The sequence below is a fragment of the Vicugna pacos genome, chromosome 3, assembly GCF_048564905.1.
Source record: "Vicugna pacos chromosome 3, VicPac4, whole genome shotgun sequence".
In the NCBI taxonomy this organism is placed as follows: domain Eukaryota; kingdom Metazoa; phylum Chordata; class Mammalia; order Artiodactyla; family Camelidae; genus Vicugna; species Vicugna pacos.
In genome coordinates this window covers 111,538,446-111,610,534 of record NC_132989.1, presented here as the reverse complement: position 1 = coordinate 111,610,534, position 72,089 = coordinate 111,538,446, and the positions used below count along the sequence as shown (strand labels likewise).

At 35.2% G+C, this 72,089-nt stretch overlaps 1 long non-coding RNA gene across 1 annotated transcript; it reads left to right on the top strand.

The window, feature by feature from the left end:
- The first annotated feature begins 41,670 nt into the window (after nucleotides 1–41,670).
- LOC140689998 (uncharacterized) lies at nucleotides 41,671–60,875 on the top strand. The gene is made up of 3 exons (XR_012065158.1): nucleotides 41,671–42,000; nucleotides 57,579–57,749; nucleotides 60,730–60,875. It is a non-coding gene; the product is annotated as an uncharacterized lncRNA (long non-coding RNA).
- Nucleotides 60,876–72,089: the final 11,214 nt, after the last annotated feature.

Here is a 72,089-nt window from a genome sequence, read left to right as displayed (position 1 = left end):
TAACACTGCTGTAAAGTAACAAATAAGGCCTTAGTACTTATTATGCTGTAGACGCACAAATAGTTTTAAGATTCACAAAGATAAAAAATAAAATGTATATTATTATTTTTAGGAAGCGTATAACCACTATATAGAGAAAAGACAACTCGAACAAAACAAAATCCAATTAATGCTGTAAAAAAGTATTTCAAAAACAATGTGGTGAGAATGCAAAATGATACTTTGGAATACAGCTTGACAGTTTCTTACAAAACTAAACATATACTTTTCATATGATCCAGCAATCATACTCCTTGGTATTTACACAGAGGAGCTGAAAACTTATATCCACACAAAAACCTACACACGGGTGTTTATAGCAGCTTTATTCATAATTTTCAAAACTCGGAAGCAACCAAGATGTCCCTCAGTATGTGAATGGATAAATAAACAATGGTCCATCCAGACAATGGAATGTTATTCAGAATTAAAAAAAAAAAAAGAGCTGTCACGCCTTGAGAAGACATGGAGATGAATCTTAAATGCATTTTACTAAGTGAAAGGTGCCAACCTGAAAAGGCTACATACTGTATGATTTCAATGATTGACACAGGTTGGGCAGGGGGCCGGATGAGTAGGCAGAACACAGGATTTTCAGGGCAGTGAAACTATTTTGTATGATACTACAATCATGGATACACATCATTATACATTTGTCCAAATGCCTTCAAATGTACAGCAGCAAGCGTGAACGCTAATGCAAGCTTGGACTTTGGGCAGTAATGATGTGTCAACACAGCTTCATTGACTGTAATACATGCACCACTCTGGTGCGGGATTTTAATCGTAGAGAAGTCTGTGCATATGTGGGGGCAGGGAGTATATGAGAAATCTCTGTGCCTTCTGTTCAATTTTGCTGTAAACTTAAACTACTCTAAAAAATAAAGCTAATTTTTTTGAGAAAAGACAAGGTGGAAACACACTGGAATTTACTTCCTTTGGTAGCCACTGAAAAGCATTTAGAACAGACAAAAGTTAAGGAGACTTTTGCAGCATTTAGGGTTTTATTCAACAGAGACAAGTGAAAAGATTTTCCTAGAGAACTTATCAAATGTCAAAGATGTTTAAAATCAGAATGTCCTCAACTGCAGAGTTCCCACAAGTCCTCAGAATTTGGAATATTGTTGAGAGTGGGAGGGGCTAGGTCAATGGGACTGTGAAGCCTTGATAGCTCTGGGTCGTATTTTTTTGTTGTTTCGTTTTGTTAATTTTCACGTAGAAAAAAGTAGGCAAGCTTGAGACCACTCATTCAGAGAGGGAAAAAAGGTCACATGGGAAAGAGGAAACTGGATAAGACATGAACACCTCGGGGAGTCGAGCAGGGAAAAGAGAATAGTGTAATTGAGAAGCTTAGGATGCTGTTTCCTCTAACCTGGTCTAAAATAGAGAAACTAAGAGTCTCCCTGAATCACTGTAAACAAGCACATGGCAAACACCCAGGGACCGAGGACTTTGGCAACACAGATGCCTCCTTCTGCTCTCCACCCGCAATGGCTACTGTGAGCATAGGAAAAACAGATTAACCTTGTAACGCCCTTACTCCCCACGTGCCGTCAGTGTTACGAAAAACTTTTGCTCCTTCTTCTCCCATAATTTTTTCCCTAGGAACTTTTTCAGTATGAGAGAAGAAAAGAATAGATAACGTCTAGATTTTTTTCTGAACCATGAAAGGGTGGGTGTAGTCCTAAAAAATACTGGCCTGCATCCTAACAGTAATGCCCCCCTTTGCCATACTGTTTCTAGAGCAGTTTGCAAAGAAATACTCCAGCACTACAAGATGTTTTGGCAAACTTTTATCATAGCATGGCCTTGATGGACATGATGGATTGATGACATGAACAATTTCAAAACATAAAAGTCAAACCACTCTTGTTTCTCTTCTGGTATACATACCATTCGCCCTAGAAAGTGAAAGATACTTGCTCATGTTATTTTAAGGTATTTGAACAAGCCGCATTTATGAGATCTCAGGAACACTGCACATTAGCTTTGTTTTAAAGCCAGTGAAGGGCCAATTCTGTAATGTGATTGGTATGTACATTTTCTCTTTCAATTCTATTAATACTAATTTACAACTGCTGATAGTGCATTATCTCTCAGAAATGCATGCAAATGACTTCCTGAAATGGATCATTAAATATTTGCCTTTTATCAGAATACATTTAATTTACCTGCTGAATGTTAGAGCATTCAGCTAGAGAAAGTTATAGAAGTGAAAAACCAGTTTTTTATATGAGAAAAATAGCCGGGAGCCTTTTCCTATTTTACATACCAAATAGCATTTGCTTGTACAGGAAAACTGTTGTTGGAAGCAAGGGAACATACCTGCCTTTTCACTATTTCTGCTGCCTTAAATGGACATGGGGAGGACGAGGCGCTCTTTCCTACTGTTGGCCCATTTTTTGTGATTCATCTTTTCACCCCTCAGACTTCACTATATCAGGTGTTTTATTCCTTTAGCTTTCTAATGAATTATAACTTATATACAAAAATCGTACAAATTGAAGAGTACATCTCAGTGAATTCTCGGCAAGTGACAATGGGTGGGCGACAGCAGCAGCCCGCCCCCGGTCCCTGGAGGCCTCCATTCTCATCCTGCTCGCATGTGGGAAACTGTACACCAAGTTCCAGTTACACAGATGAGTTTTGTCTGCTCATGGGCTTTATATAAACGGAAACTTACAGTGTGTTATGTGCTCGGTTCACTTTATTTTCTTAAAAAATAGTTTGCGAGCTTCACCCACATGCCCGTGCATTATTACAGTCCATGCAGTGCCACTGCTCTCTTGGATTTGTTGTGTGAACCACCCCCAAACTTCTTTACCCATTTCACTGTTGATGGACTTTTTAGCTATTTTCATCTGTGATAATTTTATGTAAAGCTGCTCTGAACATCCTTGAATACGATTCTTTTGAGCACGTGTTTGCACTGCTCTTGAGAGTTGCGGGAGGAGGATAGCTGGGTCCTTGATCATGAATAATTCAGCTTTAGCAGATACTGCTCCACTGTTTTCAAAAGAGATCGTAGCAATTTATATGCTCACTAGCTGAGCATTCTGGTGGCTTCACTTTCATGGTTAACACGTAGGATTGTATTCCTTTTTTTGTTTTAGTCATTTTGATGTCTGCGTAGCGCTTTGTGTTGTGTTTTTAATTTGCATTTCTATGATGATTAATAAAGTTGAATAACTTTTCATATGGTTACTGCCCATTTGAATATACTCTTGTGAATTGCCTCAAGACTTTTGACCATTTTTCTACAGGATTTTCTGACTTTTTCTCATTGACTTGTGTTTTTATTATCTGGATGCAAGTCCTTAGATATATCTGCTGCAATATCTTCTTCCACTTGGAGCTTGTTTTCCTCCTTAATGATATCTTTTGACAAAAAGTAAATTTCCATCTTAATATAATGCAAAAAAATAAAGCTTGAAACTTCTTTTTTCATCCTATTTTATAATTTGTGTTTTTCCTCCCCAAGGCAATGGAAACGCTTTCCTATGTGCTCTTCTAGCATCTTTGCTATTTTATATTTTATATTTAGACATGCAATTCTAGGGTTGACTGTGTTGTATAGCATGAGGTAAGGGTTGATGCATTTTGGATATCTAAATGATTGATCAAAAAGACAATCATTCTTGTATACTTGGAATTTGCTAAGAGGGTTGATCTTAAGTGTTCTCACCACACACAAAAAATAACACAACCATGTAAAGTAATGGATATGTTAAGTAGCTGGATTGTGGTAATGAATTCATGATGTGTGCATATGTAAAAACAGTGCATTGAGCCTTAACATTCGATTTTTGTCACTTATATCTTAATAAAGCTAGGGGTGGGGAAGAAAAGACACTCTTTCACTATTTCAAATTTAATTTTGCACTGTGTCATAGTCAGTTTGGGCTGCCATAACAGACTACCAAAGACAAGGTAGCTTATAAACATTAGACATTTATTTCTCACAGTTCCAGAGGCTGGAAGTTTGAGATCAAGGTGCCAGCATAATGGGGTTCTGGTGAGAGCCTCTTTCTGGTTCAGTCAGAAGGCTGGCTTTCCCGTGTGTCCTCATGTGGCAGAAAAAGAGTGAGAATGCCTTTCGGGGTCTCTTTTATGAGGACACTAATCCCATTCATGAGGGCACCAACCTCAGGACATAAATGACCTCTGAAAATTCTCTTCTCTAAAACCATCACATTGGAAGTTAGAATTTCAACATTCAGATCTCTGGGAGACATAAACATTCAGCCCATCACACCCTTATTGTGTTTTCATGAATATACTGTGTGGAAGGAACTCTACCCCTGTTTTCTACTTATTTATTGCCATTTTATTTAATACATATTTCACCTTCTTTTAAAGTGGATTTCCACCATAACTAGAACAGGGCTTCATGTGAAATAAAGAAATCTGAGTTATTGATTGCAATTGATAGAAAAAAATACATAGAGATTTTCACTTGATTACAGTATTGGGAAGTCCCTAAAAATAGAGACAAAATTGATAAAATGTAAATTAAACAGAATACTATAAAAAGAGCAGTTATAAAAATGGTCATAGAGATAATATAAAAATGTAAAAGGTAATAATCCTTCAGAAAGAACTTAGGTAAAAAATATGTCACATTTTTGAGGAAATATATGGATAATTTCCCATATTATAGAGATATTACTTCTATCTAGAAACTTTTGATATGCATTAATATAATAAAGTTACTAAAAATTACCATCATGGCCATCGCAGCAGCAGCAATATATTGAATAATATTTTGTAAGCATTTGTTGTAAGACAGCCACAAGGATTAGGATGGCTCTGCCAACTTACAGCTTAATTAAAATACTTAGTTTGAGAAAATTCATTTATAAACCAGACTGAGCCAATTAAATAAATGTGGAGAGGTGTATGTCTGCATATATTCATAAATACGTGAAATATTATCTTATTTTCCACATAGATCAAAATATGCATGTCTAGAAAGATATAGATAAGAATATAGACAGAGGTGCTAGGTGCACACTTGTGTCTACAGAAAGAAATGCAGGAGTGAAGAAAAGAAAAAAGAAAGAATGAAAGGAGAGAGCAGGAAGAAAAGGAAAAAACAAAGAAATAACTGTACATATGCACCTGCAGAATTGTCTGTAAGAAGCAGGAGCTGCATAATAATATTTCAATTGTGATTAAATTTGGGGTTTCATTGTGGTTATCTTTATTATATAACTATGTTTTAATGTATTTCTCATATTTATAAATTATGCTTTAAATCAGAAAACCTTTTTGGAAGTATATGATGCCTTCTGTAACATAAGGAGGTGTTCATACAGCATTAAGAATAAAATAGTTTTAATCCCCAAATCATTATAGGTGATAAAATAGAAATATGTCTGACATGTTTTGGACACATTATTCTGGCATGTAAAATTCTAACTTTAATAAGAGCTCTCTATATTTTGGTTCCTACTCTGCCTGGTTCCCATGATAGCTCTGTTTTAGACGGGAGAATGCTGAGGGTCATAGAGATTTAGATAATACAATTCAAACTTGGCAGAAGCTCTACCCAAGTCATCGTGTTCCTACTCTAGACCTTTGTATTTGGGAAAGGTTGAAGGTTAAACATTTTAGAAAGTCTTAATAGAGGAACTGACTGAGTCAATATATTATGAACCACAATTTCTCATGGTCACTTTGTTTATTAGCCAGAAAATGGCAATTAAAACTGATTTTTATCTTTTATCTACTCTGGTACCAGATTGTTAACTAACCAAACTCTCCCTAAAGACAGTCTAACTGAACAGCTGTAAGTTCCACGGAATTTAGAAGGTGAATAATGTAGATAGAGAGAGACTCAGACTTAATCTTGTCATGCTCATAATCAGAGTCTTCTATGGCTGGCTAAGGTCAAAACTCAGAGAGAGAGAAACACATATAGTCATAAGACTCAATCTAAAGTATTTTTAATATATGGAGAAAAAGAATGAATGATGCGACCACACTTTCCAGGAAAATACGTTCCCTGGTGTGGAAAAACAAAGCAATGAATTAGACATTCTTTTAGTTCATGGAGAAGTGTGCTGACAAAAGAACGGAAAGGCAGAAAGGCTAATCTATACTAAGAGCAAATAAGCTTTCCAGCAGAAATGAATTGCTATCCTTCCAATATGAAGGAGCCCAACGTGATTGATCGGCCACCAGAAGGCTGGCTAGTCCTCTGAAGCACGATGCCCTGCTCAGGGGTCGGGGTCAGTCTCTGCTGTGTGTGGACAGGTCAGCTGTTGCTGTCTCCATGCGTTACCTGCATATCTGCCTTCTCAGCCACTGCATGTGTGTTTTCAGGCAAAAACAGAGTGACTGGGGTAAGACTACCTTCTACCCATAGAATAGGTCATTTTGAATTTCTAATTATGGAGAACATTTATGGAAATAAACACCATAATGAAACTGACACAGGACAAAAATGCCCTCTTACCTTCACTCATTCTGAGACGCTCATCCACACACATTATTCCCAGGCTTCCATGTTACCAGTGTCCTTTGTCTTGTCCTTTCTTGAGCCCAGATTATTGAACCAACTAGTGCCAGAAACGACTGCTGCCACCTCTCCTTTGAGGCAAAGTGAATAATCAGATGCGCAATTTATAATGGACACAGCTGAGGTTGTTTTCCTCACCGTACATCTGGGAAGTGCTTGTATGAAGCTGTTACACTGCAGCCTTCCAATTTGGGGTGATATTTGCGTCAGTAAACCAGCCACATGGTTTTCTTCTATTTCGTCAACGCACTGACAATAGGGAACTCTCATAAGGCCAGGAGTGAGGGTTAAAGGAGAGATATCAACAGAGTAGCTCTCAAAGTCATGGGAGTCCAACTCCCCTGCACTTGCTACTTCCTTTTGCCTCCAGAACTTACTCAAAAGCTACATCACACATGCCAATTTCACTTAAGGATGGAATTTTTCTGGGACCACCCACCTGGATAGCTAGGTCAGTCAAATCGTATCTAGGTAATAATAGAGAGCTCAGATCTCAGGATTTCTCATGGTAATGCCTCAGATGTATACAGCAAGACAGAAAATGTCTTTGCTTTTTGTTGTATTTGCCCCAAAACATGAATAGTTAACTACAAAAGTAGCCTTTTCCTTATCCAAAATCTTAGGCATCTCTGCCATAATTCTCCTAGGGCAGTCTTCCAGAGCTTCATACTTTCCTGCTCCATAAGTCTGTTGAAGAATCTTTTCCTCCTCTTGGCCTCACTCAAAAAGGCAACCTTATGGGTAACTTGGAAAACAAAACAAAACAACAAACAAGAACTTTTGAAGTATGCCCAAATGTGATCTATTCCTCCAGAATTCAGAGAGACTCATTAGGATTTGTACCTCTTTTAGTGGTCGGATAGTATTTGTACTTCACCTTGAAGTCTCAAGACATTTCAGAACTTATGATCCCTAAAACATGATCCAGGTGGGGCATTCCTTGACGTCACATGTTTATTCTACTGACTGGCACATAAACGTTATTCCAATGTATCTAGAAGTATGTTTGTTCTACTTCCTGTTCATCAAGTCCAACAGAATGATACCATTCATACAGAGGACTGCAGTGATACCATATGTAGTAAGATAATCAAAACTCCTGCAAACCAGATTACTACAGAGGGTTCAAGACTTGGTTTATCCTTGATGTAAGAAAGATTACTGCTGTGTCTGTTAGGTTAAGTCAAACGTTTGTTTGTGGTCTTTGCTAACAAATGTAGAGAAAAATAAGGCCCTCGGAAGGCATGCAAGTATCAAACTCTCTTTTGATTTGCTTCAGAAGAAGATCACATCATGAACAATATTTACAATTATGGCCAATAATGATTGGGTTTATAATAGTCTACTCTCATTTCCTAGAGTTTATCGAATATGTTCGTCAAATTGTGATGTGATAGTCATTTTCAGCCTTGCATTTTCCAAGTATCTGACAACGTGCAAACTCTGTAATTCCTCTAAAAGTGATACGGGTTTCAGTTTACTATTTTAATAAGAACCTGGTCTGCTATTTGTCCTTTCTACCATGACAGCTATAACTCCCTGGGTGAAATAACAGTATGAGATCTATGCTATAATGTTGAAAGTGTTTTGTTTTAACCATAGATACGAGAATTGAGGGAATGAGTGAGCTTGATACCAGATTCACTGGGCCAACTCCTACTTGGGCAAAAAGACTGTTTGTCACCTGATTTATATAGGCTCCTATGCTGACTGCTGGGGTGCAGTTGTGTTGGTCCAGCTAACTAAAAACAATAAAAGTAGAGAGAGGGGACAAGTTTTACATATATATGGTGGAGAGAGTCACATCTGAGTTTTCTCTTCTCTTTTTGCTGCAAGACGTCAAGCTGTGATTGAATCTGCCCCTGTTCTGGGGGCACTGTTTTGAGAAGCTGTGTTTTGGCGTTATCTAGCCTTGTAATACCCTCCTGATCGCTCAGGAAGATGGGTGAGACTCACAGGATGAGTCTAGTCTAACTATTAATAGAGCTTCCTCTGCTGTTCAAGCTGGGAGTGGAGGTGAAATGGGGGAAGGTGAAATCTGTAGCTTAAATGACTGACAAGAGAGAAATATTGTCACAGATTATAACTAAGAAATTATAACCAATAAAAAAACATACTTAGGAACCCTCAAAATAAGTACTGGGGGGTTAGGAAGAACTTAAAGCCATTGAGGCCCTGAAATTCTGCTTTGGTGGAGTGGGGAACTGAGTTTTCTTTCACTATCATAAAAAATAATATAGAAACATGCCCCCACAGGGGAAGCAGCTCAGAGTTGTCACCCATGACTCTGCCACCAGTAGCCTGGTCATAGATTGAATGTGCTGGCTGTCACTTCCCTCCATGTAATGGCAGTGTGTGTCCCTGAATGTTTACTAAAATTTAAGTTACTTAAATTCACTAACTTCACAAATGTTTGTAATTAATTCCAACTAGTTTATTAAAGATACACGCAAGTGCCTGGGGAAGGAAGTGCATGGGGGTATGTGTTGGTGATTATGTTTGGCTAATTTTATAGTCAGTTTGCAAGTCCAAGAATTTCCAGACTTCCATGTTCAGTGTTCCATGTCGTATGGTGATCTGTGGACTCCCCAGATATGTGAAATACAAAATGATTGATTAATTATCCAGCTCAGCCATTATCAAATCTATACTTGTATACAGTGTTCAGTTATGTGTGTGTGTCTGTACACATCGCTTTACCCAAGATGCCTTTATCTACAAATTAAGAGTCAACCCATCTCAAACACACTTTTTTTTTTGTCTATTTATCTTTCACAGCTATCTACAAGGAACAATTCAAATCCTGAGTCTAACCTTCCTATTTATTTTTCTCAAGGCTGTCTCGCAAATTATCTACACCCCTTTGTCACTTTTTTTGTCGACTTTTTAATTTTATCCCATTCTCACCTTTTTCCGTGTATTCCCAACGGCTGCATGAGAACTTCCGTGCATGCCTACTGGCACCACATTTCTATGGGATAAAAGAAACATAAATAAATATTGGAAAACAATCTGTGACAAGGGAATTCCCTGAGTGTTAAGGATTATTGTGTAAGATTTTTCGAGTAGAATCATTTTTTAATTAATTGGAACAGAAGTTAAAATGTCTAATTATACAAAGTAAATACAAAATGCAAACAAGACTAAGTGATGAAATCATTGACAATGTGAGTATACTTACTATTCAGCTGTGGGATTTTCAAGTATGTATCTATCAAAGTGCATCAAATTATGCATCTGAAATACGTGTAGTTTATTGTACAGGAACCATGCCACAATAAAGTTTTTGTTTGTTTGCTTTTTAAGATTGGATTTAGACGAGGAACATAGCTAAATTCAGGTTAGATTGAGACTTGAGGACCGTTTTGTTTTTTGCTGTCAGTTACCTGAGTATGAGAATTAGCAATCGGGAAAAGGAAAGACAGGGCACTAACCTCTTAAGTTAGTCTAGTTAGAAGTCACCTGCTTTGTGAAAGAACGTCAGGTTTGCTTGCAGTGGGCCTCAGAGAATTCCAGCTGCTTAGTTAGTGTTTTTAATTGATGCAAACCTCAATTAAAATTTTCTAACTCTAATTAGGTTGAAGATTACGAAGTCAAAGGGAGTAGGCTCTTTGAGACTGGACTTCATAATAGTGAATCTTACCATCGATATGAGTGCAAGTAGATTATATTTTAAAATCCTGTAACAAAACAATAAAGTTCAGTTTTTACAGACCAAACCATCACTTCATCTAAAGAGTTGCCTCAAATTTTTTTTTTTAGGAAAAACTATGTGCAGACACTTACCAAATACCTCAGAGCATGTTTATTTCCCTTCAGCTTCAGTGTCAGCAGGCTAGCAGGATTATAGTACAGCAGATGTGGCATGAAACACTGATTTTCGGTGATACATTCTGCATCTTAATTTATAGTTCATTATCTTTTCTGCAACAAAACTCCATTTGGGTGAGTCCCCAAAGGGAATAAAAATATTTTATCAGTTTCTTGTCCCTGACGAGCTTGCTCTGAAACTACGAGGTGATATTTTTACCTTTAACATAATTTATCTCCAATAAACATAATCAGATGTCTCTTTTCTGATTCTCCTACTAAAAAGACACTTTATCTTTTAGAATTCTGGACTATAATCAACTTATTCTTGAGCAATTCTCCTGTGTTTAAACCAGATAATTAATATATGATATTTTAAGTTTAAAAAGTATTAAATTTTGCAAAGCATTTACCTTTATTTTTATGGTAAACATTGATATGTATGGTTGACTGTTTTAGTTAGAATTTTAAATTAAAGTGCTTATTTTTCATGACAGAAAATAGAGTCTATTCCAAAGTATATAGTATGAAATTGTCGAAATGATTTTACTTCTTTTTTTTTTTTCCTATCAGTGGCTTCTCTCTTTTCTTTTGTATTATTACTAGAATGATGCAGCACAAAATCAATAACCAATTGTCATGCTGTGGTCATGACATTCAGCGTTTAATTTCCTATATATTTTTTACTTCTTTTAACAAATATCACACACAAAAAACACTGGAAAATATCTATGAATCAAAATATAATCTAAAACTGAGACAGACCTAATATTGACACCAAATATCTGTAATCACCTCTTACCTGGTTTTTCTCTATTTTAGCTTTCACTAATATTCAACACATTGAAAACAGAAGACCTTTCTAAAACAGACAAAATAATTTTACTTTCTGTAAGTAAAAATCTTAAGTGAACATTAGTTGCTCTGTTGGTAATAAAACAAGTCTCTCATGAAGACATACCCCATCCCACAGAAGTTAGATCAGACTCCCCTTACAAGCTCATCTCTCTTCACTGAACTCTTGTGTATTCATTTATCTCCACTTTTCCCATGTTACCCACATATTTTCCTGTTTGATTATCACAGCAACTTTGTGTTAAGTATTATACTACTCTCCATTGAAAGACAAAGCATTATTAGGTCAACCTTTGAGTGACATGTCCAAAAAGATCACACCACTAAGAAATTATAACATCGGGATTCTATTACCTTCTCGGTCGCTGAAGAAGCAGTTCCATTATGTTCTAGATATCAACATAAGTCGTCTCTGCCGAGGTAGCATAGCAAGTGTTCAGGGCACCTTAGGCTTCATAAGTCAAACAGATTTTGATGCTTTCTTTCCAGCATGTAACTCAGGGTTTCTTGAGCTCAGATACTGCATACAAATCAGTAATCTCAGTTCTTTTAGACATGAACTTCATCCTTGGCTATTCTAGAATTCCATCTCACTGAGATCACTGGTAGACACAGCCATGGAAAAATAATCATTTGATGTATGCAGTTGTAGAAGAGATTTTATAGTATTATTTTTCCCTTTAAAAAAGTCATTTATATTTTATCTTTTCTACAATTCATATGCCATTAGGTATCTCTCTCTCCCTTTCACTGTCTCTTTTTCTTTTTCCTTCCTTTCCTCCTCCCTCCCTCCTTTCTTTCTTATCTCTTTCTCTCTCCATTTTTCCCTTTCTTCCTTCTTTCTTTTTTCTTCTTTCTATCCCTTTTTCCCTTTATTTTTCAATTTTTTCATATACATATATACATACTTTTCATAATAGCTTCAAATTATCATAACAGTTTTAAAAGTTAAATATCCAATGTTATCTAAAAGATATTTAACAGGGCTTGATCCAAATTTTCTACCAGCTTAGCTGTAAGATTTTGGGTAACTCAACCTCTTCAGGTAATTTTTTTTTTAATATTACACTTTTTTTTAAATAAAGAGAAGAATTAAGTTAGATATGTGGGTTTGTGGTCAGTTCTAGCTGTAAAGTTATATGATTGTAATTTGTATTTTTTAAAATAGATCTTATGGGTGCTATTCTTTTTTCTGGCAATGTCCCTACCAATTGGCATTTTAAGAAAGCATTTATACCTCTAGGTAACTGGATTACTCAGTATTGTTGAAAGACTTTTAAATTAAAGGATTCATTATATTCTCAGAGCATGTACTTAGAATGCAGAGAAATCACACTCTTGGTTACTCTCAGAGTGTATTCTGCCATTCTTTTCCTAATGTTAGACTTACTTCATTACAGTTGTAGTAGTCACAAGTAACAATCATAATATTGTCTTTCTAATTCCTGCTTGTTGTTTTATTCCTACAGATTTTGATATTTGCTTTGGGTTTTCTAATTTGTCTTTCTTTAATGGTGTAGACTATTTTTTAAGAGAAGATTCTCCTTCCCATCCAATTCTATTGTCAGGATGTTATTTCCTTTCCACCCTCCTGCAGGAAGTAGATGTGCTTTGCCCAAGACTAGGTCAGAATGTGCTTTCTTTCCCATCTTCCCTCCCTCTGACTACCTATCTTCTCTTCTCTCCCTCGAGTTAAGGTCACTAAGACATGAGCTGCTGGAACTGAATTCAATTCAGGGGAAAAGAGATAGGAAATTCACCCTCTTTTCTGGTCCAATCAGTATTTTCTAGTCTGTTGTACTGGTAATAAAGGTATTATTTTGTTGATATCTTTCTTATGTCCTCTACTTCTCAATTGGTTTAAAATCTAGAAGGGAAGACAGTTTGACACATTCACTTCATCAGGTCACAGCAAATCTCAGCACAACACCCAATGCTCTTGTGATCCAAGAGCTTTTTCAAAGGATTTAATGTTTAAGAGGCTTAAATTCCTTAAAAGATTACAAGTGCCCTGAATAAGCCATTATTTATTAAAACGTCTTTCTAAGCCCAGCATGATTCTTTCAGGGTCTTGTTTCTCATAAATGTTCAAATCATATTGGTGAAATAATTAAATTTAGAGAAATAACAAATATTGATAAAAATACAGCATATTCTTTAATTTACTTGGCAAAAGAAAGCTAATGTATGGTGTTTCTGTTTTGGAAGAGATCTAAAATAGTATTGTGATTATTATATATATATTATTTAAATGCTGTTTCCAAGTTAATATGATATTTTAGTTTTAGTTTAGAACACATGTTATGTCATCATCATCTTTGCATCACCCATCACATAGATGGTGCACTGAACACTATAGGAACTTAATAAACAATGGCTGGAATACAGATACTTTTATTTACAAGAGGACTGTGCAAAGTAAACTGAATTGGGTATACATTAATTTTCTTCTGTAGTTCATTAAAAAAACATGGGTAGAATATAGACTCCACTTAACCTTTAAGAATTCTGGCTGGAAGCAAATTTTTATCTCTCTCAGTCAACAAAATTCCACAAAGGGAACAAGGTTGTTCAATATTTAGATACTTTCTTGTGCTTTAGTTACACAAACAAAAGGCCAATAGCTGTTTATAAATCTCTTTAGCATTAAATTCTGGCTTAAGGAAATCAAATTTCCAACACAGAGAACTCCATCCCTGGGAGGTCACTTAATCCAATAGGAATTTGGCGATAGTAATTGACTTCAAGAGTAAGTCCTCACTACGTGCTCATTGACCCTGGAAAATGTTACAAGAACACGCACTAATGAGGAATTTATCTGGTGAGCAATTAGAACAGAACACTTTCGTGGGAGGGCAATAGCTCAGTGGTGGTACATGCTTAGCATGCTAGAGGACCTAGGTTCAGTCCCCTGTACCTCCATAAAAAGCAGAACACATTAGAATCTTGAAATGACTCCCCTCTGTTATATAAAATAAGAGGACCACATCTTTTGGAGATTGTTGGGTAGTAGGTTCTTATAATCTTATTTTCTGAGATATTATTAAATGTCATTTACTTCTCTCTAAAAGAATCATCATGACTGGTTATCATCAGCGGCTCAATACAGCACTTAAAAGATCTCCCCACACCCATTTCTATATAGCTCATTATTCATAATCATGAGGCTCTGTATTAACACTTATATTCGCTGTTTTGATATTTCCATATTCAATGAGATGTCCATCATTTAACAGGCAGCCATGACTTTACCCAGATGGCAGGTGCCAGTCACATCAAGGTCACCAGATTGTAAGCAAAATCAGATGAACATATGGAAGTTGATTTCCAAATAGTTTCCAGCCCTGCGTGCAGAGATTTAATATTTATTCTTATTTGGTAGAATAGCTCAAGGGGAAAAATATAACATGTCTGAAAAGCAGTTTCATGTTTTTGAAATTATATTGCTTTCAGTAATTTTAATAACTCAATAGATATATTCCATACACATTTATTTTTTTCAAGAAAATACTTGCAAGAAGATTACGCCAGAAAAGAATATAAAAAGAAATCTGTGTTTATGATAAATTGAGGTCACTTATTTACTTGTCTTTTTGTTACGTGGAGAAGAGAGAAAAAAGTTTTAAGACAACAAAATGAATAATGTAACATGTTTCTATGACTACAAGAACAGACATATCGAATAGATCCCGTTGTTAAGACATTTGACAAAGTAATAAGCAAAGAAGGAAAATTCGCATCTTAGGTACAAAAAAGTTTATGTTAACAATATAAACAGTGCACATTCTGAACACTTATGATTTCATTTTGAATAAGGTAACATTCTAAGCACTGGTAGTAGCTACTCATAAAGAATTTTCTGCTTCATTTCATTTTTAAACAATGTATACAAAGGTGTTTAAAGTGAGTATTACAGAAAAAAGTCCTCCTCCTGGAACTCAGATTGACACTTTTATGATCGCTAAGAGTGCTGTGTTGTGACAACCTATTTCCGTAGGATGGACATGAATGAAATATATTTTTTCTTTTATTATGATTAATGTAAGACACTAAACTTCTTCACAAGATTGGAAATATTTTCTTCTCAAGATAATCTGAAAGATGAGGGCAGGATTATGAAGTGGGGGGAAAAAAGCAGTGTGTTTGGGATGAAAAGATCAGAGTTTGAGTCCTGAATCTCCCCTTTCATTGAATCCGCTCCCTTATCTGGGAAATGAATGAGCTGGTCTGAAAGAACGATTTCTCTTCCAACAACAAGTGAATATGTTCCAGACACCAAGCTGAATCTTCTGTTTTAGAAGTTGCTCAGATTCCATGGAGACCATCTAGACAAGCCAAAGCCTTGTTTCTCCAACTTTCAAGAAGGACCTGATCAACCTGCACTGTCCACCCTTATTTTATCATCCTCTGAACTCAGCATTAGACTAGAACAGAATGTGGTTAGTCATCATGTTCAGAAAGGCTTTTTCATCCTGGGAGTGTGAGACAGCACATAGACTGTCTAATCTGTGGGGCTAAGCCCTCCCTCCCATGATTATTCCTAACAGAAAACGCATCATACTGTGTGATAATTAAACATTTACTTATCTGTCTTTCCTTACTAGACCGCAGATGTCATGAAAATATCGTGGAAAAGACAAAGGTTTCATTTTTACCGCTGAATCCTGAGTACCCCACACAAGGAGTCCAAGTTTAACGTCTATGTATTGGAGCACTGTGTAGACCAGGACTCAAAGTGTAAGAAGATAATAAAAATTTAATCAGTCTAATGAATGTGAGTCAATCTTTGGTTTTGGTTCTTCATTGTTCTAAGTATATTTTACGCTTGAAGTTTTATTAGTATTGCCTCTATTGATATTTTCACAGACTCATACAAAGTATAAATTTCCTTAAAATCAACTATCTTTTATCATTAAAATAACCTGTCTACAATGACTTGTGAGTCACTCAGCCAAGAGTAAAGGATGTTGTTCTTTTTAAATATAAAAGAAACTTTAAATAGAAGCAGCTCAAATGTAACCCAATGCACATTAATTACATACAAATTAGAAATATATTTATATTTTGTTGAACAGTTATTTATTTTTTATTGAGTTGTCTTCACAGTACTTTTCCATTGGAAAATAAAAACATATTGCATGTGATAACATTTAAGAACTGTAATAAAAGGTCTTTTAATTAGAAAAGAGCTGTTATTAAATTGTCATGCTTTTCCTGTGTTGTGAATTGATAGTCTGAGTAATTTATATGTATCTTTCATACCTTACTTATTAATTTCTACATAAACTTCATAGGGTTTAGATGTTTTTATCCCTGAATAATATCATCTCTGTGCACCTGAGCCAAGCAAATCCCGGTGTCTCCAGGTTATTAGACAGAGTTAGCAAAACACTTGCATCTGTAACACCTGGTGGCAGTAAAACATAAGTGCAGATTGGACTCTTGAAAATTAGTGAAGTCTTTAGCATCTTGAGGATTTTGGCAACAATAAAAGTGACTACAAAGTAACACAAAGAAATCAAGTGGTGGAAATGGCTAATTTTGCTTCACTAGAGCCACCAAAGATATAGAAAAATAAATACAATTTTGAGTTATCTCTTTCTGGTCTCCGTGTCATCCTGCTCAATTTTGCACAAGTGAGCTAAAGTGGGGTGAGCAAAGTGCCATAATCAAATGTAGGAAATACATACCTTTTTCAATTTTAAGAGAAGCAAAGCATCTTGACGTATCAGCTTCCGGGAGGTAAAGTAGAAACATGTAAAGAACACCATCAAAATTCCCATAGCCTGACTCCCGAAGAATCTTAAAGCAGAAAGAAACCAATTTAGTTCTAACTTAATTGGATGAAATTCAAGAGTAATCTATTGCAGACTACACTGAAATTACCCTGATGTTTGGCATTTACAACATATGTACTCGAGCTTCTCAGAAGGCTGATTGTTGCAAGTATTTCTCATGCAAATTCACCAGACACAGAGAAATGCATGCACTACGGAGTGCAGGGTGTTGGGCCTGGTTCTCAGTATGTCCCTGCGTAAGGACAGGTCTTTGAACAATTATCATACTGGTTATTTATGCTTATAAAGTGTAGAGAGAACACTTAGTATTTTAAAGAACAATTCTGTGTCTTTGAAAAATATCTCTGCCCTGTCTTCTGCTTTCATTAACAGTCATAAGCTTTTAATAGATTCTCCCAATTCTTTCTTTTTCCTTATTTCCAAATCCCAGCTTCTCCCTCTTCTTTCCTCAGAAATTTTTAAACAATTTGAGCAATGACCACAGTATGCTTACACTTTGAAACAACTCTTTCCATTTTGGAGTTGCTCACTCATTTGGCTTCTATGATATTCATTAGTTTCCTGGCCTTCTCTGCCTCCCTCCAGTTTCCCTTTCATGGTAACTCTTTAAACATATTTCTCCATTCCTCTCCAAAAAGGTCAATATTAATTACCATCTTTATCGATCACTCCAAAATGTGTAATTTTCTCCCATGGTGTCCATGAATTTTAATATTTAATATCCAGCTGCCTGAAGGACATGGGTACCGAGAATATCCTTACGTATTTCTGTATAAATCCATATATGCTTGAAATTACCATCTTCTCTCTGAAACATGTCTGTCTGCCTTTATTTCATTTTTTCAGTATGTGGCACAATCATCCACACATAAACCCCAGAAGCTTGGAAGTTGTCCTAGATTTCTCTCCCACCTTAGTTTCTTACCAACTGAAACTCTTTTTGCTAATAGCCTCCACTTCTAAGTCCATTCTACCACCTCCATGTTTCCTGATACCACTCAGGCTCTTCTAAATGCTCCTGAACAATTCTGGTTGAGTTTACCACTGCCTCCCCCTTGTCCCTTCAAATCCACATTTTACAGAACTGTCAGACTGAACTGAATAAAAAAATAAATAAATAAATGAACACCAACGGATCTCAAAATGAAGTCCGCAGACCAGCATTACCACAATGAACTGGGAAATTGAGATGAAAATCTCAAGCATCATCCCAGAGCCATCAAATCTGAAACCCTATGGATGGGGTCCAGAGTCTCTGTTTTACAAGCTTTTCATGTGATTCTGATGCATTTTCAGGTGTGAGAATCAACATTCTACAACATAAAGCCCAGGGCACATACATGTCCTCTGTAAGTTCTTCCTTCTTGCGGCCAGGCTATTTGTTTTGTCCACCTGAAGCATCCTTGCAATCTTTACTCATCTAAATTCCCCAGTTCAATCATTTGGATGGTTCAGATGTCCTCACTTCCACGACTTCTTTTCTTACTCCAAAGATTCTCCGTCTTCCTGACTCCTCTAGTTTTTGGTGCACAGCCTTATACTTTTTTTGCCCCACAGTTTCCATTAGCTACAGTTTCTCCATTTTCTAAACAGCATCTCTCTGGGCAAAGAATGGTGTGCTATTTATTTTTGTATTCCCAAAGATTAAGCACACTGTTTACAAATGACAGATAGTCAATAAGACATTTTCTAATGTACTAAATAAATGAATAAATTGGATCATGGATCCTGCATCATTGATACTTTACATCCTTCACACAGAAGGAACATGTATACATACATGTAGCTCTAACAGATGTGCACTGCTTCCTCTATTATCCCATGAAATTCAGTATCTCTAGGCTTTTGCAGGAAGATGAGACTTTTATATTTTATTTATTCACTTTCAGGTTTAAACCTACAGCAACAAAAAATGGCAAAAACATGTCTAAGTAGATGAGAAAGAGGTAACACCACATGAGTACTTTAGCCACAATCTGACTTCTAAGGAAACTGACAGAACCATTTCAAATGCAACATGTCAACAGTTCTACTTGGTTCAACAGAGACCAGGAAAGATCTTGATATTGAAACATGCTTGAAAACTGAAGGAATGATTTAGTAAAAAGGGAGAGAATAATTAGGCATAAGAGAATGGCTAACTTAACAAAGAAAACTTTACTGAGTAGATAAAAATGGTGGTGATCTCAAGGGGATGCGTAGTGACTTGAGATGAGGAAGACCACTCTGTATTGAGGGCAGAACCAACAGAGAGATGGCAAGACGAGCCCTAGGAATTAGGACATCTGCACAGATATTGCTGACAAGGCAATAATGAACACAGTGTACGAGTTTTTACAGTTTGGTATGAGAAAGACATAAAAAACAATCAAGAGATCTGACTAGGCACTTCACAAAGAGGAAAATTTAAGTTGACTTTGAAACTAATGATAAAGTGCCCAAGCTCAATACAAATAGGAAAATGCCAATTAAAGCATTAGGAAACACTACAACAAGCAGCCAATGAGCAAAGACTAAGAAATCTCTTATTTTCTAGAGTGGGTGAGGACACAGGGTGACTAAAGCTCCCATCCCTTGCTTAGAGCAGAACATTTGAATATCAGTAACCAGACCCCGGCCACTGTATCTTCACATATTTGCCAAAAATACTTGCACATATGTCCACAGTAAATATTCACAGTGGCTTTATTTAGAGTAAGTAGCCCCCAAAATGCGAAAACCAATTGCTCACTAATAATAGATCTTAAAATTGTGGTATCATTCTTCTCAAAATTGAAAAAAAAGAATTATGCAGACCTCCCTGCAAATCACCATTAAATAAATCAATAAATGCAAATATACATAAAGATGAAGAGAATGCTCAGGCCTATGGTCAATGCAATTATTTGACCGCCCCAGTGGGCACTGATTAGTTTAACTTTAGAATGAGTCCTCTCCAGTACTAAGGAAGATGGATTTCTGAGAAGATGGTCAACACAGGGTAAAGAAGAAAATACGATCTGATCAAGGCAGTAAAGGGAATTTGATATTTTTCCTCCCTCTAATATACCCCCCAAGAAACCTTACAGTTTTTAATTTCTGCCCTCCCACCTCCATTCTATCAAGTAAATGGAATGCAAAAGAAAAATACATCACTAACTTTGATTTTCCCTATTTTATAGTACATCCATAAGATATTTATGTTCTCATCACCAAACCAAGCCAAACAACCAACCAACCAGCCAACAAACAAAGAAACAAAGTTGAAGTATGAGCATGAAGAATTCATTCCATGGGAGCCGGCAAGAAGAATATTCTTTGATCAAAAGTTGAATAGAATTAGTTCTACATCTGATTCTGGATTCCAGTTCTGTGTTTTTGCTAATCATATAACATAATTCTTATATTAGAGAGGAGGTAATCTATATTGACTAAATGTCACTATTTCTGATATACGGTGTATTTTAAAATCGTCCTTCGTCTGTGTGGAATTGCTATTCGGGACTAGATACAAAGCAAGAAAACGTGGAAGAAAGAGAAAAGCAATTTCTCCTTGGTTGTTCTGAAAAGGAAGCAATTAAAGATTTTAAAATCAATACACATAACATCCACAAAGTAAAACCTCATTAATTGTGCAAAGATGGGGCAGTCATCATTACCAGAGAAGAACAAGATAGCATTTACCTCTAGAAAAGAAATGATGGCTCCATCTAACATTTAAAGTTCAATTATCTGAAAATGACTTTAGTTCTTTAATATCCTATAGCAGCAGTTTGGAAAGGAAAAGCTATGTTTTTTAAATACTGCTTTCAGTGGGTTTTAAAAGTTAAGCTCTATCAGAGACTTAACAGCTTGAAATGTTAATAGAAGAAGAGAATACAATTGAAGTAAATACAATTTGTTTTTACATCACAATTTCGTAGGGGAAGGTGCCCCCAAAACAATTATGACTGCAGCTTTCAAACAACAATAACATTGGGTGGCAGACGGATCACCTGCGAAAGCTGTGAAGTCAAGATAAACTTTGACACGACGAAAACACTGGCCTGAAAAGATGAGCAAGAACGTAAAAATGGCAACAACCCTAGCAAGTAATTTGCGTATAGTGTTTCTGTGTGTGTATTTGTGTATGCGGCTGAAAAGACATTTTCCTCTCAAATATTTATGGGGATGCAAATGAACATCCCAGTCGGTTTAAATTATTTATTTCTGCATTTCCACTTTAAATAAACAGACATCAACCTGCATCTCTCTCCTTTGGTGTAAAAACATTTCATATCCAGAATTAGTTATGGAACATCAGGCTGTAGATTTGCCAAGATTCTCTTCTGCAAGCAAGGATATTTCTAACAAGAGAAATAGCACAGCCCACATCTCTGAAGTCCTTGGTTCCTGAAACACATGTGGTCCAGGGGTTTACCCATTGTTAGAACTGAGGGTACACTGTTTCTCCATTTCCCTCTCTTTGCCTCAGAAGGAGTGGCTTGATTTGGTAAATCTTCACCCTAAGGAAGTTAAGACTGACCCAGTACACTCATGCATACTTTCTGTATTTTCGAATATTTTAACTTCATAAAATTTTGAGACAAAATGCACAAAGTAAGAAATTTTAATGGCATATCTGTATATGTACTATTCTCATGAATTAAAATAGTTTGTTTCAAAATAATGAGAACTTGAACTATTAATAATAATTACAAGGATTAAGAGTCATGTATATTAAAGTGAATATAGCTTTCCTTATTAATAAAAAAGTGCCTGTTTCTTTTTGTCTAGTACCATGTAAATGTCAAATAAATAGACTAAAATACATTTTATATATTATGTATATACAAATATGTAAATTTATACATATGTGTATCTAAGTGCTTATATTTGAATCTATTTCCATGTGTATCATTTTGACATTGTTTTCAAGTGATTGTTACAGTTTTTGCCCATTTTACTGCTTACTCTGTTGCCTTTTTCTTACTTTATTGTAGACACTTCAAAAACATATTCAAGAAACTACATTCTTGAAGTTCTGCAAGACTCTTAGGACAGTAGTAATAAGAATGAAGTTTAAGACGATACTGATGACTTAGGAAGCAGATTTAAGAGGAACATGGAAGGCTCCCTGTTGAGAGGAGCTGTACTTGATGGGGTGCAGTCTTAATTAAATTAAAATGTTGGTGGTATCCTTCATCCTCCACACATTAAGTTCCCCTTACACTGAACATCGCAGACCATTTATTCCAAAAGTTGCCTAAGCCTTAACACTGGCCCTGATCTGGCAACATACCTAACGGTTGTGTTGTAGATTGATTTACGGCCCTGCAAAAGATATGGTAAAATCCTTACTCCTGGTACCTGTGAGTGTGAACATTTTTGGGAACAGGGTTTTTGCAGGTGTAATTAAGATGTCAGTTGAGATGAGGTCATACTGGAGTAAGGTGGGTCCTTACTCCAGTATGACTAGTGTCCTTACAGGAAGAGGGGAGGAGGCACAAGAAGAGAATCATACAGAGGGGAGGTAGTGTGAACACCCTAGGAAAACATCAGTGTACAAGGGATGCAGCGATTGTAATGATGTATCTACAGACAAAGTTGCCAGAAACAGCAGAAGCTGAGAGAAGGCATGAAGTTGATTCTCTAGAGAGCGAGCCTGTCCCTGCCATCTTGATTCCAAACTTCTATCCTCAGAAATGTGAAAGAATAGATTTGTTTTAAACCGTTCAGTTTATGATAATTTGTTACAACTGCCACGGGGAAGGAATGTGATAAGAACACATTCCAATATGTTCATTCAACTCAAATATCTTTTAAAAATACCCTGAAATCTTATCTGTTTAAAACACTGCGATAATATATGTGCCTCCCATATTACTGAGCAATCCTTTTTTCGAGTAGCTAATTGCTTAAAGCCTGGTGAGATTTTGCTTGATCACCAAAGACACTCTGGGGATGGTGGCAATAAAAACAAGGTTGCTTTGACTCTGGAAGTTGTGGAAACAGTCTACTGGGGGCAAGCGCAGAGGGAAAGTGACGAGATTATGTCAGGAAAGGGAGATGCAGAAAGCTGCTCTCTGTTTGAGACAGGACTTCCATTTCCTCATGGAGACTCATTGTGTGCCCAGCAGTGCAACACTTCGCCGAGATGCTGGAACTAGAAGGCGTAAGTCTCTGAGCTAAGGAACTCAGTGTCTTCTCTGTCATAAACCTGCAGAAGGTATTCTCAGGAATTTCTATGGCAAATACGTAGACAAATATGTGACTTGCATTTTCTCCTGTCTTAAACCTTATGTTTTAGTTCCAGGAATCAATCTGGATCCTACAGCGATACTCCAAGTTAGCCCTTTTCCCCTTGGTATTGGAAACCTTCGTGAATGACCTGTTTCTACTCTCCTCAATGGAAGAAAGTTCTAACAGATCGAACTCTTCTTTTAACTATTGTCGCAGAGCGAATGATCCCAAATTCAATCTGTTTACTAATGGTCGCAACAAATTACAAAAATTTAAAAGGCTAAAATGACTATATTTCTTATAATTTTGCCACTAGTGTATTTTTTTAGTCACTATGCAATTACCAGAAACTTAGGAGCTTAAAACAGCAACCATTCATTATCAGAAAGTTCTTGTGAGTCAGGAGTCTGGTCATGAAATAATTGGTCTTGCATGACAGTGTCCATCTGCCAAGCCAACAGAAGAAATCTCTCTCTGCTCAGCTACCACAGAAACTTATAAAATGCATCATCACAGGAGTGACTGTCTTATTACCTTTGTCTTATAAAACATGGCATAATCAAGGGACTGAATATCCTATTATAGTCACAATTCTCGCCTACACTCAAGAGGAGTGGAGTGTTGAGGGTGTGTACTCAAGACTGGATGTACTTGGGAACCATTTTAGAATTCTATCTACAGCTGTCAGGAATTAGGGAAGAACTTGTCTGTGCATTTCTTACTTGTTTGGGTCCTTCGTGGGATGAAGGCAGATGTCAGCTCTTTGCAGTCATCTGAAGGTTAGGCTGGGCTGTATACCCAAGATGACTTTCTCAACACGGCAATATCGTTGCTGGCTATCGTCTGAAAGATATCATAGAAGCACACAGGTTCTGAAGCATGGACAGTCAGACTTCTGAAATGGCAATTGGAGGGGGTCATTCTGGATCAATTATTCAAATAAACATGGTTGAAGCAGCATGGTCCCCTATGACTTGGCCTTGGAAAACTTTCTTTGTTATTTTCCTTATATGCTATTGGTTAAACCTGTTTCAAATCCAACCAGTTTGAGGGTAGGGGATCTTCAATGAGAGGAGTGTCAAATAACTTGCAGGCATGTTTTAAAATTAGACACTGGAGTATAAGAATAGTGAGTCAAGTTACCAACCTGTATGAGGCTCTGTCTAAAAATTACAGTGATACCTACTTAATACAACTCTTACAATAAGAAAACATGGCAAACGTAGGGTACAATAATGCTAACTGGTTTTGTTCTGATTTTCCCAGTGCGTGCCATTTTATCCTTCACCTGCTGTTTCACTAAGGGTCTTACCCTGTTTCTGTATTAAGAGAGGGCATCCCTGATACTTTCTCTGAGGGACAGTTTGAGTAAAGTGATAGCGTGTTCACTGATGAGAGAGTGAATTTTCAAATAATTCATTTGCTTGTGGGTTCACAGGCATTTTTCCTTAGTCAAATTAGATCCACCTATTTGCACAAAACATACTTGAATCCTCTGCAATCTTTAGAGGTAAAGTTTCTTATTTTCCTCATTGCTACCTACAGCTGAAGCAGGAAGAGCCTCCATCTTTATCATCTTCCGTACAATTTAAAATTTTCTTTTCCAATATGACCTTATATAAAACAACAATTCTGAACACCTTTTCAATGTCATAATAAAGTCATTAAGTAGAATAACTTTCAGTCAGATTTTTGTGCAACTCATATATGTGGTTGAATACCCATAGTAGTTTCAAATTTGTATATTTACCTCTGTTTCTAAGCAATTTTTTCTTTTATATATATATTTTATTGAAGTATATTCAGTTTACAATGTTGTGTCAATTTCTGGTGTACAGTATAATGCTTCAGTCATACATGAACATGCATATATTTGTTTTCATGTTCTTTTTCACTGTAGGTTACAACAATTTTTTAACTTAAATGTGTACTTGCTAATGTTCCCTTTTCTGCTTTTTATTCTAATGGCTTGAACTACATTCACTTAATTTAAATGCCTTAAATGAATGACTATTGATCAGTTGGTTAAGTTACCCTTTATCTTTTCTTTATTTAAAAGCCTAGCTTTATTATAATAAGTGACAAACTTTTTCAATGAAGTAATTATGATGGCACTTAGAGAAATGCCGTAGCAAGTGAAATTGGTAATTAATGTATATACAACCAAGATGTTAATATAAATAGTTTTAAAGTTATAGTTCTGGACATTTATGACTAAAGTATATTAATAAAGCACTTCATATATAGTAATATAAAGTTAGGTTTCATTATTTTTGGTAGTTTATGAGAGGTTGGTATTTCAGTTTGAAATGTACATAAATTAGAATTCTTAACCTTTAAAACAATTGGCCTATTTTAACTTGTAAGTGAGCAAACATAGAAAAAATCAATACTTTTTACACATCAAGAAACATTTAAAAAATGTATAATTCAATGCTTCGTGCACAATGGATTCTGATACTGTGAGTAACTTGGATTTCATGTTGGGATTAATAATGCTGGGTTTTTTTGTTCATTTCTTTACAGTTTTGTAGTTTCCTCTTGATGCTTTGCAGGTTCTACAAAACTGTGACTGATAGACTCCTGGGATGGGTCACCTGAGGAGATTCATTCAACCTTCCCACAGTTCTTGGGATATTTATTTTAAATGTTTTTCCCATAAGCACTTTATGTGTTCGAACAGACCCCTGGGCTCTAATAACTCAGAAAAGCTTACATTTGACTTTCAGCCAAACCTTTCTCCAAGCATATATTTTCCCCAAATGCCAAATTTGGAATTGTCAATACACAAATTCATTGTAAAACTTCAATTCATTATTCAGAATGGAAAATTGGAATACACCTAGTAATCTATCAAATTGACAAGAAAAGTTATAGTTATAATGTTTTCCTGGTATAGCCCAGCTTATTACTTATTATAAATCTCCTCCTGGTCCCGCTAATTATTTAAACTCTTTATTCTGAACACGGATACAATAATGAAACAAAACACATCACTTCTGTTTATTTTTAGGTAACTGTTGGGAAGATGAGAAACACTTATAAATAATATTCAACACTAATTAATAAAATGGCTTAATGGAAATGGGTCACAGCAAATTAAAAATATAACATATATCTCAAATATACCCATGCATATTTATCCCAACAATCAAGTGCCATATGTATGAAAGAACCTCTAGCTCGGTTTAGAAAGTCACTTACACAGTTTCACCTGCTGCTGGTGTTGGCCTACAAGGTAGAGTCATCATTTCTTAGGCTGACCACAATAACTGTTGATTTCAATGATGAAAAGTTGAAACTAAATTGCAGAAATAATGCCCAGGATGCACCTTTAAACACACACACACACACACACACACACGCGCACACACTCACGCACACAAAACGTTACTGTCACTCCATGTGTCATTCATGTTGCATCAGCTTTCTAATCTTGCTCCATATCTCTCCAAACTACACTACATAACTTGCTTTCTTGTTCCATTGAATATCTTATTTCCTTATACACAAAAGTGTCAAAACCTCTTAAAATATTTGCCGTCAACATGGTCCCTCTATTTGGACCTATGGATGGTGTATGTCAACTCAATCTATGAACATTTGGACCACTAAGGAGATACATTCTCTAATTCTATTTGCTCTGTTTTCAATGTTTTTTTAAATCACAATTTAAATTTCTTTAGGACAGGTAGTGTCCCTGTTTAAAACCTACGCTTTCTGGGACTGGCAAATAACAAGCTCAGTGCAAAGCTAGGGATCTTCTCAGTGGGCTACTGGGGGTTTGAAGCCAAGATCCACTTTTGACTACTCACCATAGATCACTGGTAGACTAGAAATCCGTCTGCAAGCAACTTGGTATTTCTGTTCCTATACAGTTCACAGATTTGGAATGAAAGATTAACCGAAATTTTTACATAGAAATCTAAGAATATTCATACTAATCGTTACTGTCTTCAAGTTTGCAAAAGCTCCAGAAGAACTGTGTTTTTCAGATAATCTCCATAGATTTATTTAATGAAGCTTTCATTCTTAGTTTCTTCAGTTACTGGAATCCTTAAAAATGTGTTAAATTTGCATTTGTTATTATTTATTGTATTTTCAGAAAAAAGATCAATGTTTTGAATATTAATTACAGGTAGATCATAGTTTAAGAGTTACATGGCCGGATTTCATGTTAATATTTCTGACGTCAGGTTGTGCATATGTTTAATCGGAACTATTTTTTTCAGGTAGTGACAAATTTTACATTAAATGCCATTTCAAAGTCAATGAAATAAAATATTATTTATTATTAAATTTTACTGAATGTACTACAAAGATAAACAGGGTTAAAATACGATGAAATGCAAATTTGTAATCATTGGACAACTGAACCTGCTACTGGAAAGATATTGATGAAGCAGAAAACTACGCAAATACTGTGCATATATAAAAAATGAATTTTATTAGAAAAGTGACCCTAGGTCCTGTGATAAGTCTGAAATGATCATAGGTCTTGTATAAGCAACCTCAATTTTGCATAACGCTCAAAGCTTCCCTCTCATTAATTTATTGAATTGTCGTAAGATAAGAATTAAATTGTAAGTTTTATTAGAAGCATTCAGCTTAGTAGCTAAAGAAGAGAAAGAGAAGAAAATTATGGGGCTATCATTCAAAGTTGCTCTCTCCTTTGTAAAAACTGGAAAAAGTCACAGTAGAGATGAAAAGTTATGACAGTTATTCTCAGACAAAAAGTAAAACCAAATTTGGGGGAAAATTCTTGTGTCTAATGACATGTATTGTTATTCTATGATATTAAAGTTGTAAGGTAGAAAATATTACACTGTGTTCCAGAAAAAAAGTTAGAGCTTGATGGAACCTTCAATATTCAATGCTTGGTGTGGTGGTGGGAAGTACTTGAGGAATAGTATTTCTCAAATATTCTCTTTACAGAGAAAATCGAGATATAGGATTTTGTGAACTGGGACGCAGAGAGTATTCGTTTATGTATTGAAACACCAGAGGTAAATATAGCAATAAAAGTCACTGTGAGGAGAAAAAATGCATTTATGTCTACATGTCAAATCACACACTATTTTATATACATTCAGTAGCTAATCATCAATAATTTGCCCCCGATCTTGATTTACTTTTGAAAAATGTCAATCACAGTGCTTTATTATATATTATTTCAATATGCCGTAAAAATAAAGAAAGAAAGACAGAGAAAGGGGACAATCAGTGAACAACTCTGTTTTCCTCACTCTGAAGTCTACTACTCATCAAAATTCATACATGAGTTTTGAAATGATGATTGAAATACCACTTGCATTTTACTGAGTTTCTCAGTGTCAGTAACTACCATTTATATAATTTCAAGTATATTCCAAAGGCATCAAACCTGGTATACATCAGAGTTACATATTAGCATCTTGAGAGATCTAATATACCAATTTAAGTCAGAGAAAACTTGAAGACAACTTAAGGACAAATTGTGACCCACAAGGCTAGATTTCCAGGATTTCAACTCTTTCTAAAATCGCTGATCTCTTAAACATATCAGATCTTTTAAAATGATTAGAAATTATTGGCATAATTAAAGTTTCTTAAAATATTTAGTTGAAAATTAATAATTACTTTGTAGAATCAAAAGCAAATTGTGTTAGAAATTCAGTCCTTGATTTTCTGTTTTCTCCCAATTTGAAGGTGCCATCCAGATTTTGAAAGAAATTTGTTTCCAGAGTATCCATTGGTATCTTTCAAGGGGTCTTTAGCAAGAAAAATCTATTTGGTTCTCGTGTCCATGTTATGTTTATCTTTTAACTCAGGGCTCTGTGGTTTTCAATTCTCTATATCCCTTCTCCTTGGTGACTATGCTGTTCTTAGATTTCAAAGTTATGGCATCTTAATGCCATTTAATTTTTACAAGGACAATTTGTAACTCATAGAAGAGGGACAGAGGTATTTACATTCAACTTAGAGGAGGTTATGCCAGGCACTTATGGCAAAAGCAAAGGGCTCTGGACGTTTGAAGGGAGTGATCATGTGTTATGGGATAAGAGGAGATCACTGTTGAGAGCAGAGGTCCTCAGATGTAATCTGTGAGCTAGCAGCATCGATATAATCTAGGGACTTTTAGAAAAATAAATTCTAGGTCCCACTTAGAACAACTGAACCAGGGTTGTGGTGGCAAGGTCAGCAATTTGTTTTAACAGGCCCTCGTGGTAATCCTGAGGCATGCCAAAGTCTGTCTGCATAAGTTTATCTATAAAGACAGTGGATAATATTAAGAGAATGAGACTTTGAAGTCAAGATTTTTGCCACCTATATATTAGGCCCACAGAAATGCATGGCTGATACAGAATAGGTGAAAAATTCTAGAAAATGAGGAGGTTGAGAAATAGATTGTCAGACAGATTATATGTGTGACTCATCATTTCACCAAAATCACCATGAAAGTTCTAATGGAGAGAAACTCAGCAAGTCAGTAGCAAATATTTTCAATAAATCTGGAATAACTGGGAATAAAGGATGCTTCAATGGATCTAGTGTTTTTAGAAAATAAGACAGGAGTAATATTCTCAAGCAACAAAAATGAGCAATGGACACATCTATCCCACCTCCAGACATCATGTTACGTTGGGTGGAATGAAAACTAAAAACAAAAGCAAAAAACAACAACAAAAAAACCCAGCTCGGAATGGACAAGTCAGTGGGAGAGAAGTGACTGAACATAGTAGACATTCCATCTCTTCATGAAATATATAGGTGTTTTTTTTCCTCTAGAGAAGTTTTTATTTTAGAAAATAAAATATTTGCCACCTGGAGGAAAGCATCAAATTATGTCCAGGGATCAAAATAGGGACTTTTTTCATGAAGTTGCTGTACATAGAAAGAAGGAAACAAAAAAACCTCAAGCATGAATTAAAATATTTATAATTACACATTGCCATAGATCAGCCTATTACTTCATACAGAGCTTCACTCAGTTTTCACATAGTCAGAGATTCCTTTTTTGACTAATATCTAACAAATATGTTTTACAACCCTCTCAATCTCTTATTTTCTCAATCGCTTATCATCCAGATTTATTTTGTACTCATACCACTTGCAGGTACCCTGCGTTACAATACGCATTTATTTATTTGTTTGTACTGTCAGCTCAAACGTGAATATTTTATGTGGTTTTGGACTTTGTCTTTTTGTTCACTATCATTAATTCTCAGAGTAGTTTCTGCTACATGCTCAGCCCTTGGTTATTTTTGTTGGATTAATGAACGAACACATTAATGACTGGTGTTGCTGCTGGAGTGATACGTCTTTCATTAGATAGCAGGGCATATTTACTTTCATATCGGAAGCCACTGGAGCTGGCAATTATATCTAAGTTCTATCCACTGCAATATTTTAAAACATTCTCTGGGGAAATGCTATGCCACTCTCATTAGATCATCAAAGAGATGTATGAGGGGAAGGAAAGAACCATTGTTTAGGGAAAATAAATTTAAAAACAGAGCAATGTCCTTAAAATCATGTTTATACATATATATACGTATCATATATACATACATAAACTATAAAGGTAAACATATATATAAATGCATAGAATATTGTTAAAGGTGGTTTCCTCAGATGAGATATCATTTGGTTTTTATGTTTAATAAATCATAAAATAATACCGTGTATAAATGATACAATTTTACATGTTTTACTATCATGTTTATTACCATGGCTTGCTTTTTTACTCAGCAATATGACAGAGACATAATTCCATGCATGACAATAAATATGGACTAAATTTATCCTATTTAACGGCTCCGTATTACAATGCTTGTTTCTATCATAATACCGTTAACTAATATTAAGTGCTAGACGCCTAACTTGTTTCCAAAACCATACAATAAACAATGCAAAAATCTATACAGTTGAATGATTTTTCTATTTGTGATAAATTCTGTCATGACCAAAAGCCTCCGAAATAGTGTACAAAATTTCATTTTCTGCTCTTTTTACATCACCACAATTTCTGAATTTATTATTTTAATAACTTTTACTATGAGAAATAAAGCAGAGCCGAAATGAAGATTTGGAGATGTTCAGACTTGTGTGAGGTTTAATGGGAACTCAGTCATAGCTACTGTTCCAAACAACCCTGAAATACAAGAGCCATAGAACACAGAATCCACTGACCGCGATATTTGACTGATGACAGTAGATCAAGGTCAGTCACTGCGATGAAAGCTATTTTATGCAAAGAAGATAAAAATGTAAATACATTCTACATCTGTATTAATGTTACTGACTTGATAAGTGTCTCAGGAAAATTTATTTTCTTCATTGCTAAATCAGAGTTAATCACTTACTGAGGCTCACGGTGAAGATAACACAGGAAAACAAATACTAGCTGCAGATTCTGCAAAGTAAACAGATACTCAATGGATTTTCACTGTTATTCCCACTGCACTCCCACTTTTGTAATAAAAAGAAAAATACAATCATTTCGGGTCAGATAATCTGTTTTTTAGTGCAAAATAGTAATTGGAGCATAATACAAAGATGTTTAGATTATTAATCTTGGCAGAATTAGAACTAATTTTTTTTTAATTAAAAAAAAACAACTAAGTTAAATCAGTCACTTCCTAAGTTAAGCTCACTTTGAGAATGAGTCTTCAGAGTTTGACAGTTGCTAATATCTCCAGGGTGTTATAACTTAGGGTATGTGGCTAACTCTATCTATTCATGCCGTCCTTTGCTGGAACTATCAGCCACATGGCCAGGTTCATTCTAAGATAAGTTCACCTGAAGACTGCAGGGTGGCCACCTGTCGTAATCAAGGAAAACAACTTGAGGCAAGTCATGACAGCCTGACCTCCCAAATGCCTTTCCTTGTAAGAAAGACTTTCCCCAACATGCCAAGCAAACATTGTCTGTCGATGGCTAGGTCTGTGGTACATGCCTATTCATGACCAAACTCCTAGCAAAATGACTCATTAGAACAGCCATAACCCTTCCTGAGACATGAAGTTTCCCTTATTGTCCTAAACTCCTTGAAAGTCCTCCAAACACATCCAATAATGAGTTGGCTCATTGCTTTATTTCCATGAAATCAGACTTTAACATCTGAGAAAAAGACCCCAGATGCTGGTTTTAAAATGCAGTTTAAGCAGAGCAGCACCCTAATTCCAGAGTGCAAATCTGAAAAGAGAACCATCTTTTCTGCATACACTTCCATGGCAGGGCTGCAGGGAATGAATAGTGCTTTTATTGTCTCTGTGGACCATTTAAGTTTTTCCTGTAGCTGAAGGAATATGCTGTTATTAAACTGTTCTCTCTGCATCAGTTTTATTAAACTAAAACTATAAAATTATAACTATAACTATAAAACTAAAAATAAAAAATTATAAGGGAAAATGATAATGGGGTAAAAAATAAACAGATGGTATCACTGAGTGCAACAGATATTTCAAAGTGTTGCTAAATACATGGGCAATAAAATCTATGATCACCTGAGTTAATTTTGCATGTTAATTGTCAGTGAAATAAATATTATTTGATCCATTCCTGGGAAATAATCAAAAAGTATTTCCTAAGATTTGTGCTGCGAAACACACACACACACACACTCAACTACAATTGAATTTGTTTTATTTCTTTTGTAAACCTAAGATAAGAATGATGTATTTGGTCATAACTTTACTTCAGAGAAAATTTGCTAAAGTGAAATGAATGTCAGTCATACGATTTATATGATTCCTGATCACACGTGTGCATGTGAAACACAAAACTTTAGGGCAGGCCATGATTTTAAACTGGAGTTCCACAGCATATACTAGTTGGTATCTTAAGAATCCTTTAAAGCCTTCTTATAAATATTAACTTATTGTTCAGTGACTAATATATCTAGAAAAAAGCTAGACATTTTTATCTTCAAATTATTGTGAGAAACATCAATTTTAATTTAAGAATGGATTTAGGGAAACAATGCAGTGTTAGGGACGTTTTAAATTGAAAATAAAGAGCAACAAAGAGAAACAAAAAACATTTTTAAATGTCAAAAACAGATTGTGAATAAGTTAAAGAACTGGTAAAACAACTGTCTTATTTTCCAGTATTTGAATAGGACTTTTAATGGGTTTTGATCCATTGAATTTCTTCTCATCTCTTAGTTGAGGTTTTTGTTTTGTTTTTGTTTCCACTTTGCCTGAATTCATGGACTCAGAAAGAGAGCAAATGGAAACCTTTCTTGTATCTCATTATTTCATTATTTTCACCCAAATCCTGAGGAGTGCAGTAGAGCATGGTGGAAGGGAAAGGGTGGTGGCCATGCCCACCCAACCATATTTGCTTCCTATGACTTGACACCATGCCAGGGTGTTCTAACAGATGAAGAATGCTGGCCCAACTCTATGTCCCAGGACTTTCTGCTACAATGCCTATCAGTGAACATCTTAGATGCCATAGGACCAGCTCTCCTGCTATTTTAGAACTTCACAAAGATTGTGTTTCCAGCTGGTGGAAAAGTTAAACGAAAGAATAAAGTTGTGATTTCAGTGAAGTGTGGAGGGCCCCATAGCTTGCCGACCCCTCATCTGGGAATAACATATTTATATATAGTACAATTACTTGCTATAATTACAACCAAGTATTAGTTGAAAATACCTCAAACTGTAACATGTAGAGGCAGTGAAATATATGGTCCAACCACAGACCAGAGTTTTAGTCAGAAATCTGAAGTCCAGGAGCAATAGAATCAAGTTGAAATGTTAGGAATTTTGCACTATAGTTCAAAGGTTGTCTACATAGAGAAACAGAGGACCATTTAACATTCTTCCCTTGCTTTGTATAGTTTCTTCTTGTGAGGAGGGAGAAGAGTGACTACATAAAAATTCCTATATTAATAATGTTGTCACAAACATATGAATGAAGACTTAACACATTTAAATGTTTTATCCTGATACATATTATGGATATTTGAGTTTCAACATGGAGCAGTGATAGTCAAATGACAATATAATGTCTCAGAGAGGTAAATAACGGTGCAATGATCTTTCTTTCAACTATCATCTCTCACATGAGCCAGAAAAATGCAGTTTCTATGAATCATAGGAAGGAAAAAATAGATAAGAAAATGAGCAAAATTTGCATTTTAGGTAAAAAATTTCTGTGTTGCCTATTTATTGGATATTAGGGTTGAAACATTATTAATTTTTATCCCTACAGCTCAGTAAGGGTAATTAAAGTCATAAGAATATACATAAAATATTCACTTGAATAACATATTAAGTCATAAGTTCATTGTTCCAAAGCAGAAGACTTAAAATATAGTTTTTATGCACATATTGGGGCCTGACCAATGAACCAAATCAAAAAAGCTAATGAACTGAGTAATCTTAAGAGGGATTAATTAGGTTGGTAATTATACATTATGAATTGAGAAATTAAAAAGCAATAAATTATTTTGGTAGCAGATAATAGCGATTGACAACTTGTCATAAATTCTCATAGTATTTATTATAATAACATTAATCATGCACAGCTGTTCTGCTTTTTGGGTAGTTATAAGAGTAATTCCATAGAATTTTATTCAAAAACAATGTTCTGTTCTCAAGAGGGGAGCTGAATGTATAATACTAAGAAATATAAGATTAGCTTTTCATCTGCTCATAAATTAGTTTCAAAAAGAGGAGACATTTTTCTAGGTGATGCCTTAAATAAATCTCTGAAAAACTGCAATACTAATGTGAGCAGTACAGAACTCAGTATATCTTATTATTTAGCAATACATATCAATTTTGTTAGCAGAGAAGATCACAGTGTGAATTGTGAATTCCAGTGTTGTCCAGCTCTGAGAAACAATATAACGTTCACTTTAACCAAAAGAATTACACAATTGTGTTGTAAGGTTAATTATATATTTGGATTAGGCAGTTCTTCCCCCTATTTAATATTTCCGCCTTAGCACACAGGCAGCCACTTACTCCCCAAATACTGGATTATTGGGAGGCACACATCTAGTGCTTCTTTCTCTTATGTTCAGTCTTTGTTTCCCCCTTAAATTCTGCTATTTAAGTGGATGGGTAAAATTCACGCCCCTATGGCCTCTGCTTACACTATGTTACGCACCATATTTTCACACTGAGCTAGATTATAACGGTGATCGGGGAGATTTCTGACTTTGGATACCATCTGAAGAATTTTCAATTACTTGCTTGCTTCTTAAAATTCAGATAAAACTTATTTGTGAAATCCTCTGATACAGGTGCGTTTTAGAATGCTATTTTTTTTTTTTTTTTGCCAAATGATATGTAGTCCAGAGGATTCACTGCAGTAATTTATATTTTACAAAAAAAATTTCCTGTTATCTCCAAGTTCCAACATGTCATAGGATTAGATGATAATTGTTAGTGGTAATACGTGTGTTTGTGGTAAATCTCTTTCAACATTCTTAATTTTGCACATTTTTGCACTCTCTCTTACACCAGACTAATCAGTAATTTATCTAATAAATAATTGGAATTTTTAAAGAAACAGGTTATTATTTGTCCATTCTACTATGCTTTGTGTGGCTCATTAATTTCACTATTTACCTTCATTAGTTCCCCCATCTTAGTTTCTTTTGGTTTACATTGTTGTGCTTTTTTGTAATTTCCTAACGAAAGTACTTTTTTTTTTTTTTAGTTCTCATAACTAGCCATTTCTTATACAATAAAATAAGGTTGGCATACTTGAATTGTTAAGCTTATTTTTCTGAAATCTTATGTTAAAATTGGGAATTGTATTAAATGAACCATGTGGCTCCTTAAAAAAAGAAAATAATTCTTAAAAGGTAAAGACAGTGGGAAGCATCCAACAGCAGACGGAAGTCAGCAGTGAGTTTGCTACCATAGAGATGCAACCGCAAGGAGAAGAAATGAGTACACTTTTATACAAAAGACAATTTTTATAATATCCTCATAAATTAAAATAACCGACTAAAACAATCATTAAAACTGGTAAATTATTTAAGGTAAATTATTGCTATGGAGTAATACACAAAATTAAAATGAACAATTATTGCTGCACAAAATGGCTGTAAGTTGTGTAAGACTCAAACATATACTGAGAGTGAAAAATAAAAGCTAGACAAAAGTGTATTATAAAATAAAAATTAAATAAAACTAAATTGGGCCATGAGAAAGCAGGACAGTTGTCATCTTTGGGGAAGTCTGAGGTTTGTTTCTACAATGTCTTCAGGCACTGAAGATGTCTATCTTTTGATCTGTTACAAGATGAGTTTATTTTGAGACAATGTATCAAGTTGCTTACCTATGATTTCTCTATTTTCCAGCATGTGGAAAACAACAGTGGAAACCTCAGCTTCCGTCATTCAAGGTGCCAGAAATCAGGGTTTACGTGGGGGAATTTAAAGAAGGAAATTCTGGTAGCAAGGATATCACAGAACACCACAAATTTTGAGCATATGCTCTTTACAAATCTCTTGCTATTATGAATTGTGCATAATTAGGGAGACCCTTGGGCCCAACAGAGTAAGTAAGGAGAGACTCGGAGCTCCAAAGACAGAGCATGGGTTAAGATCAGTGAGGTTCTTGCTTTTATGACTGAGGGCACCCCTGAAGTCTGCAGCTCAGAAAGCAAACAAGCAGAAGCTCTCTGGTTTTATCACGTCAGACGACAGAATCTGAAGCTGCTGGACAGCTGTAAATTACACAGGCATCAGGGAGACGCCCCAGAGGGATGGGATAAGACATCAATGGTGGGAAACCATAGCAACACCGTGTATGTGTGTGTGTGTGTGTTTCTGTGGAATGCAAGGATGAAAAATTTTGCTGTTTAAGTCCAGGAAAACTAACTACCATCTAAAACAGCGGCTGCTGATGTGTATATCCAACTAAGTCCAATTTTCAACACAAAATTATTAGACATGGGAAAAAATAGGATAACGAGACATAAATTGAAGAAAAGAGGAAGATAATGAAAACAGAGTCTGAGTAGGTCCAGGCATTGGATTTAGCAGAGAAAGACTTCAAAGCATATATTTAAAGAATTAAAGGAAAATACACTTTAAAATAAAGGAAAATATGGATTCCGAAAAGGAATATCAAAAGAAAAGTTGAAATAATTTTAAAATGTTAAAGCTGAAAGTAGAATAACTAAAATTAAAAACATACTATTTAGGCTCATAGCAGATTGGAGATAAAAAAATATAATGTGTAACCTTAAAGACAGACTTAAAGGAACTACCCTCTCTGAAGAACAGAAAGACAAAGATTGGAGAAATAAAGATAGATTTCCATTTCCAACAGAATGTAACAGGAACTAGATTTACCTTTCTTCTTTAAACAACTAGAAAACCAAATAAAATACATAAAATGACGATTTCAGATACTGCACAAGCAAAAGCGTAGAATAGTGATTGTTGAAAGGATTGCCCTAGACTGCTACCTAAAAAAGAGTTTCCTGACCTCAGTACACAGTAAACCAAAAGGGCTTTGTGGTCTTGCTGATTTGAATAGAAAGAGTTTATTCACAGTCCAGGTCCAATTGGCTTAATTTTCAGCCCAGAGTAGAGAGGATGGAGCCATAGTGGGAAAACGATCAGAGATCTCTGCAGGAGGTCCTTAGGCTCTTTGACTGAGAACTGATCAGTACGTACGTGGGAAGAAACTCTGGAGAAAGAGCCACAAGGAGGAATTGTGATGAACTGAGTAATTCCTACAGGTCACACAGGGCTGAGGATATTCTGACACTCAGCAAGAAGAGGAAAATAAGCTATCTAGTAATCTGGGTATTGTGTAAACTCTTCAGAAAGTTAATAGCTAAGTTCTAGCCTAAAATCTGCTTCAGACTTGCCCTAAAAAAAACTTTCTTAGCTTCAGAAGTGATAACAGTTATCCCAAGTAATTTACACACCAGAATGGCCCCCAAATGAGTGACCTAAATGACCAGTTTTAGAAACAAACAGCACAAACACATTAACACCAAATGAAGCATAAAAAAGGAAGTAAGTATAAGTGCAGAAACCAATGAAGTATGAAACAGAAGAATAATAGGAAAAAAACAGAGATATCAAAAGATCACTTGAAAAAATCAATAACAATAAACATCTAGCCAGACTGATCAGCAAAAACGAGAGAAGAAACTTACCAGCAATGCCAAGAATGTAAGAGGGCACGTCTCCCCTTAGGCACAGTTCACACCTTTGCATATGCATTCTGCTCTGTCTCATGTCAAGGTTGTGACCCATGATGCCTTTTTGTTTCCATTTACCTGGTTAATGCTATTCTTCATTCCTTTATTTTGCATTGAAATCACTGAACCACTTTATTTCAGGTGTGCCTCTTGTTAACAGTATATAGTTATTTGCCACCTTTTTTTTTTTTTTTTTTTTGGTGAGGTGTCTACTGAGGTCTTTAACTCATTTTTTAATCTGGCTGATTTCTCATTGTTCAGTTTTAAAAATTCTTTGTATATTTAGAATAATAGTTCTTTATCTCATGTGTCTTTTGCAAATATTTGCTCCTGGTCTATGATTCACCATTTCACTCTCTTGATATTACCCTATAAGCACATCAGACTTTTTGAGTTTTAATGAAGTCCAGTTATCTGTTATTTCTTTCATGGTACTGCCTATGATGTTGCTTGTAAAAAGTCATCACTGTATTGATTGATGCCCTTATCAGGAAAGGAAGAGACACCAGGAATGTCTGTGCAGAGAGGAAAGCCATGTAAAGCCACAGCAAGAAGGTAGCTTAACATCACAAGTTAAAGGCGGAGGCCTCAGGAGAATTCAGATCTGCCAAGATTTTGTTCTTGGACTTTCGGTATTCAGACCTGTGAGAAAATACACTTCTGTGTTTAAGCCACCCAGACTATGACATTTGGTTAGGGTAGCGCTAGCAGACTCATACAACTCCTATTATTTCTCCTAAGAGTTGTTTAATTTAGCTCTTACATTACGATCCATTTTGTTTGAAGTATAGTCAGTTTACACTGTTGTGTCAGTTTCTGGTGTACAGCACAACACTTCAGTCATACAGGAACATACATATATTCGTTTTCACATTCTTTTTAGCCATAAGCTACTACAAGATACTGAATATAGTTCCCTATGCTATACAGTATAAACTTGCTGTTCATTATGATTCATTTTGAGTTAATTTTTCTACAAGATATGAGGGCTAGTGAAGGTTCTTTTTTTTTTTAAATGGGTATCTGGTTGTCCCAGCACCACTCATTTAGTAGTCAGATCTTTCCTCACTTAAATATTGCAACACTTACCAAAAATCAATTGACCATACATTAAGGGTTTATTTCTGGACCCCCTCCCCTCCAGTTCTAAGCCATTCATCTCTGCATCTATTCTTATCACAATGTATTCATTCCTGTGGTTTTAGGTGAATTTTGATATTGGAAAATGTGAGTACACCAATTTTTTCCTCTTTACTTTTATTTTTTTATACTTATTCATCAATATTGTTTTGCCTTCTGATCCATTTAAATTTATATGAATTTTAGAATCAGTTTGTCAATTTATCCAAAAAGGGCAGCTGGCATTTTCATGGGGATCTTGTTGAATCTGTAAATCACTTTGAGTGGTCTTGTCATCAGATGCATAACTCCTTTTACATGTAACTGCATAGGGGTTGCTAGAATTTTGTTGAGGACTTTGATGAGGTCTTAGTTTTCTTTCCTTGTGACGTGTTCGTCTGGTTTTTGTAAATCCAGGTGATACTGGCCTCATTGAATTAGTTTAAAAATATTGTATACACTTTGATTTTTCAGGAGAGTTTTTAAAACACTGACGTTAAGTCCTCTTTAAACACTTGGCATAATTCACAAGTGAAGTTACCTGACTGGGAATTTCCTTGTGGGATTTAAAAAATTTTTCCCTTTATCCGTCATATATTATGTTCTAGTTTTTCTTTAGTAACTTTCACAGAGGTCAATTACAGCAGTCAAACAAATGTCTTAAGTTTTCAGGACAACCCTGCAGAAATATATAGTACATCAATTTCAATGTCCCTCTTCCCCAGAGCTCTTAAAGCTTTATTAAAGTCACACCAGCTCCTCAGATAGACTAGTTGCAAAATAGCAAAACCCAATGTTTTTCACATTGAAGGACTGTCCTTGTTTTCACAGAGCTAAAGCTCTATCTCCCTTTATCTCGAAGTCTGAGTATTTGCTCCCAATTTTCTACATGACATTTGCATCTTTATAGATTCCATTCTTGGCTTATATCACTGAATACCATGCATTGCATTTCAGCTTCTGAGAGAACTAAAAGAGCCATTGTTTGAGAAATTCAAATGTTTAGAAAATGTGTTTTCTTATTTTAGTAATGCAACTCTAGGGGGCACAGCCAGATATTCAAGTCTTCAGAAGAATGCAAGACAGGCCAGTCTCACCGAGGGATTTCTGTGGAGGAGTGTTGCTTGGTAACTATACTTTATGACTACAAAGATGAATGAATCTGTTCTTATTCCATGCATATAAATTTTAATGTTATCTCTGGTCATGGAACAATGAATATGCCAGCAGCTGAGGATTCTCACCACTGACCCATTAGTGCCCTCAACTCTGATTACAAAATATAAAACTTTCCAAAGTATGTTATAGCTGTGACTTTCTATTAGCTGACACTGGTGCTCAGACAGACTTGCTAAATTACTTGTAGATATTAATGTAAATTATTGCTGATTTTAAGTGTGGTGGCCATCCAATGATTTCATGTTCTCACTCCTTGGACTTCAAGGCAACTCAATTTAATGACTTCCTTATGGGAAAATCAAATTCTGTTAAAAATGTCATATTCCCCTTTTCTTATTAGACATTGCGATCAATAATTGTGGAGAGCTATGTTTATCTCAACTACTTTACATATGCAGACCAAATGAGTATTCTGAATGCAAAATTAATTTTCACAGCAACTAGCTGTGTTTGTTCTGGGCCAGCTTAGTTCTTCCAGTCAAACTCAGATTTATTTACTTGTTAAAAGGACAAAAAAGAAACTTTAAAATTTCTTGAATGTGTTTATACATGGCCCTCCATAAGTCTCAATGATTTCTCGATTGCCTTGAGAAAATGGATGTTTGCACTGAGAAAATGGATGTTTGCATGTCCCCATTATTTTGATTGCCAATGGCAAAATGATCAACAATCTACCATTTAGATAATTGATGTGTGTGCATTTTAACTCTAAGAATACCAATTTTGTAAAGAATAGCACATATTAATTGAAAGTTAGTGTCTTAGCCAATACCTTTCCTCTTCCAGGTACAGCTCCCTAGCTGTCTGTGGTCTAGCAGTGATCAGCATTGTGATGTCAAGAAAGTTAACTCACTAGTTTGATGAAGTAATGACAAACAATTTGATGTTCACTGGCCCCAGTGACTCCATTTATTTTTATTGTTGTGTTTGTTTGCTTATGTGTTTATTTGGAGTTAGTTTCCCAGGTTGCACAGGAGGGGAGGGACAGCCCTCAAAAATCCCGCTCTGTCAGTCAGGCTTTGGTCAGCACAGACATTTCATCCACTGAGTATTCCAGACTTGACTACACGGAGTGTCTGTGATGGGCTTATGGCATCCTCCTTTAGCTGACATCACAAACAAGCATGGGGACTAGTGAATTGAGATTCTTGAGAGCACTGGGGTGGACCATAATTTAGTGGTTCTTCATAAACTGTAACACTGAAGTTCAAAGCCTCAAATGTCTTCCTTCCACATGGACGCTGACCTTGGTCTCGTGACTGGCCTTGGGCAATGGAAACTAAGCAAACACGACAGAAATGGAAGGTCGGTAAGCATTTCGGCATGTGTACTTGGAGCTTGCTTTTCTTTGGAATGTTCTTGGGATCTAATTAATTTAAAAAGAAGCCAACTGTACCACAGGAAGGAACCAAGAGAGACAGTCACCCCAGACTTGCAGCTGTCCCCACTAAGGTACAGAGAGGCTGTTTCATGTTCCCGCATGAGCCGTTACTTAATTGCAGCTGCACAAAAGGCACCAAATGAGTCCAGCAGAAGAATCAACTTAAAAAATAATATAAGAAATAATTAATTTATCTTAGGTTAAGCCATTCAACATTATGTTTCATTGAGAACCATATAGACTGTCTCATTCATAGCAAACAAAGTACACTAATTAAATACAACCTTACATACAAATATATGACCTTTAAAACCATTTCTGCATCCTTTTTTCTTGCCTTTGCCTGCTTGCAGTTGTATACTTAAGATCCTGATTGGTCAGAATTCACATAGGTATAATACATAAAGCAAATGATCCAGTTCTTCCATTTCAAAATAAAACTTTAAACTAATCACAAGGCTTGCAAAGTTTATTATCCCTACAGGAGCAACTCTTTTAGAGAAATGCAGCTAAATTTTATATAACAATATTTATCAAGAATGGATTCAATGATCCGATTTATTATGATTCAATCAAATTCACTTCTGTATTTAAATCCAAAGGAGTCTATTATCTGAGGGGCTATATTTGGTTGTAGTCTTTTACTTGATTAGATTTTTTGTTGAGAAAAACATACATTAAATGTGTACTAACAGATCTATAAGATAATAAAATGAAATAATTTTACTGTCTTGTTCAACCAATGTAAATCAGTTTTAAAAAGTTTGAGCTTGAAATAGAAAACAGTGACAAATTAGAAATGCATTTCAGTGACTTTTTCTAAAATAAGTCTTAATCAAACATAGCATTCATGCTGGAAAATACAGAAATCATAGGTAAGCAACTTGATACATTTTCTCAAAATAAACTCATCTTTTAACAGATCAAAAGATAGACATCTTCAGTACCTGAAGACATTGTAGTAAATAACCTCAAACTTCCCCAAAGATGACAACAGTCCTGCTTTCTCATGGCCTAATTAGTTTTATTTAATTTTTATTTTATAATACACTTTTGTCTAGCTTTTATTTTTCACTCTCAGTATATGTTTGAGTCTTACACTTAAACTTACAGCCATTTTGTGCAGCAATAATTGCTCATTTTAATTTTGTGTATTACTCCATAGTAATAATTTACCTTAAATTATTTACCAATTTTAATGATTGTTTTAGTCAGTGATTTTAATTTATGAGGATACCATAAAAATTGTCTTTTGTACAAATGTGTACTCATTTCTTTTCTATATATGCCAAGGATTAGAATTTCTACATCTTAGAGTGTGAATATACGTAACTTCAGTGCATATGCCAAAACATTCTCCAGAATGTCTGTACCAACGTTTGCTCCAAACAGCAGTGTATGAGATGTCCAGTTGCTTCACATCCTCACCAATGCTTGAATCTGTCAGTGTTTCTCCAAATCAACTAATTAAAGTATAATTTATCTAAAATAAAATGTTCACATTTTAAGTGTACAATTCAGATTTTTGACAAACATACACACCTATGTAATCACCATCTCAATCAGTATGGAGAACGTTTCTGTTGCCCAACAAGTTTCTTCATGGGCTTTCCCACCGCCAACCCCAAGTAACCAGTGTTTGATTTTTATGATAATTTATTACTTTTGCCTGTTATCAAACTTCATAGGAATGGAATTATACTGTATATGCTCTTTTGTGACTGCCTTACTTTCCTCAGCAAAGTGTTTTTAAGATTAATATGTGCTGTTATGTTTATGCAATTCATTCATTTCTACTTGTGAGTAAGATCTCATTGTATGGATATACCATAATTTAGTTTATCTATTTATCTGCAAATAGAAATTTGAGCTGTTTCCAGTTCAAAGTTATTATGAAAAAAAGAAACTTCTATAAACAGTTGTGTATGTGCTTTGTGCAGATATGGTTTAGGTTTTCTTGAATAAAGGTAGGAGTAGAATTAATCTGAGTCTCTTGGTAAGTGTATGCTTATGTATGTGTCTAAGAAACTGATGAACTCTTTTATGAAATGGTTGTAATGTGCACTTTCACCAGGAATGTGTGAATTTTAGTTGCAAGAATTCCTCATCAACATGGCTAGACTATAATTTTAACTACCTAGTGGATGTGAAATGGTATGTCTGCATGATTTTAATTTGAACTTGACTAAAAATATTGAGCATATTAAGCATATTGCATGCCCATATTGGTCATTCATATTTTCTTTTATAAAATATGTTTCAATATTTTGCCCATTATATATTTGTGTATATATGTATATGCGTGTGTGTGTGTGTGTGTAGTGTATGAACATTTCTTTACACTAACAATGAAACATCAGAAAAGGAAAGTAAAGTGTGGAGGGTATAGCTCGAGTGGTAGAGAGCATGCTTAGCGTACACTAGCTCGTGGGTTCAATCCCCAGTACTTCCATCAAATAAATAAATAAATAAACCTAGTTACCTACCCCCCAAAACAAATAAATAAAATTAAAAAAAAAAAGGAAAGGAAAGAAACAATTCTTTTTAAAATTGCATCCAAAAAATAAAATACTCAGGAATAACTCTGACCAAGGAAGTGAAAGACTTAAATATGGAAAACTACAAAACATTCATTAAGGAAATTAAAGATGACTTAAAGAAATGGAAAGATATCCCATGTTCTTGGATTGGAAGAATAAATATTGTTAAGAAGGACATACTACCCAAAGCAGTCTACAGATTTAATGCGATCCCTATCAAATTACCAAGAGCTAAGTTTTGAAATTATAGGAATGTGTATCCTGGGTAGAACTGTCCAATTTATAAAGAAGTTGGTAATTGCACTAGTAAATAGAAGATTTTTAATGTACTCCGACTCTGTGGCCCTACCACATCTCACTCTGGCACGTGCAGAGGCATATAGTTTGATATACCTTCGGATAGGATATTAGAACAGTGAAAAATTTAAGGAATTACATGTTACTTGGAAATGTGTGGCACACTTCATAAAAGCAAGTGGAAGATACGTCACTCAATCAACTTGCACTCAATTTAGCTCTGAAAAGACAAGCTCAGATATCAAGCTACTAATGGAAATTGGGATATTTAATCAGATATTCACTGAAGGGAAACAAAAAGACTTAAGCAAGGCCCGGATGCTGCACACTTATCACTCACCTAAGTCATTCGAGCACAGGCATGTCTTCAATACCCCTGGAAAGAGAGATACTCATGCAGTGGGAGACTCTTCCCAGCTTCATTTACATTTCAGGTATCTGGATTTTTGACTTGCATACTACTGAAGTGGAAATCAAGCAGGGTTTTTTTCTTTTCCCCTGTTTTTCTTCTGGTTGCCCACCTTCCTCTAAATATAAATAAGTTGTTCTAATGCACTTGACAATTTCCAGAAATAGATATTTGGACTGAACTCTGTCCTGGTTCTAGAAACATAATTTTGATTCAAAATACTTCAGAGATCGATGATTTGTTGGGTTTTTAAAAAAAAAAAAAAACTGTTGATTTGGGTCTGATCTTCCAGTAGTCATTCTAACGAACACTGTGTTTCTTAAAAAGAGGACACACGGCACTTAGCTTTGCAAATGCTAAAAGGAATATACAGTTGCCAACCAGAGAATTTCAAGGCTTAGCTGGTAAAAAATTTATGACTCCATCTAAATTATATGAATAAAAATTTGTGGTTGATATTGAAAACATTGGAAGACAAAAGTTAGAAGGGTGGAATATCAGAATGGAACTATTTTGGTAATTATTATTAACTACACTTTTTCCTAGAAATTTGCTGTAGAAAGAAGTTGATTTGATGGTTTAATTTGCATATTTAATGTTGTTATTTGGATGTATTGCCTAACAACTAATTAAAAAATTAAATTATATGGCTAAAGTTTTAACTAAGAAACAGGGTAGGAAATGAATTGTTGGCCTATTTTAAAATGTGTCTTCAATATTTATTTAATTAATGTCCTATTTTGATTCATTTCTTTGTTTTTGAAAAGGAAAGGTTTTACAGTCCCAAGAGGAGGTAGTGGTTGCTAGTGGATCAGTCACCTCAAAAGGCAGACACAGTTTGCTCCCCTCAAATTTTGGTCTTTCTCTCACGAGGCTGCCACACATGTAATTGACAATAGGTTTAGGTTTTAATCACAATGGACTTAAAGTAAAAATGTACAGAGAGATACTGTCTTACTGTTGCTAATATTTCAAAGTGGGGAGGATGTAATAATAAAATAAGTCATTAAGGAAACTCGTTTCACCATAGAGATCCATTATATTTTTTCCATGAGAAAGACTTGATTAATTTTATTAATAAAACTGTAAGGAGTGTGAAATCCATTTGGCCACATTGTGCAGGGAGAGAGATTTTGAATTTGGATTGTTTGTGCTGCAGATCCATGTGTCTCTTGGCTTCTTAAATCATCTAAGATTGCCCTAATTTAACACTCCTCTATTGCATTGCAAACATTTGTTTACCTGGCTGTCCCCATCAGCTTGGAGGGATTATTTATGATTATTCACATATAGATACATATACATGACAGTTATAGTGATGTAATGCTTAATGAAAGAGTGAAAGATGATGAGAAGGAAGGATGTATGAATATTATATGATTCTTATAAGCATATTTGGAAATAAGCAATAATACTTCCCCCTTTTCCTACAGAAACACAATAAGATTCTATAATGTGTCTATAATTAAACACATAGTAGTGGTGACACTGATGCAGGTAGTTTGGTGGCTAATATGGCATCAATTCATTTGAACAATGTCGCTTTACTATCTCTACTTCCTTGTCATGGTTTCATTAATTATGCTTTTGTAAATCGTGATACAGAAAGTCTGATATTTCCTTAGTGATTGGGAACCCTCTTAATATGCTTTTGACATGTTGAAAAATATCCAGTCTTAATCATGTCTTGCCTTCCTAGCCTTTTCTTTCCCTGCAACAATGCTAATACAAGCTTAAATGACAATTAATAGGAAGGTAATGTAATTTGAAATATGATTCAAATCACTCAGTCTCTCAGTCATCTCTACAGATTTCAACATAAACAAATTTAGCATAGTGTATTATTTTTAATTTCTTTTTTACTTTTTCTACTAAATGATGATGTTTGACAATACAGAAAGCAGTTTTAACTAGATTTGCACATTTCAAATTGGACTGGTCTCAGTTTGGGGTCTAAGAAGGGTACAAAACTGCCATCATTTACAATAATTACTGGATTAATACTCTCCTAGAGACTCAATAGTAATGAATTATTACCTAGGTATATTTATCATTGTGAAGATTTATCATAATGTAAAAAAGCTGAATTAATTTTTTTCATTTTGTAAAAGACTCAATATTCTGGTTATAAGCAGAGACTTCATTTTTCATTAATTTGTCACTACTTTTGAAGAATTCCCTTCCTTGTGTGTTTGGACCAGAAGGGCAGCAGCTGCTGTGACCTTTTCTGAGGGCTGACGTTGGTGCTGTACCAGGGGCTGTGTCCAGGGTCCAAGTCTGCCCGCTGTGTGATGCCGGCTGGATGACCCACTCTCTGGATGCTTCCTGTGGAGTGATTAGGTCTGTGGACCTGGCTTACCAGCTTCCTGAAACACGCTTGTTTTCCAAAAGGGTTCTCCAGCCATCCTCGTTATTCTGTGAGCTGTCCTGTGTCTTTCTCATTCTACCTTTCCGTGTTTAATCCAGGCGGAGTTGGTTTTGAAAAGTGTGTTTTTTTCCTCTGGCCACCACAACAAATCGTTACATGCTCAGTAGCATTAACTACAGAAATTTACTCTCTCACAGTTCTAGAGGCCAGAAATCCAAACTCAAGGTGTCATCAGGGCCATACTTCTGCTGAAGATTCTGGGGAGGACCCTTCCCTTCCAACTCTTGGTGGCTCCACACTTTCCTTGGCTTTTCTGCGCCCATGACCCTAAACTCCACCTCTGTGTTCACGTTGCTTCCTCCTAATCATAAATCTGTGTCTTTCCTCTTCTTTCTCTCTCTCTCTCTTTTTTCTTTTTTTGCAAAGTTTTTAATTATGATTAAAAAAAAGATAACATAAAATTTACCGTCTTAACCATTTTTATGTTTCCATTAGTGTCAGGTATAGTCATGTTTGTGTAATCAATTTTATTTGCTTTGTTTTAACATAATCCCAAATTGGTCTTCTCAAATGTCTTTTATTCAGTACATATTATTCTAACAATGTCACTTAAGAAATAATCCAAGTGGTGCCGTATACTTACAGAGCACTTAATATCCAATCAAAAATGAATTATATTTTCAAAATTTTATTTTTGAAGATTTGCAAACTTCACAGTCTTATTGGTGGATCATGTTTATTATTGGAGTGGATTTGACCTATGAAAGGAGGCTTATTTTATATACAAATTAAATCTGGACACTGTTCTTCATTTATATCACCTTATCTGAGATTTTGCAATGTTTGAAAATGCACAAGTATAATATGCATAATGTGCATTGTAGTCTTTATATCTGAGATGTTCAATTACAAATAATTGACTATAACCTTAATATTCCCTCTTTATATGTATATGTGTGTGTGTGTGTGTATATGTGTGTGCGTGTATATATATATATATGTGTGTGTATATATATATATATATATATATATATATATGAAACACCTGACTTCAGAAGCGCTGCTTTCCTCTGCCTGTCATCTACAGACTACTTTAGTACTAACTGGTATATGTGAATGGGCTTGTGTCACGCTGTGGTCTTACAAAGATAGTAACCACCTTGCAGTAGAAGCAGGCTCATCAGCTGTCAGCTGCTGCCAAGTCAGACAGATGCAAGTATTTTCTCTGCATTAACATCTTGCAAAAATGAGCCTTGATAATTAAAAGGTTGGCCACTGTGACATGCAATTCTGGAAGACTGTTGAACATTTTTTGAGACAGTGTAATTTATAAATAAGAGGCATTTATTACTGCAGACATCCTTGCGATACACATTCATTTCCCCCTGACAAGTAGTATACGGATGCAAAGGCTTCATTCATTAGCATTGTTCACAAAATGTTACTTTATGCTTAAAAGTAAGATAAATGTAAACAAGTCATGAAGATAGAATGACTTAATCAATAACCTCCTAATGTAGAAAGTGATTTTAGATAGAAAAAGTCTGCCAAAATGTGTAATTTGCTTTCTATATCCAAAGATTTTAAATGTTTAGATGACTTCAAAAGGAAGATATGTTGATCAGTACTGAACTGGATTAAAGTGTATGTTTATATAGTTTAATAAATAGATGTTCAAACTTTGCAGAAATGAATTACTACTCGAACATGAGAAAGAATCTAAATATTGTAGTAAGTCCAAATTTCACTAGAGAGTTAAAATGTCGCTTTCCTCCAGCTCATTCAGCATCACTTTATTTGAAAAAATTCTTCAACAACTTGTGTGTTTTAAGACCCATTGGCAACTTTACTTTTCAAATCAGTTTCCATACATTCATTACTTATTTTAATCATTTAAAATTTAAATTAGAATAAAATTTTAAATTTAAATTTTAAAGTAAAATTTGAGAATAGTCATTCATAAATATAGAAATATACTATATTGTTATAATCATAGTTTTCCATATATGTTTATTTGATCAATAAGTCAAGTTTTTTTAATGAGTAAACTAAGAAAGGTTATTTTTCGAAGTACTGTAGCAATTGCGTTGAATTAAACAAAATAACATCTCCAGCCCTCTTGTGACTTACATTCTAGAGTGAAAGACAGGGGACAAACTCAAAATTATGAAATATATGCTATGCAGATGACAGTAAGTGCTATGGTCAAATAGAAAAGGACAATAAAAAGGACTCTAGGTGGGCAGTGTGACTTCAAATTCAAATATGCTGGGCTGCATTGGTTGAATTAGGGAGATATATTTGAGCAAAGATTTGAAAAAAAAATTAAGATATTTATGAGATATGGACATCTGGAGAAGAGTGCTCCAAGGAAAAGGACCTGCAGTTGCAAATGACCTGAAGACACGGCATTGCTTAGCATGTCGAGAAAAGACATAAAAAGGCTACAGTCGTTAGAACTGAATGAAAGGGGAGGGGTGGGCGGAGAGAGAGTAGAACGAGGAAGGACGGGGACTATTGCAAAAATAGAGATTTTACTTGGTAAAATCAGCTGGAAAACTGACTTTGAGCTGACAGACCTTACGTCTCTTCTCTTTGGATTATGCTGGCTGCCCTTGATGCAGTGGACTGGGTGTGGGGGTGGGACAGTTGAAACAGAAAGACAAAGTGACTTCAACCTGCCCAGTGAGGGATGAAGGCTATATTGACTCGGGTAGTAATGATTGGGTGGTTAGAAGGGGCTAAATTCTGAATAAAGTTTGAAAGTATCTTATTGCTAGGAAGTTTTGCTGACTATGAGGTGGAAGGGGAAAAAATTAGTCAAAAATGACTCTATCATTCCATTTACAAATAATGAAAAGCCAAACAGGATTGAGGAGTAAATTCATGAATGCAATCTAGAAATAAAATACACAAGTGTGCAAATATAGATAGATACATACCCTGTCTTTACATCTATCTGTACCTTGAATTCTCTACCTACTGCTCCTCTAATCCTCTCTCTCTCTGTTTGCTTCTATACGTACAGATCTTAGCACAATGTCTGGGCCTGGAAGACAACCTGTAATTGTTGAATAAATGCTGAATGCCTACATATCACGTGCAATTAGGTTAGTACTGCAATGAAAGTGTAGGAACATACAACCTAATTTTTGAAGTATACATAGAATTTTCCTATAGTCTTTTAGAAACAAAATTTTAACAGTCACTAAATACATTCATGGAAAATTTCCATGTCTTTATCGAGGGAATTATTGAGTACATTATTGCTCTGTATTGAAGAGGGATGTCTGAGTCCCAGGTTATGTTTCTTACTAATTGTGTGACCACATCAAATTACTTAATCTTTCTGAGATACAATTTCCTCATTTTGAAAATAAGAGTAGCAATATCGCTAAGTTTTTTCTAAGATTAGAGTGATTATATGATATGCATCTGACACACAGCAGGCAACCAATAGATTATAGATGTTACTAAAATGTATATCATTTTAAGTAGGATAGAATTGCATTTCTTCAAAAGTCATGGAATCTTTAGTCAGTAATACATGTGTTTATCTGGGAAAAACAATGAAAACCTGGTAAGCAAATACATACTGGATTAGTAAAAAGCTCGTTCTAAAGTAATTAAAAAGATTCCTAAAAACAATACAAAATGGTGTAAACAGATTATAGCTCATGTCTCGAACTCTTTTTATAAGACACTGAAACCTACTTCCAAATTTTTCCCATTTGTAAGTACTATGAATTATCAATTAACCAAAATTATATTAAAACAGATGCCAGCTACTCAGCAACTGAATAGAACAAAATATGTCTAGTTTATCTGGAAATTTTAAGATGAAAATACTTTATGTTTAAACTATTCTGTGTATCAGATCATTAAATCATTCTAATAGCTCTTATTTGCTCTCATTGGTCAGAAGTTGTTCAATTATTTATGGCAGCAAATGTTGCAGAATGAAATTTAAATCCTGGCTCTGAAGCAATTTTGGGATGTAGATTTTAACATTATTTATTAAGAGTATAACAATATACTCTTATCCTGTACTATACTCTTATAATATAATATAACAATATTTAATATGTAGTGTTTCATATGATTATGTATAATACTAACATTATTATTTTAAAATTATTCCCTGTAATAATGTTAACAAATTTTTAATTTGTTTAAGATTCATGGTGACTTATTTAGGCAGCCATCTGATGTAAGGACAGCAACATTAAAAGGTCAATGTGTTTAGTGCACTAAATTATAAAGTCAACACAAAAATATCATCATATATATCACTATGTGTTTTCTGGATACTTAATGTACTTGACCATGATGAATGATGTACCTTTATTGAATTCAGATACTTTAACCTATTTAAATAATAGTTAAAACCTCTATTTTGGGGACAGATGGTTATTAGACTTACCATGGTAATCATTTCATAATGTATGCAAATGTCAGATCATTATGTAGTATACCTGAAACTGACATAATGTTGTAAGTCAACTGCATTTCAAGTTAAAATAAAACACTGTCACTAAAATAAAAGAAAGTCATGAAAATCAGCTTTTGTTCCAATTAAGTATTTTGACACTCTTGGAACACTGCTACTTACAAAAGTTTGGTTTAAGTTTTAGACTGTAGGTCAAAGGAAAAATCCCATCTCAATCCGAGAATCAAGAACTTTGCCAGCCGTGATCGATACCCCAAGTTCAAATTTGGGTCTTTGCTCTACTGCACTTTGTTGACTTTAGTTTGATTTAAAAGCCTTTAAATCACAACTTTTTCACTTTAGAATGTAAAATGAACCGCCCGTGGAGCTGACCAGCCCGTTAGTGGGTGCTCTTTCCAATCTATTGTTGGTACCTTCAAAAGACCATCGCCTCTCATCCTCTCATGTAGATCATAACCGTAATCATCAAGGGATTTAACCTTGCAAGGTGCTTGCGGTAGACAGCATTCTAAGATGAACTAAGTCTCTGTCCCTTTTTATACACCTCCTATATAGAATCCCCGCCCTTTGAGTGTGAGCATGATACATAAATATGATGGACTATGACTTCTGTGATTAAATTGCTAAATAGTTGACTTGAATTGTATCTAAAGAGACATTATTTGGGGTGGGCCTTGTGTAATCAGGAGAGGTCTTTAAAAGAGAGTGAGGAGTAAGAAACTGACCTGCTGTCCTATAAGGAAGAAGAAACAAACAGCCATGCTTTGGACTGCCTAGGAAAAGGGCATCTTCTAAGAGGTAAAAGTCTCAGTCCTGATACCGTAGAACTGAATTCTGCCAAAACTGAATGTGCTTGGAAGAGGACTCTAAGCTCCAGATGGGAATCCCAGCCCAGCTGCCTTCTTGACTAAAACCTTGTGTGATCTCGAGGAGAACACACAACTGGGCCCAGCCAAACCTGAAAGATAATGAAGGACAGCTGTTTTAAGCTCTCAAGTTTGTGGTAATTTGTTACATAGCAATTGAACATGAATACAGTGTTTGGATAGACTTTAAAGAAGTATAAGATTAAAGTCATATCACTTTAAAAGGAAAGAAAACTTAACCTGTGATTAATTCCTTTCTGAGAAACTCAGCATGATCTCTATAACCTTGCTGGTTTTCAGGGAGTAATTATATTCAATAGTCTAAGAGACATTCTATAAATATTAGTGAGCAAGGTCACTGCTAGCCCAGGTGGCATCTTTGGTCCAATTGGGAAAAGGTGCTGTTGCCTCAAGTTATTCTACTGCAGTCTTTGGGGAAAATGTTAAAACAAATAACCAATTTTCAATGTTTGGGATCTGAATAACTTCCTCTATGGTTATGAACTCTCCAAACTGCACAACTTTATGCAAGTTTAGTGAATGTTGGCATAAATAACCACATAGACCACTTCTGCCTCCTACAACAATCGGTTATAAATAGTATTTCAGTAATTATCATTATGACATCCTTGAAAGAGTTCACTTAGAACTGAAGCCTACTTTGAACTATTTTTAAAATATATCTGCTGCCTGTAGTGGGTGCTGTTTGCGCCCCATCAGACTCAACTCCCAGCTGCCAGGAGTGCTGGCTGAAAAGAGCTCACAGTTGCCTCTTCTCTGGGGAATTGCCTACGAGATGAGACGGGAGGCTTCAGGGAGGAGATCTGCATCTTCCCTCCAGCATCCCATAGCCGGGACTGACTGATGTGGGGAGCAAATTTCCTTTCGCTGGCCTTCGCAGTTCTATATGAGCAAGATGCTCCAGCACTCCGTCCAGGGTCAGGGTGGAGTTGGTCTCTAGCCAAGACCATATTCTGGCTTATTGGTTCCCTGATCTATCCTGTGTCTTACTTCCTTCTTTCCTCAATAAACCACTTGCACAAGGACCCCCATCTCATGTATTAATATATATTATGTTTTTTACTACACAAGCCCCATTAAGTATATAAAAATCTGATGTGGACTCAGTATGAAGCTAATAAATCCTAAAGACCAGGTCCTTTCTCACACTACTCATTTCAAAGCCCTGCAAGTGTCTTAGAAATGTTCACACACCACACAATTTGTACAGTTTGCAAAGAAAAACTATTTGGTATTCTTTTCTTAAAAGAGGATTCCCAAAACTAGATTCAGGCGACCAAAACCTGCTTTCCCTTTGGAAGAAATTCATGTTTTATTCTTCTAATTGTGAATATTATTCCAGACTATCTTTTAGAATTACATTAATACAAGCCATAATGTCACAGATTTAAAAAAAAAAAACAAGAAAAATCACAAGCTAAGGAGAAAGATAACTCTTACAGTCACTTTTTCTAGGATGACTGAAACCTGAATCACATATTTTCAATTCATAAACATTTAAATAGCTTTTGCAGCAAGGGGAGAAGTATGAATTGTCTCACTGTGGTGTTTCTATAATGCTTCAGCATAGAGGAGGGTATGTTGCCAACAAAAGTCCACGTGGTCAGGGATCACGAAGGTGCCTGGCTGTCGGCAAGCCATTTTTAAGGCCATCGTGAAATTCCCATTGCCAGTATTTAATGACTATCTCAACAGGAGAGGTTAGAATCCAACGTTAAATAAAGAACCGTGTGTTCTGCACTCACTTGAAACAAAACTAGCTGCCTTAGATGTTAATTTCAGAAATGAATGGCTTGCAAATGTGCCAAATACTAAACCTCCTACGTGGTTTTGTACAGTTTGTTTGTTAAAAAATGGACATTCTTTAAGTCACGTGGAAAATTTTGAAAATAAGAAAGATGAATAAGGAAATATATGTCAATGTACTCAGATTTTCTTTGTGAAAAACAGAAAAGTATATCACCAAAATACTGTAATGTGCACACATGCACACACACACAAATCCTTCAACCAGCTTATTATTTTAGGTATTATTCAGACTTAGTGGAGAAATCTTATGTTTCCCTAATAACTGTGATGCATTTTATCTATTCTATTTCCTTGATTCCATTTTTGATCAGGTGTTAAATAACAGGAGAAATTGTTCTCCTAATATTTATCATAAGAAATAATGCAGTACTAATTTATTTTAAAATGAACTAGCTTTAGAGGTAATAGATATAAAGGAAATTTGTTTTACCATGCTCTAGCATTTTAAATAATAGTGTCTCCCATGTTAATAGATTTTATAAAGGAAAAAACAAGCTTTCATCTAATGGGTTTTAGAACTGCTGGGATGTAAAGGTTAACATATTTATGACATGATATTGTAATGACTCAATCTTGATCATATTACAGAAAAATGTACAGTATGTCAAGTTACCTCATCTTGGGACCATCTGTTAAGCCTAGTCCTGTGCAATATTTTTCTACTTTCATATGTTATTCACATGGAGTTATAGCAAGTCTTGGATTACGATGTCAGGGTGTTGAAAATGCTGACTTTCTGGGTATCATGTTATAAATACGATGTTTCTATAGCACGTCTCCCTTTTATCTCTAGTTTTTATCCTAAAAACCTACCCTAAACTTTCAGAAATAACTGCTCATATCCTCACTACTTGCTTCTTTTTTTGCCAGGCACAATCCTCATTACTGGGTTAATTACAGACTTTGTGCAGCATTAGCAGTCACAGTTAACATCTTTGCCTTTGTTTTCATTCTTTGCTGTTGAATTCTCTTTATTCATATTGTTACTGAATTGCCCCTGTTAATTTTGAAAGAATGCCATGAAATGATTGGCAGGAGGCCTTAGTCTATCAAGGTAGAAATGAACATACATGAAGCATCACATTACTCAGTATACCATGAGCAAAGGCATACCAGGCACTGGATAGTAGGGAACATGGAGGGAAAAATAGAATTCTGCACATATAGTAGAACAACACCAGGTTATAAACTTGTAGAAGTACCAAATCATTTTCTAGATAAAAAAGGAAGGACATTCAATGACATGTTCAACAAATTAAAACCAATATTATGGAATATCAGGTTTTAAGACCTAAAGTAATTCTGCTGTTTCAGGTTGCATTTATTCAATATATTGTCATTCCTGCTAATTTATAAGAAGTGAATTGAATTATAGTTAGTACTTGTATAAAATGATCATTTCAACATGGACACCATTAACAGCAAATGTGTTTGGGCCATGTACAGCGGATAGAGAGTTTTTACAGTACTAAGTGTGAGTGTCCATGCACATGTGATTCCATCATTGAGTATATCCTTGTCAGGACCTTCAAATGTGCATTAAACATAAATAACCACACAATCGTACAATATGATACTGCTCCTCGGCCATCGTGCAAATCAGTATCTTCTTAGTACCATGTCGTTAGCATTTAATTATTCATCAAAGAAAATAATATCTTGATGTTATAGTAGTAAAAGCCGTGAGCTCATTATTTCAAAGGTAGAAAAGATATAAATATTAATCTTCTCTTTTCCGTATCATTATATGCCTAACTGCATCATAATAGATACCATACTGGGTTTACCTGGACTTGGTGAACAAAAGACAAACCAGAATTATTGCAAGAAGTATGTAAATCAGGACTTCTGTGAGAGAAGGGGAATGACAATCAGGAAGGCTAGAGCCAGAGGACTGGAGAATGCTTGATTATTATTTCTGATCTGTCCCATCTAACAAATCCTTTATTACTGCTAGCACTTCTTTTCATTTTTTCAAAGGTCTTTAGAAGCCTGACTCATTTTGTACCCTGGAATGTTGCCATAGCACTGTTTTAATTTTTTGGAATAGCTTCATCTCTACAATGCCAATAGGGATTTTAAATCCAATAACGCCAGCCCCTTCCAGATTGCATCTCTTTAGGAGATACGAAGGAAAGTTGATGTTAGGGAAGAACTGAGCTTGGATGTCATTGCTGTTGTGAGTGTGTGTGGCTTATTCTACAAAGAAAAGTGCTAAATCATATTCTCCAAAAAAAGTTTACAAGTATCAAATTGAAATATGTTTTTAAAACATGCACTTGTCAAATTTCTGTGTGTATTTTTCACTTGACTCTATACTTTGGACAAAGAATAGAGTATCATTTATTGTTTACAATTTTACTGACGATACAAATAAAGGTCAAAAGAAAGTTAAGGGCTTCTGGTTTCAACTGTGGCTTTAGGTAAAGAGTGTAGACATCATCATCCCTGTTCTTATAACAAGAGAGGCTGGACCAGTTAAAAACCAAAGACTTTTCCGGGACCCACCAAAGACCCGAGGCAAATGACCCACAGAAATCTGGAGAGAAGAGCACTGAGAGAATCACAGCAGAGAACAGCTAGTTTGAAACAGAAACAGGTGGAACCGTAAACTGGCAGGAACAATTAAAGCACAATCTAGATGAATTTCTGGAGGCAGAGTGTGGAATAGAAGGAGACTGACAAATGCCTGGGGGCTTCCATCTTTAAAATTCTCAACACTTTCATCAATTTTCCCTCTAGGAACCTTGGCTCTTCTTGGGCCTGGAGCCTGATAGCTTTTGGACTGGAGCTGCTGCATCCAAACTTCTGATTCTCTGGTCTTCAGACACCCCGTGGAACTACACCACGGACCCCGCTGGGTCTCCAGCCAGCTGAGTGCAAGCCTTAGTGCTATTCATTCTCCATAATAGTGTGAGCCAATTTCTCATAATAGAATTCTTTCTATTGTAAGTGATATTTGTTCTGTTTCACTACTGTTCTATCTTATATTAATAGTTCAAGGTATATTTTTAATTTCAATTCATAATCTCTCAAGCCAGTATATCATCTGTGGATTTTAAAATCCATTTAATAGTATCTGTGGTGTTCCTCATACATTTATTTTTAATGCACCATCAAAGAATTATTCTAAGAAGTATTCATACATTTCAAAGCTGATAATTTATCTGAAGGCTCCACTCCATAGTAATGAGTTACTTATTGATCATTTGTATTGAACACTCATTATATTTAATTAATCATAGCCATCTATTAACAAACTGTATTTTTCTCTTTTGATGGTTATAGTATGGATTATAGACAAAGAAGCTTTTAATGATCTTTAGACATTCTATCATTAAATAATTCTATTATTCCCTAGTTTGGAAATATATTTGAAAACTTTAACTTTATTATTCAGAAGTAACCAATGTCAAGTTTATGGTATTTTATTAATATTCTTTTATAGAATAAATATTACCTGCTATTTGTCATCATCTTTTTCTGATTCTAAATAATTCCTCAATAACAGCAAAACCACCATCATGACCCACTGATGATGATATTTCAGCTCAGCATACACATATAAATGCTTTTATTTATATATTTATGCACAGTATGTCTATATATTAACATTCGCATATATGTGTGTAAGAATTGTGTACATATGTACATGTATGCATGTGTGCATACATATCGTTTTCTGAGATATGTAAACATATGAATACATTAGAGGTTTTTTATATTTATAAATATATCATATTTTTATACTGGATCACCTGGTCTACCCTCTAAGAGGCAGCTGACAATAACTGGAGATATTTTTTATTGTCAAGACTGAGAGGATACATCTAGCATCTGGTGGGGAGAGACCAGGAATGTTGCTGAATATCCAGTAAGGCACAGAAAGTCCTCCCACCACAGAGAATCATGAAAACTCAAGTGTCAGTGATGGCCAGGTGGAGGAACCCTGCTCCAGGATGCCTGCGTGCATCCCCCGAATCCTGGTGAAGCCATGTTGTGAATAGAGTCCCTTATACATGAAAAGACAATGAAAGGCAGAGAATAGTCAAAAAATGCTGTTCACATTTTTATTGGAAATCACTGGTTTCCTCAAAGTAAGCCCCGCTTCTTGAATCTACTTTCTTTTCTACATGTATATATATTTTATGAGACTGTCATCCTTTGTTTTTCTTATGATTCTTTTTAGGAGTGAAATCCAATTTCTTACATGCCCTCAGGCATGCACATATCACTCTGTGTTGCACTAACCCAGTTCTTCTGTAAAAATTCTAGAATTTCAAATTACTGCCCGGAATTATGGTGGCATATTGAATTGCCTGTTGTCTTTCCCTATGCCCTCTCTGCATTGGAATTAAATATGCACTGTTTTTCCATGTGGCTTTACAGTTCTTCCCACTTAGAGCTGGATTGTGTAGTTCTGTTCCATTGATAAGGGCATTGTCAATGTGGCCTATTTGGTCAACAGACTGTGGGAAGCAGTGACACTGTGACCATACCCAGACAAGCCCTCAAGAGAGATTGCTGTGCTCGCGTCATTCTCTGCTAGAACACAATGCTATAATTAATTGGTGGCCCAAGGAGTTGAGACTATGTGGAGCAGACCTGAACTTAGGGCTCAGAATCAGGAGCTCAGAGCCTGAATTCGGGCTTAGCCAAGCCAAGGAATCCACAGCCCACGACAATAAATGCATATTGTTTTTACAGCATTGAAATGGTTTGTTCTACATTAGGCATGGTTGAATAATAGAAAACTATTAGAAGTAAAGTGTTTGTCTCTTATGAAAACAAAATATGCAGTATTAGCTTTGGAAACATGTGGTATGTTTTTAAGAAAACTCATATAGGAGAGTGTAAAATATTAGCTTGTGTTAATCAGCAGCAAACCAGTTAGAAACATGTCACTTCGGGAAACTTCAAAGACAAAAATACAGTACTTAATAATTATTCCAACAAGCAAACCACATCTTCCTGTTGGAACCCGGGACATCTTATCTTCTTGTTACTACAAAGCCTGCTTCCCACAACCCTCCTGTTTACTGTAAACTTGATTGAAACACCATGTGGACCTGCGTGGTGAGCAGTGTCCAGCCACCCTGGGCTGTGCGTATATGTGATAATTATCTGCTGCCGCTCTCATCTGCCCGGTGTTGAGTGGCAAGTGTCAGGGCATCTCGTACTACTTAGGATGAAGGATCCCTCCCTCATCAATGGGATGAACAGGAGGCAATCAGAGCAATGACCTGACACATATGGCAGAAGCTGGGAAAGATGATTTGTTGGATACTTGCGCCAACAACTGGCAGCTCCCTTCTGCTCCTGGAATCATGCTTTCTGAGTTATAGCTGAAGATTTCCTTTCTCACACACTTTTTTTTTCTCCCCTTAAGTCCTACAGCTCTTACTCTTGCTGAGTTAACTACTATACCTTTTCTCTCACTGTCAAGGCGAAAAGCATGCTGAGTGTTATCTGCTAAAATTCAGGATGCATTGTTGTCTTTCTGGTCTTACTCCCATTCTCCCCAAATTCTTGGCCAAATCCTGCAGAATGATAATTTAATCCCAGTATTACAGGTTTCCTCCTAACAAATCTCCTAAGCTACCCTTAGAGACATTTATTTCCATGTTTCCTTAAGGCCCAGATATCAAAACTCAATTCCTAAAGTTGTCCTATAACAAATCAAGTATATACTGACCTATTAGAAAGTCTAGCTAGGACCAATCATGTCACGTTCTGACGGAATCTTTCCTGTGTGCTATTCCTGACCTACTTTCTCCCTAATTGAACATGTGTGTTGAACCTTGTCTCTATGTAATCTGCAGAAACCCAGCTCAGAGTGCATTTAATGTAATACAAGAGGTAATTTCCCTTCTCAGTGGGTCTCGATTTCCAGGTCATGGCAAGGACATTGAGCATCAGCCAAACCACAATCCAACCCTACATTGCTAAATTCTATGGAAATTTCAAACAAGACATAAGGATTACTGCCAGCGCCTTGTCCCAGCACATGCATCCCCTGTGTAGCAACACTGACGAATTGGTCAGATATGTAAGTACAAGTAAGTACCTGTTTTATGAGCTACATCGACCTAATTCAGCTAGTAGAACAAGTTTCAAATACCCAAGAAGTTCTCAAACTTGCATGACTTGGATGAACATGTTTACACAAATTCAAGAATTACTCCTTTCTTATTGGCATACTTAACTGCATTCAGTTGGAATTCATCTGCCCTTCTTGCATGGTTCTTCAGCTTTGCTTATGTACGTATTTGTCAATATTTAGCTTCTACATTCACCATTTCTGTGTTATAGGCAGCTAGTTGTGCACTAATGTCCAGTCTCTCCTTATAACATTGTAAAAGAATTCTTAATTTTTAAGTAGGTACGTGGTCAGCTGAAATACCGCAACCCTCACATACTCTCTTCCATGAAAAAGCAATTTGAGTGCCTTGGTGGTTGGCTACGTACTGCAGCAAAACAACAGCAAAAAAGTGTGATGTGGCTGTTCCCCAATCAGCAAGGTCATGAGGACAGATAGACATGTGGCCATTGGGTTAATCTCATTATGGCTTAGTCTATTGAACTAGAAAGTGGTACCAGAACAGTTCTCATTCACAAATTTGTAGTAACTGTTAAATAGCAAATCCTGAGTACTAATCCTGGTACATAGTGTACACTTAGTAACAGCTGACTTGCTTTCCATTTTCATCAAAAAATTGCACATTTTGTATGTAGGATTATACTACTGGTAAGACTTTGGAACTATAAGATACACAGCTGTGTCACCTTGAGTTATGGGTATGAATGGTATATAGAAGGGTTCAGAGTTCAGACAAATTTGTCATAGAAGAGTTGAAATAGTAAAATATTTGACCTAAATCCAAAGATTAAACAAGTATTGTAAATTAAATTTTGGTTATAGACATGACATCATATTAGCATTCAGGGTTGAATGGCTATTTGAGAAATTCTACATGCAAGGCATATGATTACAGGTAAAAAATAAAAAATGAAGGAAGGAAAACCCTGAAGCCAACCCTGATACGTTGAAACATATCACACATACAGACAAACCGAACACACACATATGTGTGCACACGATTTGAAAGCTTGTTTTTAGGTTCCAGCTTGAGACAGAGGAACTTGGACTTCCCTGACTGAAAATATCCCCATCTACTCTAAAGATGTGTCATCCACTTTGACAGATGCTAAATGCTGGAGGGCTATTCATGGAGCAGAAGAAAAGAAAGGGACGTGTGGACTGCTGAGCAGATGAACTAAATTAACTGTGATGAACCTTGTTGTAAGAGAGTCTGCCAAAATAAATCATGTGAAAATCATGGAAATGAGGTCTGAATTGTCTACATGCAAAGTCTCTAGTTAATTACTGTTGAAAAAACAGATACTAGGGAAAACTGACTTATTTTGCTACAATAGTCAAGTCAGAAAAGTTTTAAGGAAGATGTAAAGTGGTGGTTCAAAATGGCCACGGACTCTTGCTGTGAATGATCTTCACTGAGAAATTGGTTTGCTTCTTCTGTCTTTGAGCCTATGGCAGCTTTGGCAAATAAAAGAAATAAAATCAGCATCTCTGCTCTTGCACCTGAGCCCTCATTTATGAAACACAACTGCACTGCTGCTGGGATTATGTAAAGAAAACTAAGACTACATGGACAGAAAGAGTGTTCTAGAGGACCCAAGTTTCCAGCTATCCCTGCCAGGATGCCAAGCATGTGAGTATAGCTGCTGGTGACTTTCCAGCACAGTTCAGCTGTCAGCTAAATACTGTTGGACCACTCCGTCAAAACCATACAGAGCTGAAGAATCATCCAGCCAAGCCCTCACAAAACCATGAGATATAATAAAATGGTCATATGTTGAGCTAGTAACTTATAAGACAGTTTCATTCAAAGCTACATATGATGAAAAGACAAAGCAAAGCATGAAGAAGTCAGGATTCAATACAATTTGGGAGTCAAAATGCCACAGCAACTGATAGGCACATATACTTTTGAGAATAAAAGTTTACTTATGGAATAAAAAAGGCAGATTCATAATTTAACTCCCACTTACAACCCCAAATTAGCCTTAGTATAATAGAATACAACATCTGATATTCCAAGCTAAAGAATTATGTTTTATAGTGAATTAATCATCATGTAGTAGAAATAAATTCAACAGTTAATCACGCCTCTGCTCATATCTGGAATGAGATGAGAGAGAGGAAGAAGATGTAGACCCTATAAAGGGGCTCATAATCCTATTCTTCTGTTGTAATGTTTTGCTATTTTTGTTTACGTGGGTGGAATATGTGACATGAGTTAGGTGACTGTCCTCAGATCACACAGTAAAGGACGGTGCTAAATTTACCTCTCAGCTCCTGACTCAGAGGCCACCGCTGTGATCATCTCACTGCCTTGGTAAGGATTGTTTTGGGAACTGGTGCCTCCCTGAGTGCAATATGGGTGGTATAAGTGGCCGAGGCCTTTGTAAGGTGAGATGAGAGGGACTGGAAAGTTGAAGGAAGGAGAATTCCAATACATATGAGAATGAAACAGCTTGCCAACTCCCAGAATTGCTAATGACAGTGAACACGCTTTATCATTCAGATTAAGAGTCTGAATGAAACTATCAAATCAGGGGAAAAGGGCTTGATATGATGGCTGGTAGTCAAAACAAGGCAGATGTTTGTTCCCGTGATCTCTTCTGGTGACAATGAAAAATTTCTGCCTTGAGGTATGCTCATATTACCCAGGATAGCCAACTTCTCAGAAATTGTGTGCTTGCCTAATATCTCTTATAGTTAAAAGAAGCTATTGTGAGGCTCTTCAGTGATCGCTATAATCACACCACAGAATCTAAGATGACCACACAGCATGAACAACACGTTGCCAGCATCACCTGAAAATTCAGATTATTCTAAAAGCATTCATTATTTTGGAGATTCCCACATTCATTGTACCATCTCGTTGGTTTATTTTCAGTGATATTCACAACAGAAGAATGATTTTCAGTAGCAAATATAATGATCAGAGATACTGCTCTACAATTATGTACTCATATACAACCATGCTATTTGAGTACGTATGATAGTGTTCATGCTGAAATCTGCTATTTTTAAAGTTCCTAAGCTATTATTGCTTTTTTCCATTGGAAGACTATATCAAATAAGTAAAAATTGCATCCTGATGAGAAGGCATACTCATGTGACTTACAGTGTGGAATTAATCGACTCGCCATGTTTTCCCTTCTTTATTTACTAGTTTTTTTTGGTTGGTTGTTTGTTTTGGTTTTCCCCAATAGTAGCAAATATGTTCACTTACTAAGTATGGCAATACTAATGTTACTTATTATACAATTCATTTCATTGATCATCTCTCATCCAATCCTAAATTTAAAATATCATCTATATATTAACAACCCCCCAATTTGTATATTCTGTCTGAAATTCTCCTCTGAATTCCAAGCATCTATATCTACTCATTATTTATAAAGTAAACAGAAGATATCTAAGAATTGAGGCTTGGACCCTTTGAAAGTCAAGGCCACGAGGAAGAGAAATGCAAGGAAAGGAGGCCAAAGAGGAATGTCTACGACAAGGGTTGAAAACCAGGTGCTAACTTGCATGTCACGTAAAGAGGTATTTCTGTTGGAGGGAAAATCAACTGTTTCAAATATGCTGGTAGTTAAGCAAGACTGGAAGAGAATTAACCTTTGGTTTTTTAACTCAGAGGTCATTGGTGCTTGTATAGGAGTAGTTTTGATTATATGGTGGGGTTGAAGCGTAATTGGATAGAGTTTACAAGCAAATATGCAACAAAGAACTGTATACTAAAATTACAGACAATAATTATTAGGAGATTTGGTATAGAAAAGAGTAAGAAAAAAGAGGTGGTAACTAAAAGGGGAAATTAAAATCAATAGTTTTTTAAAAACTTTATAAGAAGAGATAAATAATAGAATATTGGTATGCTTATGTGGAAAATTACATATGCAAGAGATACAAAGAGAGATGATATAATTCCTGAGAAGAATTCAGTGTGTGGTCATATTTCTCAACCCTGGTCTCTCTTCTGCATTTCCAATCTTTTTGAAATGTATCATCCATATAGTTTTTGTCTTCTTTCTAGTGTTTGCTTCCTAAACTTAAACTTCACACCTTCATATGTGGACAACTGAAGGAGACTAATACAATATTTAAGAACATGCTTCCACCAGTATATCTGCCACTGGAGTTTGTCAATCACAGGCCATTGCTGATTTACGTGTGGTTTTAATCATCCATCTACTCTGCCTGTGACCATCCTACTTCAGTTTCCTGTGAAACCTGTCCTTGATTTTATTTTTTTTAAATTTCTGTGCACAAATTTAGTGCAGCAGCATATTATTTGGAAATTCTCCATCATCTAGCACCTTGGTGGTGTAAATCAATAGAGAGGAGTTGGACAGGAACCATCCTTCACAGAACATTAATGCAATCTTTTCTTACATATTAATTCTACTGACCAAATTAGGCTTTGAAGTAGTGCATGAAATCCTATTAGACAGATAATTATCTGGACTTTTTGCCCCAAAGTAAGTAATTTTTATTGAATACATTCTTATAGAGTGACTTACATGATGGAAAGTTTATCTAGAGCGGATATTACTAAATAGTTCTGTTGTTTTTTAGTTGTGTATTTGAGTGTATGTTTATGTGTGTTTTTAATTGTAATTGAGATAGCCTGTAGATGCCTTCATTGGTGATAAATTCTAACCTTTGAGGAAGACTGGGCTGTAATATTAACACAAAAAATGCAATCTTGGCTTGCCTAAGGTTAATTTGTAGGTTTTTGAAGAAATTGAGCGGAATGAGTTGGTTATATCCTCAGAAGGATAATTTTACTTAGGCCTGTTCATTCTAACTGAACACTTTTATTTACACATGAGAACAGTGACAAGCAATAAAAGCAATGCTTTCATTTGCACATGACAGTGACAGGCATTACTCTAAGCATGTCACACACATTAATTTACTTAATGCTTACAATGAATCCAAACATAACAGTCATTGGTCCATAGCCATGACTGAAATCCCACAGGGAAAATGTTGCCAGGTTCCTCGAAACAGAACCAGCATGTTCCTTGGTTAGAAGGCAGTTCTGCTGTCTGGGAATAGCTCCTAGAATAGATCTAATTCTTGAGAATGGATCCTTTCATGGTTTTCTCCCTGCTTCTTGGCTCTGCCTTCTTTGATGATGTTTCCTTTCGCCAAAGACTTGGCCTCTGTACGTATATGAGTAGCTAGATATGAGTTTGTATATGAATAGCCCGCTTTCTGTTAACATGTGGTCAGGATCCAGAAGGCATTTTGTGATTTGAGCTGTCTCAGACACTTTTAGTCTAAGTCAGTAGGGTTCTTACCCATATGCTACTCTAAAATCTTTGAAATGTGTGTGAATTGATTTGCGTTCACTTCATTTATCAAAAGCCACAGTAAACATTTCCTTTCTAGACAGATAGTTACCATCTCATTTCAAAGACACATACCACCACATTCTTGGTTTTATCTTTGTTCACAGGCCTTGTTTCAATTCAAACTCTCTCATTGGCTTAGAAAACTAGACTTTCACAACGTGATTTTCCAATGGAAAACAACTGGCCCCATGGACTCCCTTTAAATTCTGCTTGAAAATTAATTCTTTCTTTAGCTCATTTTTCTCTTGTGACGCCTTATCCAATTCAGTTCTGTGCACCCAGCTGACACTTTCAACAGTCTTTCTGGATCTATCTTTATCCAAATCCAATTTCTTTAGTACATTTTGCATCTTCTAAAATAATTCAGGTAACAGCTTTGGCACATGTTTCACTATTATTAATGTCATTTTCCTTGGCTCCAACTACGTACACTATTTCCACTTATTTTGCAGTTTTTGTTAATAATTTATTCATCATTCTTCAAGGCCCCCATGCCACTTGGTGCCAAAGCTAATTTCACACTTTTAGGATTTTATTATGGCAGGGCCACATTTCTAATATCCCACTTCTAGAAGAGAATCGGCTTTACTATAAAAGAACTTGTAGTATGGAGAAGAAAACATAGGACTACTGGCTGAATAATATAGAAAAAAAGGTTTATATTTGTTTATGCTGATCTACATAAGGGCTGCCCATTAATTTGTTCCTGTAAAACTGGAACAAATGCTTTCAGTGACACACTGAGAGCTTGATTTATGACCCTAATGGGTTAGACATTTACAGTCAGAAATAAAAAATAAGGTGTATCAAATAAAATATATGAATAATTTGATGTTAAGGTGGAACTAGCACAAGAAACAGAGTGATTGTTCAAAATGGTCCTAAGAAATCATTCCAAGCAAGGTGAATTTAAATGAATCCACATACTTAAGTTCTGTACTTGAAACAAAACTACAATAGTAACATGAAGAAACACAAATCACAACAAAACAGAAATTTAAAATTCAAAAAGTGATGTAAGGTGTACATACACAGAAAAAAAAAACTAAATGACTGCATACTATTAAATACGTAGCTTAGAAGAATACATGTAAAAAATAACATTGGGCTATGTGTCCAAAACATGTTGGTAGGAAAATGATCACTGAATTTTGCAGTCCTCAACATCCATTGAAATAGAAAAGACTGAGTAACTGTTGCTATAAAGACACTTAAGATTTTGTTTTTGTTTTCATTTTTGTTTTTATTTTGTTTTGTTTTATTTTAACTAAGGCACCCCCAAACATATTTAAATTTAGAGCAGTTCCTATTGCCTGATACGTATCTGTTGTTCAGTGATTCTGTCATCATTTAATGGAAGAACTCTTGTTTCCTGGCTACATATTCACTATTCTCCATTAGTTCTTCAGTGTGTGTGTGTGTGTGTGTGTGTGTGTGTATATATTGATATGGTAGTTTTTAATCTATGTTGCTATTCAGAGCTCTTACAGATCTACTTATTGTTATATCATATGAGTAAATAGGAGGCCAATGATTTTACACAAAATAGAGAAACAATTGTTTGGATCAAATATTTAGTGCCAGAATCTTACAATTTCATTACCGTCTTCAAGGAAGCACTCGATGGGTCAATGGTTGCCAGGTCCTTGAAGAGGAATATTTGCCTACCATTATGCACTGCAGGTCCTGTCATGATATCAAACAAATAATAAGTTTGTGGTAAGCATTTTCAATGAATTATATAAACTTAAATATTCGCCCTTTCAAACTGACCATACTTCAATAACACTTAGATTTTTTAAGCTGTTCAAAGACATTTCAAATAAAATTTACCTTAACAAATGACTCCCCAGATTACATTACATAGCTTGATATAAGTGCTCAGAAAATAATTTTCTCCTTTTATGTTTATGTTGTTCAGCATTACTTCTGGCTCTTTACAAAGTCTAACAATCATAGTTCTAGCACCATTTGTTTCAGTCAAAATGTGTCTTGAGCCCAAAAATCGGAAAGAAAAGGTCCATTTGATGTGGATTACAAGTCTTTCTGAATATGAGAAGGAAATAAGTTTGAACATTCTTTCAATAATGTATTATCAGATGCCGGCATATTTATGTAGCGATACACAATTGTTGGCCTAGGATGTCTAATTTGGAGTGCCAGCTATGGTATTTTTATATATTAGCTTAAAAGAAAAGTTACAACCACAAAATAAAATATATTACAAGTGAGAAGTGAGCCTTTATAAACTCCTGACTGATTTCTAAACTTTTTTTCTGTATTTTTATTAAACCCACCAAAGTAACTGTGAACAAGGTAAATGGATTGCTTAGATAAAAATCAGGTTTTAATTCACATGGGATTCATCGTATTTGTTGCAGTGACTTTTGAAATAACTGTTTCATAATGCATCAGTTTCAAGGAAAACAGGTAAGAAATGTTCAAATTTTCTAGACTCAGTTTATTAAAGAAAACTATTGAATAAGAAAACTCTACGGAGTGCAGTTTTAAGATTTTTAGCTATAGTTTAACAAGTCAGCAATCAGAGAACACTAAAATGCCATGATTTCTCCTAGCAAGGTAAACCTATAAGATCGTATAACTAAACACAATGAATTTTATTAATTATTTTAAATACTAAACATATAATCTCCTAACTGAATATAAATGGTTTAAACTTAGGTATGCCTATAATACATAGAAAATAATATACTTATCTTTAACATTTGACATTAATATTGGGATTATATTTAGTTGAAAATGTATAGAATACAAATATATATATATCTTTCTTGTCTTGTAACTTTTATATTTTTATCTTTTGTAATGAAAACAAAAAATATTTCTATCGTACACTTTCTTGTTTTATCTTCTCAGTAAAATATAAAACCATTTTGGACATACTTAAAACACAGAAAATGGAAAGAAAAATATAGGCGACACAAGCACTTTACCTTTAAAGTTCTTATTTTTAAATATTCTAAGAAAAATAATTAGAAATTTATTTGAGCTTTTTGAAAAATCTGCAACCAAATCTTCTTTCTTTTCTTGGAGAAAACATGACTGTGAAGTTGGATAGTGTTCCTAAAATGTTTTTGTTTTATTGTTTTTCAATAATACATATGTAATATATCTATTCATAAATGAGTTCAAGTCCTATTTTGTTTGTTTTAAAATGCATGAAACAAGCACTGTCCTTTAAATCAATGTATGCTTTTTATTAACTTATTCTTTTTCATTAATACCATATGTTCAAAACCATTCCTACTTTTTACTAAATAGACAGTATCTTTTGATGCACAGAATTTTGGTGAAGCTCAGTTTGTTCGCTTTCTTTTGTTGTTTATGCCTTTGACATGAGGTTTAAGAAACTAGTACTGATTTCAAACTCATAAAATTTACCCCTGTGTTTTCTTCTAAGTTACAGTGTTTTTAACTCTTGTATTTAGGTCTTTCATTTAGTTTGAGTATATTGTTAAATTTGGTAAAGCATGGGTCAAACGTCATTCTTTTTCAAGTTGGGAGCTGTCAGCCATTCAATTTGTTATTTTTCAAAATAATTTTAGCTATTCAGAGTGACTTGCAATTTTATATGAATTTTAGGATTAATTTTACCATTTCTGATAAAAGGCCATTAGGAATTGCACTGAATGTGACTGTGTTTTGCTGCTACTTTTCCAACTGGATAGCTTTTATTTGTTTTTCTTCTGAATTGTTCTGGTTTGATTATCAGTACAATGTTGAATGGAAGTAGGAAAAATGAGCATTCTTGTCTTATTCCTGATCGTAGTGAGAAAAGCTTTCAATTTTTCATCACTGAATATGAAGTCAGCTGTGGGTTGTATTATAAAATCTCTTTATCATGTTGATAAAGTTTATTCCTAGTTTATTGATTGTTCTTATTGTGAAAGGGAAATAGAGTTCATCAAATACTTTTATTGCAGAAATTGAGATGAGTACACTTTTCTTTTCATTTTTGTTTTTATTGAGATGACAGATTACACTAAGGGAGTGTATTTATGTCAAACCACCCTTGCATTCCTGGAATAAGTAAACTTGGTCATAGTTTATTATTCCCTTAATATGCTGCTGCATTTGATTTGCTAATATATTTGAGGATATTTGTATCTATAGTCATATGGGATATTGGCTTGTCATTTTCTTTTCTTTTGGTATCCTTTTTCTGTAATTTGTATCACAGTAGTGGTAGCCTCACAGAATGATCTAGGAGCATTCCTCCCTATTCTGTTTGTTGGAAGACTTTGGGAAGGACTGATGTTACTTCTACTTCAAATGTTGTAGAATTCACATTGATGTCTCTGAAAATTTGCCACAGTCTAAAGGAACCTAAAGAGACATGACAAGTAAATATAATGGAGTATTTTGCATAGGATCCTGGAACTGAGAAAAAAATGCACTAGTTAAAAATCTAAGAGAATCTTAAAGAAATATAGACTTAATAATAAGACAGTAATTGAATGTGAGTGTATATAGAAACTCTTTGTAATATCTTTTCACTTTTTCTAAGTGGAAATTTGCTTTAAAATGCAGTAATCCATTTTTTAAAAGTCACTTATGAGGTGTGAAAAGCACCTCTACAATTTGCACGTTACAATACTTCTATTAGTTTAATCTCATATGCCCAACATTAGTGATATCTCACTGTCTCAAATATCTCCAAAATATTGAGCAAGAATAGCTTTAAAGACTTGCTATAAATATACTCGATGTGAAGAAACAATCATTTGTCTTGCCTGTTGTGCTAAAATAATCACGGCAGTACAAAGGCACTGGAAGCCATAGCTTCTTTTTATCAAAGAACTATTTACTTAAGTATAATTTTGTGATAAAACAAAAAGTAACATACAAAATCATCCAATGGTAAACACATTTTATTCCTTTTTAGCTTGTGAACATCTTTACTATTATAAGTTGACTCATATAGCCATAATTGCTATAAAAATTAGAGACAAGATGCTCGTTGTCACAATAATGATAGGATGTTATTGCCAAATGCTTAGGAAGATAATGTTTACAAACAGTGCTAGTTTCACAGTTGTCTATAGGGAGCTCTTAAATATATACACATAATTAAAGATAAGATGCTTTTAAGCCACATATTCTATACAGAAAAACTCAAAACAATTTTTACTAACAATTAAGATAAGGCAGTAGTGTATACTGATTTCTATTATATTTATTTATGTGTTTATTTTACATATCTGTTAAGGATGCAACCAACTCCTCTCTCTGACCTTCAGAAATCCTTTCATTAATCTCTACTTGTCCCCATCTACAACATTCCAGGCATTTTCTACTACCTACAGGTTCCAAATGCTATTTTTACCATTTCTTTTTGGAGAGGACCCTTTGTTGTACATTACTGGCAATTTAGAGATCACCTGATGGGACTACTTGAAATTTACTGCCTCTACCCTTAAAAGTGTATTTTCACTGATATTCATCGACCTAAACATGGTATTCTTTCTACCATCTGGACTTAGATGGTGTGTGTTTGTGTGTGTGTGTGTGTGTGTGTGTGTGTGTAGCTCTGTTTTCCACCATTTCTGAAAACAATCTTGCTCTTTAATATGCAACCTCTAAGAAAACTGGGGTTTTATCTACTTTTCTATTTCTGTATTCCTATGTTTAGAACAGTGCTTTTGTGTAGCCAAGGCTCTGATTTTTTTTAATGAGATGACTGTAATTATTTACTTATAATTAAGTAATTATAAAATTATTTTTATATTTTAATCATATACTTTTAACTTTTTCTTGTTCAATCAACGGTTACAG